Source organism: Salminus brasiliensis, chromosome 2, assembly GCF_030463535.1.
Source record: "Salminus brasiliensis chromosome 2, fSalBra1.hap2, whole genome shotgun sequence".
NCBI classification, from domain to species: domain Eukaryota; kingdom Metazoa; phylum Chordata; class Actinopteri; order Characiformes; family Bryconidae; genus Salminus; species Salminus brasiliensis.
In genome coordinates, this window is record NC_132879.1 from 12042054 (window position 1) to 12114142 (window position 72089).

The window sequence follows — 72089 nt, forward strand, 5'->3', positions numbered from 1 at the left end:
ACATTCTACCACATAACCAAAGACATAGAATGACAACAGAGAGAACAGGAGGTAATTCCAGCATAGCATTTTCCCAATCTACTGTTTCATATGGACTTAAATGAAATTCAGCGTAAATTAAACCAGATTAATGCTTCCTTACCTTATGTTCCACTCTAACTGTTTTTTATTTTGTAAACTGCCGAAGTTGATATGGAGAGGCAGGGCACTAGCAGCTTGTAAAAAGTCTCAGTCCGCAAGAATAAGTGTTGGAACTCGCACTTTGAGCACTGGACTGGAGATCGAATCCCAAAACTGGATATATAGAAGAAGACTAGAAATTAGATTGGCTGTTTTGTATATATATATATATATACACACAATATATATATATTGAATAATTATTTAAGTATGTTTCTAATACACTTAGTATATTGTAGTAATGCAGTTGAATGAATTATTAATGTGTTTAATTTCACTTTGCGTGTACAGTATATAAAATGTAGGTTTAAAGTCTACCTAAGTGTGCTTAAAATAGTTCAATTATAGCACAATTACAGACACTTAACACAATTAAAGTTATTCTTAATTACTTTTTTGTACAATTAACATATAATAGTACAAAAGTACAATTTTTTTTTCCCATTGTAGCTCTAATTTAAATGCATTAATCATTAGTGTGGATACGAGTACCCTTTAGTGCACTGTAGCATAATAAAATAAGTCTACCAGAGTTTAACCAGAAGATGGTTCGGAGAGTTGAGGGCAGCAGGCACCTCTGTAAATAAGCTACCTGCCTAATACCAAGAATGAGTCTAACACTAAAATACACTTCCATCATTACGTATTGAACTACATGTACATTGCACTTCTACTAAGCCTTTTCAGTGTGTCTTTGAGCTCCTTGAACCTGGTCTTCCTTCTGTGGAGACCTTGAAAAAGATGCATATGTTCCTTGAGCGTAATACTGAACCTGGTCTGTTATTCATTAAGACATTCCTCTAGTAGAGCCAATCCCAAGACATGACTGTGGTCTCTCTGGAGGGGTAGATGGTGGATCTCCTCTCATCACTCTTAAGCGATGTTGGCCTGCACAAGCGTCTGTTAGCAGTTGTGATGGAACTGGGGACCAGGCTTTCCACTGAGTGTGTTAGCTGCCCAGCAATGCGGCATCAGCGACAGTTTGAAAAGAGGAGGTGGCTGGCTTTGCATGTATCAGGGACATATGTTTATCCTCCTAGTCCTTACCCACCTAGTGTCGTTAGTGCATTGCTAGTGCTAGAGGGAGCTACGAATCGGTGGGTTAATTGGCAGTACCGAAGTGAAAGAAAAAGGGAAACAATTGCCAAAGCAGCTGCTGCACCTGCAACTGCAGGATGCCCATTAGATGTCCTATTATACTGCAGGTGGAGCACACTGAAATGTTTAGGTTCAGTATAAATGATGCTGACTTTCTGCAGGAGCAACATCCATGCCTGAGAAAGCTCTGTCAGGAAGTGCAGTTCAGGAGCAGTGCGGCAGCATGCCATTAGAACGATAACACGTCTTATGTCTTAATCACATCCTGAAGGCTCTAGTGGTGCAATCTCAGCTTTCCTTTCTTTCACGGATTAGAACTGGGCTACTTGACCCGGTTACCTTGGCAACCTGCCGAAATTTGGTGGCGCTACAGGATCCTGTTGTTATTGGTGACGAGGTGTTAATTGAGATGGAAGATTAGTGGGAAGATGAGAGGGAGGGCTAGGGCTAGATGAGAAGGAGGGCTAGAGGGCTAGTGAGAGAGAATGAAAGATGGTACCAGAGTCATATTTGTGTAAAATGCTGTAATATTACTTCACCACCTCAATCTACATGCTTCTTTCAATTTCCATGACGGTTCTATATGAATACACAAGAAATGTGTGTTCTTAAGTGGTGGCTCAAAGCATGAATTCCACTTCCTGACTGTAGGAAGAGCCCAGGAGACCAGAAAAGACAATAATCACATAATTCTCTTTAAACTGAATTTGTCTTGACTCCAATGGATGTAAAATTTCACAATTCTCAGTGATGGCACTGCTATGGCCAAGCTCGGTTGTTAATTCTGAGATTGTGCGACTCTGCACTGGGAGAATTTGACTCAAATGCAGAGTTTCGTTAAAAAGCAGGAAAATAGATGACAGTATTTTCAGAAATTCCAATCGTGGTCAAAAAACGACATTTTAAAAGCTGCCAAACTCCAGAAGTAAATACCTCAAACTCAAGAAACTCTCAAATGCAATTTAGAGCTAAAAAAAACAAACAAACAAACAAACAAAAAAACAATTGCTGAAATGGAGATTAGGCATGTGAATTTGGGTGGGCTGGTAATAAGAGGGATTTCTGGTGGGAGACATGACAGATTTCCACATGTACAGTATGATTATATGCTTTATGGCATCATATTTCCTGGTTTAAAACCAGTGCCAGTTCAGGCCACATAAGTATTTTGTGCACTGGACAGTGATGAAATTAAATGATCCAGGAAAGAATCTCATGGCAGCCCTGAGAGACAATGGCAATTTGATTTGTATGAAATGTCCCTCTGACTCGCTTGTAATGTTAAATGACCTTTATGCCCATTATGAGGTTGTTGCTTACTGCAAAGAAGCCAAGACCAGTAAAGAAATAACAAAATACGGATTAGATATTTGCTGAGACCTTCAAGGATCAACAGTTGGTTAGAACATTCTACAGTCTGTCTGCACAACATAAGTATGTTTACAATCTGTACAAGATGGCGCTGTGGAAGTCCTGATGAGGTTCAGCCGAGGGCAGGTGCAGCCTTGACACATTTCGCTTAGTGTGGAATTCCATAAACTGGGAAGTTTTCTCAGTTCGCTTTAAAATGTGCTAGAGTGCCTCAAGGCTCACTACTAAGGTATTTGAGGTTGTCTAGTTTATTTCTAAAATATATGAGAGAGAGGGCTTAGAGAGAATGAAAGATGAAAGAGAGACTGGAGGAATATCTGAGAAATACAGAGAGAGAGAGAGAGAGAGAGAGAGAGAGAGAGAGAGAGAGAGATTATGTCCATATGGAGGTTATAGTCCATATGGAAATTTGATAGGGCTCTATTAGCTATATGAACATATAAAGAATTGGGCATATATTTAGAAATATAGGCACATGCTGTATATATTATGTATAGATATGTCTAAGTATAATATTTTGGATCACATGCGTAAAATATGGTGCATACATAAGCAAACCAGGCCCTGTGACTGCAGATGTTCCTGTACCAGTGTTTGCAAAGGGGAGCTCAAACTCCACACAAATTAATAAATTGAAAACAAACAGGGGTCAACCTATGAAAGATTCTGGAGGTAACAGGGGTCTAGAACTGTCCCTGATGTCCATGTCTCTGAAGTGTTCTTGTGTAGTTCACTCAGTATATTTGTTAGTAGTTTCAAGTTTTAGTTAATGCATTAAACAAGTTAGCAATTATGTGGATACATCATTTTCCATTCTTCCATTCTCTCCATGCTCTCAAGGTCAAACGATGGGTTTCCATCTCTTTTCTTCAGTTCTCCCCTCCTACAACATCTATAATAAAGAAAGAAATGAAATGAAAGATAAAGTTGGGCTTCACAGAGGAATCAATAAGAAAAACGGAAGAAGGCTTTTAGAACCCTCTGTAACAGTGTGATAGGTATCCAGCATTAAAAATGGCTTACATCTGAAATAGGTCACCGCTCCTCGAAAATAACACTGTAAAGTGGCTGGCTTGGAGATAATGTGTTTGTTTTCTGCTTTTCAGAGTTTATAGCACATAGATTACATCCTGGCTTTCAAGGTTTGGTTTTATTCTCATTTCTGTTGAGACTGTGTTTGTTTTAAGAAACAAACTGGAGCATTACCAAGCTGAAAATGGCTAATTTTCCTGTTTTTATCAGACAGATATAAAGTATGCTTTCTAATCTATTTCCTCAAAGAGATACAAAATAAAATCAGTGCAGAAAATAGATCACATCATGTAATCGCTTTTGGAAATTGCTGAGAGCTAAACATGCCCTACGGTGTATTTATTTAGTGTGGCTTATGGTGTAGTTATGCAATACGGTGAATAGTAGCCTATGTGTGGTCAAATAAGTGTGTATTTGTGTTTGGTTGGTAAAGTCAAATGCAAAATTTACTTTCGCTAAAGAATAGACTCTGTTCTATACAGTCGTATAGAATTTTATAAAGGTATAGAACATATGCACTTGTGATGAAAAGTAACTGCTGACGTTGCATCTGGAAATGAAGAACTATTACATGTTATAATATAGATTTTTCTTTTATTAGAAATAACACATATTCATCTTGTGCTCTGAAAACTGTACACGTGGAAAAAAATAAAAGTATAATCCAGAAATGTAAAAGGACAGAAAACATCCAGGAAGGGATTTGATCACCTTGTACCGTGTAAGACTGAAACAAGAGGGAAGGTTATTGGCACATAGAGTGACAGACAGAGTTCCAAAACACAGGACAATACAATTCAGTAATCTCAAACAATCAGGGGGCATCGAGTAGAAAACCAAAGGTATTTACCTGAAACTCTATGGTCTAATATTCTTTATATATAATATCTCTATTTTCATCTCCCAGAATTGATATTGGTCACAGGACTCATGTGTCATGTGCTTTCATCCATTACATTTATGGAGAAAGAGTCTTTGATTGCTAATGAGTCCTTATACAGTGTTTTCATAATAAATGTGTCTATATGCTCTATAAACATGGTACAAAATCTCTGAAAATAACAAAAAAGAACCTGCCAAGGGTCTGACATTAGCCTCGCTTGAGCATCAAGCGTCCGTCGTCATATTGCACAGTTATCTTTCACTCTGTCTGCACAACGTGAGAGTCTGTTTGCAGTCTCTACAAGCTGGCACTGTGGAAGTTCTGATGAAGTTCAGGGGAGGGAGGATGAGAATAGCCTCAGTTAATGTGCTGAGGTGCCCCAAGGCCCAGTAATAGGGTCTATGAGGTTTTTTTTAATAATGTATTTTTTTGTCTAGTTCACAAGGCCGTAGAAAGAGCTGAAGTAGCAGAAATGGAGGCAACACAAAAGATGATATAATCCAATCCAGGCCTTCAGTAGAGGACAAACAGTATCCACTGCAACACAGTCACTGGCGCCCAGCCTTTTGGTACCTAGAATGCACCGGGGTTGCTCCAGACGCGGCTGTGGTGTCATGCGAGTGGGGCATGTCTTGGGTTTGAGTCTCTGTGAAGCCACACCTCCACTTCGTCTCCTCTGCACTCTCTTTCATTATGTTCTTCATGACGTTTTTGGGATTTGGTGAGATGTTTCATATTGAACGTAAAACTTCCCAGATGGTAGCAACGAAGACAAAAGTAAATAATTGACATACCATCTTCAAACCAAAGAAAAAAGGAACGAAACCTTAAAATATAAATCATATTCATAACGATTTTCAAATTGATAACAAGAACACATAAAACACCAATGATAACTGTAACAATAAAGGTAACGATCAGCTCTTGTAGTCCTATTCAGGCCTTGAATACAAATCCAGGAAAGCTATGCTGAGAGACTCTGAATAGAGTTCAGTGGAAGAGTCTATAATAAGCTCCATAGAAGCAGCTCTACACAAAGCGATAAAACAACAAACCACAGCGTAAACATTTCGCAACATGCGTCCATCCACCGCAGGGTCGGAAATACCCCAGAGGCTGCTGGGAGGTAACTCAACGCTTGTCTTCCCCCCCAGCAAGTGGAGAGGTGCTGGAAGAGGCCCCCGAAGAGACCGAGCTCGAGCGTCCGAGTGATCGGACGGTACTTCGGCTAGAGGCCCCGCCCCTTTCCATGCTGAAGTCGAAGGAAAAACTGAAAAGGCACAGGCATGAAGACCACACCTCTCCTAGACCAGACGGAAGAGTAATGGGAGAAGCTCTTGGCGGAACAACCTTTGCCAACCTCTTTGTGCCCAGAGGAGAACCAAAGCCAAGCAATCAAATCTCCCTCCTCCACTAACATTACCGTCAAATGCTACTGCCTGACAGCTACTGGTGAAGCCTGAGGGCACATAAATGCATACGCTGTGCGTACACCATTCCTTTCTTTCTTTCTTTCTTTCTCTATGCTTCCCTCTTTAATTCTTTGGATGTCAGGAGATGGTTTTTGGTTCTCTTCTTTCTTCTTCTCTGCTTAATTCCTTCATCCTTCCGCTCTATCCATCTTCTTCCGCTTCCCCAATTCCCTTCAGATTCTGCCATCTTTTCCTTCCTTCCCAAACCAAAAGGAGCCAGGGGTGTACAGGGGTTTTCTTAGCAAGGCCTTCACACCTCCGTCTGCAGGTCAATGATGTCCTGTCCCACCAGAGGGATGGTGGTGCCGGCCTTTTCCCACTCCACGGTGGGCAGCTCAAGAGGGGACGCCGCCAGGGGCTCAAGGTCTTTCCGTACCCATGCAGGGGGCGACGTCTGTGACCGTGGCATGCTTTCCCACGACCGCTCTCCTGGGGCCTGCTGCTTGTCCTAAAGGTGAAAGAAAAAGAGATGGAGAAAGAGTTAGACTAGTAGGTAAGTGTTGCATGCTTTTGTGGTGTTAGTTACTTATGGCCTCATGCCTGACCTCTACTTCATCTACTTTTATTTTAGCTAAGTCTATTCTAAGGTATATTTATAATACTATCACTGTCAGTATATTAGTTTTACAGTATCATGTGTGGATTGATCTGTGTTAGACCCAAGTGCTTGTTGCCGTCTACAAACAGTTAGCCAACCCCATGTTTGAACAGTTGGTTAATAAAATATGAATAGCTGATTTTTTGGTCCCAAGCCACAAAATGAATCATTCTAAACCCATTACTTTGACAAGCAGAGTACACATAGTACTGCTTGTGACAATGCAAAAGAGCCGCTGGTTCTGCTGAGCTGTGCAGAAAGCAGGCAGCATATTGTGGCTGTCTAGACTGAAGAAATAAGGCTAATCTGAAACTTACGCTGTGGCTGGTTTTGTCACTTCCCGCAGAAGACACGCTCCATCTCACAGACTGCGGAGGAGAAAAAAGGAAGACTAAATTAGGAAAATGAGATGAAACTTGCTGCATCATTTTCAGGACTTGGAAGAGTAAAAGGGTGAGCTGAGTTTTCTCTGAACTGCTATTTTCTGCTTCCACTTCTAACCCTTCTATTTATTCTCCTCTCTCAGCAGAAGCAATTTAAGATGGGCCTTGACTGAAGACGATAGTGAAGATAAAGTGAGAGAAATGCTGGACGGCTGAACTAAAGGCTGGTCTGGCTTTGGTCTCAGACAGATTTGGGTCTTTGTGATAAACATAGTTTGTGATGCGAACTGTACTCTGTCGACATCTTGTCATCTAACGGCGTTTGTTACTATTCTAAGTGCTCTTAATTGAATCTCGTCTGCGTTTGTCTGGTTATTTGCGTCTCACCTTGCTGTCGGAAGCAGGTGACTCTCTGTCCTTCTCAGCATGATGTAATTTTCTGTTGAGGTCTTGGAACATGTTCTGATGGCGCTTCCGTGTATGCATGATCTTCTGCAGGAAACAGGATAGAGAAAATGTAGGATTCCATTAGAAATCACTAAAGAACATCTTAGCATCCATCACATCCCAGATTGAGCTACTGCAGAACACATCAAATTGCTTCTCAGTTCTGAATTATTGGTATGACTTAAGAGTGCAATTTGATGTTCTGTTCTAATTAATGCAGAAAAAATGCTGAAATTTAGATTTTTCTTTTTTTTTGTTCACAGATTGAACTAAAACTAAAGTAAGGGACTAATTATGTACTAATGCATCTCTAAACGTTGCTGCTGTGTAGGTGAGTTATGAAAACATAATCACCTCAAAGTCAAGCTCAGCATAACGAGATTTCTGCCTCTGCGATAAGGGAATTGGAGGGAAGGTGGGAGAAGAAAAAGAGAAAAACAAGGAATGGATATTAGACAAGCCGTTTTTTAAGCAAAGTGATACAAATGTGCCTTTCTGGTTTTTATTTATATATGTTTTAATGTTAAACTTCAAACATAAGAGACTACAGAGATATTTCAACCATAAAATCCACTGTTTATAATAAGAAAAGCTAGCGTAGGCAGCAAAAGCTAGCCATCTAAAGCTAGCTAGAACTTCCTTCCTTCATTTTACTTCATAATTACCAAATAAGCAGTTTAGAGGAAGCTGTTCTTTACTGTGACAAATTGGTCAGATTTGTTGGTAATCAGTCTTCAGCTTCTACATTTTTTTGCAACTACTTACCCCCTCGCTAACTTCCAGTGAGCTCATAGACAGCGTGGAGATGGTCTCGCTCTTGGACATCATGGAGTTCATGGAGTCGAAGGTGTCTCCCAGGCTGCTGGTCATGTGGCTCTCGCTGGAGATGTTGTGCAGGTTCTGGACGGGCGAGTCACGCTCTTCAGAGTAGGAAACGCTGAGGCGGTCGGCTGGGAGCGTCCTGCTGGCGTACGCGGCCTGGGGCTCTGCGTAGCCAGCGCTCATGTGCATGAGGCGGGCCTGGGGCAACTGCTCCACGCTGATGTTGTACTTGGTGGTGGAGGACGGCTCCTCTTTGGGCTTGGAGCGCAGGGTGGATGTGGTGTTGGGCATTAGCACGTAGCCACTGGCATCCATGCCGTTACCTTCAGCTTGGCTTCGCGCCAGGTCCACGTCCATCTGCTTGAAGATGTCGCTGTCGCACACGTAGACGGGCTTTCCGCAAGTTGGGTCGACTCCACGGCCCTTCTCCCTCCGCAGGGTCAGCGTGTGGCTGGAGTACTCGGGAACAGCCTGCATATGCGCTTTGGCGCTGGGGTTGGAGGGAAGGGTGTGGAAGTTTGGGCCCATGGGCAGCGGCAGCTGGGGAGGAGGCATCTTCTCCTCTGAAGAGCTCTTCATGCCACCTGATGAGAGGAGCACAGAATGATGCATCTGGTTAGGTGCATGTCTAAATGTTTGAAGGCAGGGGTAACTAACCCAGAACATGGATCTCTACTGTACTGCAGGTTTCACTTTCAACTCTAAATCGTATTTGTCAGCTAAATAAGGACTTGAAGACACCAATTAGGACGAAGTGTGGTTAATGAAGGTTAGAGAGAGATTCTACAGAGTAACCTTTTGTTCTATATTGTACCAATAAGGAACTGATCAGTCAAATCAGTTAAGGAGCCCATTTTGTTCAGAGTGTCTTGATTCAAGACATTTTCCAATGTGGAATAAATAAAGGGTGGCTAAATATTTTGCTTTTGCTAATATGCTAATATTAAATTCTCAAAGTTATAAAAGTAATAGATTTGAATAAGAAGATGGGCTTTATCTAACGCTGTAGCCGCAAGCTAACACACTTCTGGTCACAATATAATGATACACCAGTCTACAACACAATACGCAGCAATTCAGTTTGTTATAACACATTTATGCTAATCTTACCTGTTCTGTTGGAGTCAGCATCCTTTTCGAAGTCACCCTGTGAGAGCGGGAAAAGGGTGGGAGGAGGAAAAACGAGGAAGAAATAATTAAAATCAACAGCTATTTGTGATGGCTGCTGGTCATCATGTAAAATGCATGAGAATGTTAATGTGGCCTAGAGTTTGCATGGAATATGTGTCGTATATGTGTGTGCGAACAGGCTGTGTGGGACTCACCAAGCGCTGTGTGTGGCCGTTCTGCAGTGAGCTCCCAGAATCCCCATTCCCGTCGTCCTTGCGGTCAACTACGCGGCACTTCACAGCTTCCTGAACCTGCAGCACACACGTGCGTAATGTGAATCAGCACACGTTTCCTACCCAGAGCTAATTCTCTATTGTAGGGATCATGAGTTTGCCTGTTTGTCGGCTCACCTCTCTGCGCAGGATGCAGTGAACCATGACGATGATGAAGCCCTCAAGTGAGTCGAAGACGGCAAAGAGGATCTGGAAGAGAGCCGAGCGCCGGTCTGTGATTGCCAGCACTGCTGACATCCATGTGAGGGCCAGCAGAGGAAGAACCACACATGAACTCCAGAGAGACGCCCTGCAGGGCAAACGGAGAACAGCATCCATGTTAGGCAAAGGCAGTGTGGCACTGTGTACTGAATGTAATGTAGTGTTTGGATAAATTGATGATCAGGAGCGTCTGAATGCACCAGTGTCTTCTAGGCTCTTATTTGCCTCACAAATCCATTCCATATTTATCATAAATATCATTTGTGTTTGTGAAGAACCTTTTAATCCATCGAATCCTATGTTTATTATTCAGTTATTAAGCATAATGCAGAAACTACTGTGAACTGTTTGCTTTAGAGTCCCACAGGGTTCTATTTTAGGGCCTACTAAACTGATGTAGATTATGATAATAATGTAGTTTAACACCTGTGGAACTGCTTTGTGGGCTTACATTCAGGGTCTAAATGCCTAATTATGTGGATATGAAGGTACTTTACAAATGTAAATGTTCTTCACACTCACATATCTTTTACAAAAATGGTTCTTCTATAGCATTGCTCAAAGAATCTTTATTGCACATTTATTTTTGAGGGATTTTGCCCTGCTCTTACCCTGCTCTCTCCTTCAGCTTCACATCTGTGATGCCATCCTTGGACACCAGCTTATTAAAGACCAGAATACCAATCACCATGTTCACCTGAAACACACACAAGCATACAGTGAGGCCTACAAAAACACCCAGGCACTTATACTTGTCTGCTTATACTTGTATAATATAAACTGGCACACATAAATATCACCAATGTGAATGTGTGCATTTACCAGGACGACGGCAGCTGCGGGACCAACAAACGAGTAGAGAAGCCCTCCCTCAAGAGACAGCCAGCAGCTATAGAAGAGAGAGGATTCATTGAGTAAAAGAGCCAAAGTTCAGAAAGAGAGAGAGAAAGAGAGAGAGACATAGAGACAAAGACAGAGAGATAGAACGATACTCACTAGTTGACCGTGCCGTATCCCTTGGCCTTAGTGAATCCCACAGAGACGGCCACCACCAGGGCGGGCAGCCCCCAGCCCAGGCACAGGAAGCGCTTGCGGATGATCCGGTTGCGCAGACGACCTGTCACGGCCATGTAGGATTGCCATGCCTCTGTCAGAACCCAGCAGAAGGAGGACAAGAAGAAGAAATGCAGGAAGGCTGCGACCAGCGTGCACATGACCTGCAGAGAGAAAAGGGCACAGGGGAGGGTCGGGGGAGAGGGTTAGTCTGCTAATGGATAGATAAATATATCATAGATCATAACTATGGAACTAATGTATACGTTCTGTAGTGATAAGAGTTGGGAACCTACGTACAGGCCCATAGAGTTGATGTCATACCTTGTTGCGAGCCTGTGTTTGACCAATCAGAATGAGCGCATTGGAGCAGATGATTGACAGGCAGAAATTGATAAGGATGACTGAGCGCTCTGAGCGGATATACCTGAGGACAACAGAAAACAGTCAATTGGTCAATTAGTGGGTATTGGCTATATATTTTTTATGTTAAATATATATGTGTGTGTGTGTGTGGGGGGGGTGTATATGTGTCCTTACTTCCAAACAGAGACGTAGATGATGATGAGCAGCAGCAGGGTGAGTGATGACACCCCACATCCCACGATCATCGTAACCGACGGCAACAGGTTCTTATCCATGTTCTAATCAGGAGACATGAGACGTGCATTTGAGTTATCATTCACACAGACTCGCTTACACACACTCTAAGGCATACACACACACACACACATGAATTCGCTGTTGTCCCTTCAGGCAGCATGAATGGCAGAAGTAGGGCAGTGCAGAGGGAAGGAGAAATGAAGGTGAGAGAATGAGACACAGGGAGAGAGAGAGGGAGAGTGTGTGCATATATGTGTGTGTGTGTGTGTGTGTGTACTCTGCAGGGGCCAGGTGGGCTATTCTCACCTCAGCATTAATCAGTGTTGCTGTGTGGTGGACACTAAATGCCCATTGTGTGCCAGCGGGCACCACACACTGACTGCCCTTTGGTGACTAAATTAAGTCAGACAGAGTGTGTGGACCAGTTGTAGGCCAATAAATGGCCGGTGCAGGCTTTCTGGCATGGCCAATCATTAGAAAGCAATTCAGCTGCTGCATACTGGTGTGTACTGGAGTACACTGGGAATATTACCTTTTGATGGTACTACATTACATGTTTGTAATAGAGATGTGTGTGAAGGATCTAATGGATATAAGTGGATCTAAAGGTTCCATAAAGAAAGGAGTGTGGAGAACCTTTACAATTCTTCACAAACCTACAAATCTTTCCTGGTTCTTCAGACCTTCAAAAGGTTCTTCACACTCTTTTACACATTTTTCTATTACAAACATTCTTCTTTATGGAGCCAAATGTGGTTCTTCTATGGCACCGCCCACAGAACCATGTAAAGCACTTTTATCTTTAAGAGTGTACCAGTTGCACCAGTACGACCAGTGAGAAAGCTCTGCTCGGACAGTATAGGATTTGAACTGAGATGAACTGAAGCTACAGTGGAGGAAAGCACAGTCTGCACTGCTTTTATCTTGCAGAAGAAACAGACAGGGGGAGATGAATCCTAGCTGGTGTGACCCAGATAGACGTCTGACAGGCTTTGCCCTTGAAAGATGGAATATTTGTCTCTCTCTCTCCCCAAAATAAAAAAAACCTCATGGAAAGCAGGACGAGGAGGCCGCAGAGAATACACACACGTTTCTGGACAGAACTGGCTGTACTGCTCCTCTCACAGTAATGGTGTGGACTGGTCGAGGGTATTTATGAGACTAAAGGGAGCCAGAAACGAGGACTGCTTGGGTTTTCTTGAGGAGTTAGAGCTTATCGAGTACGAGCAGTGAGTGCTGCAGTGTTTTTCTCCTTTCTTTCCCTCTCGCGTCTCTCTGGTGATCATACACCTCGCAGGCAACAAGAAGTAGTGAAAATGTCTCCTTTGCAAAAAAAACGGAGGGCGGGGGGGACTTTGCTTCATCTCTGATTGGGTAGCCGCTTGGTATCACTAGCTGTGTGAGGTGAGTTTTAGCTGCAGTCGCCCTGGTGATGGTGTGTACATATGTAAATGTGTGTGAAGAGATAATGTGGAATGGTAGAATGTAGACTATTGAAATAACTAAATCATAAATAATAATATTGTAAATCATAATGATCAAATCAAAATCAAAATAGTCAGGGGGGTGTATCTGTCTGTATGACCAAAAACTGACCATCAACAGGTCCTACAGACATTCACACACACAAAAAGAATATATACATACATATTACATCTATATGATAGTATAGTATCTATATACTTAATCTTTAACATAAACACACTCACACATACATATATACAATTATTAATATATAGACACCTATGAAGCTATGCAGCTGTGTCAGTGTATACATTAGTATGGAAGGGGAGGGGTTGTTTTTCTTTCCCCTCTCTCCATTTTCTATACCACATACACACGCACACACACACACACTCATACAAACACACTCCGCGCTGCGGATGCCGTTGCCAAGGCAACTGGAGAACAAAATGGTAGAGAGGCAGAGAGGTAGAGGCACAGGCTCTAATCACATACAGAGCAGCTAATGTGCACGAGTGGAACGTGCAGGCTGCAGGTGTCTTCTTCAAACCTGGAACAAGGTTCTGGGCAAGGTTCTGCTTTCTTTTTTCCTTTTTGCAATCACATGCAGTGCGATACATCTCTTGGAGACAATGGCACACGATGCAGTTCATGCACTCTGATCCACCATGTAGATTAAAATGAGACATGGCACAGAAATCCATGAATTGAGTTTATGTTCTAGTGAATGCAAGGTCTTTCACATCTGCCCTTATCAGTGATCAGTAATCAATAAACAAATTGATCAACAACCCACAGCTTTGATAGGTTGCAAACATGCAAATCTATGCAATTTTTTAAATACAATAAACACACTGGTTTGACTGTGAAGGCAATTAAAGGTGCAAAAGAAGCCAGACAGCATCCAACACCATTTAATCATTACCCCACAGATCCTCTTTAACATTACCCTGTGCTCATCACTCACCACACACACACACACACACACACACACATATACATGCAGCCAAAACACACGCACCCTCATGCTCATTCACACTGTTTGGACTTACCGAGTCTGGGTTTGGCCGTGCTAAAATGGCGAAGGTGGAAAGCGAGTCACACACACATTTGGTTCTGGAGTCGAGCGCGAGCGCTCTGCAGCCGCGAGCCGACCACGAGCCCAGCAGAGAAGCACTGCACGAGGGGAGAGAGAGGAGGTGGGGGGGGTCGAGACAGAGAGAAAGAAGACAGGGAGAGTGGGAGAGAGAGAGAGAGAGGGGGAGAGAGATGCGCACAGAGTAAGAGAGAGGGAGAGAGAGGGAGGAAAAAAATTCTCAGTGAAAAACAATGAACCTTTCTCCAACCCTTGGGAATTCAGCATTCAGGTTAAGCACAGCTTCTGTCAGTGGCAAAAAGACGAGGAGAAGAGGAGAAAGAGATCAAGAGGCGAGCCTTCGTCTTCAAGGACATCAGTGCTTCTCACTGTACTGGCTGACTGACTGAGTTTTAGTCTTTTTATGGTCTTTTAGTGTGTTTTAATGCTGGTACATTCAGATACTGCAGTCATTAAGCAGCACCGATGTTGCTGCATGGTCCACACTGCTGGAATACACGGGAACAGATCTTTGGAGAAGGTTAGAGACTGGAGCAAGCCTCAAGTCCAGTTAATTGGACTTAGTTGTTGGTCCAAAATCAAAATGGAAGGGGGGGGGGTGTCATCATAATTTGCATATTATTGCTATCATATTAAATTATGTCTTTTTTTCATTCAAGTTCTTTACTATTTAAACACGCTAGCATCCTTTTACATTTTGTCAGTATTTCATCATGAATAGATTATGAATAATAATTAATAAAATCTTTTTACATTGACTTCCATTGAAAGAAAGATTTTTTTCTACTATAAAATTGTTGTTTTGGAGATACTTAGATTGTTTAGTCTGCCGATTCCTGTTTTCCTCCGCTAGGTCACCAAATTAGGGGGTCATCAATTATACTAATTTTCATTCTTTTTACATTTTTATTTCTCTGCATTATTTGAACACATTAGTCACTCTCCACATTCTGAGAACATTGCATGATAAATTGACCAATAGAAATGCTTTAAAATGACTTGGAATAAAATCTTTGTGCATTGACTTTCATTGAGACTGAGACTGTTTTTGTCTCCTACTGTAAAGATACTGTTTTGAAGATACTTGGTTGTGTTTGGAGTGTGACAGTATGCATAGTGCATTTCTATAAGCAGGCCAAATGCTCTCTCTCTCTCTCTCTCTCTCTCTCTCTCTCTCTCTCTCTGTCTCTCTCTCTCTGAGAGATGGTGTAGTTGCCATGGCGCTGTTGGCAGTAGACATGGTTTGTGGCTGAGGGGGTTGGATTTCAGGTCACATGACCTAGGCTAGAAAAAGACAGAACCCACAGAACTGGACAAGGGTCAAATAGGTGGAGGGGGCGGAGAAAAAGAACCTCGGTGACAACCCATCCCTCTAGCTGCACTTAATGACATTTGGCCTTGCCCTTTTCTTCCTGACCTGGCAGCCGCTGACCATGGCTTGTTCTCCTTCACCTGTTTTCTCTTTCAATTTGTGTGTGTGTGTGCGTGTGTGTTCTTCGGGCTAGAGCACGGAAGATGAAAGTGTTTCAGTGTTTATATCAACTTGGAGTTCAAGTGTGTGAATCTATCTAAATGCAAATGGCCCACCTGCGCTTTTGGGGGCATGTGCTCTGTTTTGTGTGTCAGTGTGTGTCTATATGTGTGTGTGTGTTTCTCCTGGTACACTGATGTATGTCTTCAAATCTCCCAGAGGAGACAGTTTAGTTTTCTCCTGCGTTTTCAAATGGAGGACAGGACCAAGTTGTGTGAAGATGACTTGGACGTTGCCGTGGTGACACATGGCATTGGGGGCAGTTGGGTGTCAGTGGCTTTTTCGGCTGTGAAAGTGTCAGGGCCAACTGGCCAGCTAACTTCAGAGAGCGCACACACACTCACTCAGCAACATACACACTTAGAAATCACAAGCTACAGAATTAACACTTACGTTTCGCTCTCGTCCCAGGCAATGCATGTCTCATTGATGGTGCCCTGCAGAGCGAGAGAGAACAACGGTGCATATGTGAGTATCACAGCAGTGAGCATCTCCTTATGGGATCGCTCCAGAACAGTCTGTATCATCCTATCCCATATGGAAAGCTGATATATGGCCATATATAAGCACATAGCAGAAATGATTAGTTATTTATTCTACAAAGGCAAATGTACTGCATATATATATATGTGTGTGTGTGTGTGTGTGTGTGTAAGGATCATGTACATATATTTCTATACATGAATGTAGAAAATATTTGTAAATATAAATATTCTAGACCATATGTATATGAAATATATGTATGCCATAGTTTTGTAAAGGGTTAAGATCTTTTTACTTTCTTATGTGAAATTAACATTTTAGAGATACAAGGTTTTTGTTTGATGACTATTTTCTGTCATATATGGCTCAATATATATGTCACACATATATGTTTGTATATGTTGCTGTATGACGTACAATATTTAAAAATATAATAATCTGATAAAAAGTTGGTATATATGTTTCATATTCTTTAAAATGTGACAGATCTATGTTGTATATAAAGGGATTCCATATATTGTATTATATGTTATATACTTTAAATGTATTACTGCCATTAACATTTAGTTAATGCTGCTGCAGGCAGGTTTCACTCACATTGTGCAGGTGGGGGAACTCAATCTCCACAGGTGCAGTCAGGAACCCAGGGTTGGGCTTCACAGTTACAGTGACAATCTTGGAGTTCAGCAAGGTGCTGTTGCTGGGGGGTTCAATTGCACATGGATTGTGTTAGGTAAGGTTTTTCACTTTCAACACATTTCATAGACAAGTGATGGATTTTACATGGATAGAAGCATACGCCTGCTGTAGTGTATCTAGTATTGCAATAAACATTGGTAACAGTAAAGATAAGCCTTTGAATTCTAGCTAATTTATAACAGCTGAGATGTATTGATATATTTCACAGTAATGCTTTAGTCTGTGTAGGTATGTCTTTTTTTTAGTCCAGCCCTTTTTTTTCAAGGTAGTGCAGAGGACAAGACAGAGACAGTGCGGCGGACTGTGCAAGGACACCATGTGTGCTTGTCTGTAAGAGTGTGTGTGAGCATGTGTACCTCTGTAGAGACAGAATAGGGCCTAGGTTTCTGTACAGAACAATGCCAGTCACAAAGCCTGTGCTGTCTTCGGCACCTGCAAACAGATCCAGCAAGAATGGATGTGAGTACAAATGAGACATATTGGGACATAGGCCCATGGTGTTCCACTGGGCATATAGGTGCATAAGTTCAGACTGTCTGAGTGTACCTGGGACATCCAAACTCAGCGCATTGCGGGACACTACGATCTTCTCTTCAGAGTTGCGCACCCATTCCATCATGCCTCTCCATCCCTTCATTGGAAACGTCACATCAGAAGTCATGGTTTTGGGGCGCTTCTGGATGCTCAGCTCTGATAGGACCACAGAAAGTGGGAGTCAGGTAAGTGAAACCACATGGCTTTGCTGGGGGCTTCAGTTTAGTGGCATCTTTGCAGGCTTTCCTGCAAACTTACCAAGGTTCTCTGTCACTTCATAAATGTCCTGGAAATCTCTCATCTGCTTGCCGATCATGTCAATGAAGTCTTCAATCAGGCTGAAGAAGTCCTTGATGCTGCCTCCCATCTGAGAAAGATGGATAATTCGTGTGAACATAGAGTATACACTCAGTTTGGTTGTATATGGACACTGAACTTCCTTGGTTCCATAAATGGTTTGGTGGCTGATTCACTCGTACGTGTGGAGTGAGTATGTGAGGGATTTCGTACGTCCGTCTGACGCAGACGTGCGTGTGTGTGTAGGCGCGAGGTGCTCGCATTCCCTGCCCTTCACATTTCTCTGCCTATACAGCTCCTGTTCTCTCACGGGCTGCCATGACAACACACAGATTGTCGTGTAGGCGGTGTGAGTCGAACTTGCTTTCTTTTTTCTTAAACTCTTTTTTTGCTTAAACTCATTCACCATGGTAATTCTAGCAAGACTGAACACTGGAGGTCAGACCAAAGCAAGACTGCTCGCGTAATCGGCACCTTCTCAAAACCCCAAACTCTAAGTCAAATGGGTTTGATAGGACTGAGAAAAGGGCCTTTGCCTCTTAACAGTGGCAGACATTTTGGCGGGTGATAGCAGCATCTACCAAGAACCCTTTAACCAGGCATCCTAAGGGTACTTTTAGTTGCCATGGTTGTTTATATCACCAATGCCTTTACTAAAGAAGAACCCTTGAAGAACCCTTTTTATTAAAGTCTTGAAAGACCTGGAGACTTCCATATCTCATTCTCCTGTTCCTTCACTATTACATACACTCAGCAATGGCCATGTTCAATACTAATGAAATCCCTAATAGCATTTGGGATGGGTAGACTGATGCATGCGAGGCTCCTAGTGTTCTAGCACACTACACTGTGTATGAGCAAGACAGTCCATATCAGTAGGAGTATTGGAGCTTTTTTTTTTACTATTATTTTTGGACAGGAACAATCTGAGTGGGCCACGTCAGCTTCATATGGGAGACACGAATGGGAGGATCATGAATCACCCTGTGCTCTTAGGTATAACTCACCCAGAAAGGCATCTTAATGTTGACTAATGGTGCTCAGTGCCAGCTGTGAACTCATGCACTGCACCTTTCCCAGCCCACACTACAGGGCCATTCTGTCTTCCACTCTAATGAGTCAGTTTCTATATTCACTAGCAAGGCATTGGGGAAATGGGCTCTGGAGATAATGAGAATGTCGAAAGTGTTAAGAGAGACACACACACACACACACATACTTACCAGCTGTGTCTCTTCCCATTTGCCATGGTGTTCCTCCTTCAGTAAATTGCTGATTGTCTGAGCATAGTTCTAAGTGGAAAGGGAAACAACAACTTTCAATTGGGTGCCTGAATGGCATCGAATTAGGCACTGCTGCTAGAAGTGCAACACTACATAAGCCACAATAATTGCAAAAAGGTCCTGTCTGTCATGTTTTGCAGGTAAGTGTATTGTATAAATTATCTATTCAGAAGTTTGAAGCTGTAATTACCTCAACGTCAGCATTACTGAGGCTGTAACCAGATCCCCGGAAGATTTCTGTAGTGTTCTTCAGCACTTCCATGACTGCAAGCAGGTCTCCACTGTATTTCGTCCCATCATTCGAGGTCATCCTCAGTCTGGACAGCATCTCAGACACACCGTCAACTAATAAGCCTTTCTGTGACTTAGAGAAGTGCTCACGAGCCTAAGGGCACAATACAGGAAACAGCACGGTTATTACTACTATCTATCGTATGACTAATACTATCGTATAGTCATGGCAACCTTATTGGCAAGACAATGAGTCTTATCCATTAGTATGTGAAGTGTTTATGGGTTTTCTGATCATACCAGTGCCTGGATGTCTTCGTACTCCTTTGAGATGCATTTGATGTAGGTGGGGTTCTCCCAGAAGGCCAAGCCCACGGCATCCAATGTGCAACGACGAATGACCATGCCTGCAGTAAAGCAAATCAGAGGAGATGCATATTCCAGTGAGGACAAAAGAAAGGATAATGTAGGCCAGTGGGAAAGTTTGCAAGTTCCTCTAAAACAGGCTGTCCCTTATTTTGGATCAGCTTGCACTGACCCACAAATAGCATGCACTGGCTGCCTTGGATACGAGATAACACAGTGTATTGAGCATGTGAACATTCCCGCTCAGTCAATGACGGATGCTAATTGTTTGGGAGTTCTGTTCTGTACCTGTGGCATCAGAGGGGCAAGGAACAGCTGCAGTGTCACCAGCTGGTGTCCTCTTCCACACCACACTGCCATAGTTTTCCTCAACACAGATCTCATGGGGTTCTGCAGGGTACAATATTTGGCCCAGTTAAGTTTTGCACAGCTTGAGCAGGGAACAAAAAAGAAAAAACACAGGTGACACAATGACACGAGCATGGATTTGTTGTTTACCTGGGCATCTCTTTTCATTGCAGCGTCTAAGTTCAGCTTTGTCACCAACACAAGGTTCTCCACCGAAGAATGGCCCTTCGCACACTCTCTGCCTCTGCTGGCTGCCTCCTCCACATGTCTTGCTGCAGCTGCCCCAAGAGCTCCAGGAGAGCCATCTCCCGTCCACTAGGGGGCAGCAAGAAACCAGTCAGCACAACTCGCCATATGTTGTTGTTATCCATTTTGATCAGTGGCTGTGATTTTCTACCCTTCTGAACTACAATGTGCATACCTGGGCAGTCTCTGAGGAAGCAGTTGCTAGTCTCGCGCCAGTCTCCTCTGCACTCTGAGCCTCCATATGATGGGCCATTACACTCTCGTGTGCGCTGCATTGTCCCATTGGAGCAAGAAGCAGAGCATGCACTCCAGGCTGACCATTCATTCCAGGAGCCATCAACTGTGAAGCGATGACAAGGGCAATTAGCTTCACAATTGTCACAGTGAGAGGCACAGCGTCCATTCGCTAACTTCACTAATGGCTGTCCAGCAAAAGGCAGATTTGAACAAAAGCAAACAGCACTTTGGTTGCTTTTTGGGCAAGAGGTCTGCGAGGCATTCTCCTTGAAGCTTCCCTGTTAGACTGAAGAGATGTTGCGCTTCACTCCTAATGATGGAAGTCTTAGATGGGGTCAAAATAAGAGTTTATACTAATGAGGGCTCTCAAAGGAGTACTCATGTGTGTGTGTGTGATTTCCCAGTCAGATTAATGGACTGTCACACAGGGCTAATTAGGAGTCTCAGGAGCACATAAATTGCTTCACAAGCACCACTTCTTTAGAAGGATTCCTCCATGCAGAGGTCTGTAAGGAACCTGTATTTTCCCCCCACTGCCTTTAATCTTTAACCTTTTTGGACAATGTAAAGTGGAACACTTCACTTTTAAGGACTCTTCCCTCTGTCTTTTTATGGTGGGAAAAGTAGTGAAAAGCCAAAAATGTTCAGTCATTAGCATATGGCTCTTCTGAAAGCACCTAAACACTGTTGTACTATTGCACTGTTGAATGCACTTTATTAGCATTTATATAAAAATGCAGAAAATGTGCCAGCCGTTCAGTCATGCTCTGCGGTATTACACGGTTCAAGGCATGAGCATACTACGGACTCCAGTGCCATCTGGTGTTCAAACTGGAAATGACACTCCATTATTAAATAAGCCTTTATGCATTACCGTGCAAGCAATACTCACCAGGACACACAGCGATGTTGCAGAACTTGGTCTGTTTGCTGGGGCCTCTGCAGGGTTCTCCTCCATTATTGGGTGGCTTGCAGACGCGGACACGGTCACGGTAGCCACGTCCGCAGGTAGATGAGCACAAACTCCAGGGTGCCCACTCATCCCAGGCTCCATTTACTAGCGAGACAAAGATATGGAGATGTAAATGGTGCTAACGAAGTACAACACTGCTAAACACTGTGTACTGATAGTCGAGTACACAGGTCTTTGTAATTGTGTGTATCTAGGTGTATTTATTTACCTGGGCACACAACAGAGTTGTTGCAGGGTCTGTTCTCTCTCAGGGGGCCGGTGCACAGTGTGGTATGTGCGGATGTCATGCAGTTGCGTGTTCGACTCTGCCAGCCCTCACCACAGCTTACAGAACAGGCACTCCATGAAGACCACTGATCCTGACTTGCATCTACATCAAAGAGGGAGAGAAGTTAAGGATGATTGTCTAGTTTGGTGGCAAACTTGTTGTCTAAAAAAGCTTATTTCTGTGATCAGGTTAGTTGATTAATACATCTTACCTGGTTGAGGAGCCTGCAGAAGGCTGCTTTCCTCTCCATTGTCCCTCCTCTGGCCAATGATGGAGCGCAGAGCCTGGCTACGCTGGCGGACTTTACCTGTTCAAGTGAAGACAGGACTCGTTAGCTTCACTCCACTACCTACCTTTCCATTTCACTCTTATTAAGGCAAATGTGAAGGACAGCCACACTTACCAATGCAGGGTTGGGGGTTGCAGGCCCGTCCTTCTTCAACTACGCCCTCGCAGATGCCATCCTCGGGTTGGCATGCCCTGCTGCGAACCTGGATTCCACCACCGCACTCACTGCTGCACTCAGACCAACGACCCCAACCAGACCAGCCCTCTGCAAGAGAAAAGCAGGATTAGTATTATTATTAATATTCACATCATATGATAAGTTAAGGTTTAATTAAGTTACCCGAGAAGCTGTATAATAAGAGCTCTGATTTCAGTGACTTTGGGCTGCCAATGCTGCCATCTGGTGGAGAGCATTACAAACTGCACCCTGCCTGTTTTTTTTTGTTTGTTTGTTTTTTCATAAAAAGCACTACAGGGGCTTCATCTGTTCCAGGGATTTATGAGGCCTACACCAGACTCATAGGGCATGTGTCTACCAGTGTCTTATCATGAATTTATTTCAGGAGTCAATAAACCTGAAAACACCATCAATACGGCAGGGGAGGTTGAAAACATTTAAGAACGCCAACAAGAAAAAGAAGTGTTCTTTCGGCGTTGGCAGCTTTGAACAGCAAATGCCAGCGCGCTGCATGATAAAACAGCTTGAAAAGAGAATTTCATGCCCGCAGTGCTGGGTATGTTCGGTTTCGGTGCAGACAGACTGGTTACTATGGCAACCACAAGTGTAGAACATCGATTGCTTGCTCTCCCCGGCTGTGGAGGCATTGTTTGACAGTGGAATATTGCCTCCTGCCTCGCTTCGCTAACACCTCAATCTCGCTGAGAACACACACACACATGCTTCTGCTTCACATCTGGGCTAAGTGAGCGGCAACCCTCGCTGCCACTTCAATGGCAGGTTCTTGAAGCCTGGTTGAGACAAAGGGGGGGGGTCTTTATTTCACTGCAGCCGCTAAATCAACTGTTTATGACTCAGTAGCACAGCGGGGCTCTGATTCAACCGGATCTCTGGCTCCTGACATGGCAGGGTGGTTTGCAGAAGCTGTGAACATCAGTGCTCAGACTGAGAGAAAAGTTTCAAAAACATTCATGCAGAAGTTTGACTGAAAAAGTGGTCACCAAACTTTCCTTCCTGCTACGTTTGGCTCAAACCTCAAACTCAGAATTTCACCTCATCCATCTATTAAAGCCTTCTGAACTACTGATTATCATTTGGAGCAAGTGTGGCTTATAACAAATGGAGCTCAACTTTGTATGAAGGTAAATCTCCATCAGGTGGGTTGGCAACCACTTGGCTAAAGCCACTGGGGGACAACTATTCAAGCACTCAAAGACACACTTACTCATGATCTCGGCATCCCTGTAGTTGTCTCTCATGGTTGCTGTGCACTTGTCCATGTAGACTCCACCCCTGTAGCAGCCACCTGGCCTCCTCTTGGGTTGTTCCCAGCACTGGCAAGGGGTTGCCATGATGCCACATGGGTTACCGTGGGTGCTAGTTGCCAGGCAGTCTTCTAGCCACTTGCAGAGCATTTCACAGGCGGGTACACTAGGGTTCCTCTTGCCAACAACCAGGAACTCTGCACTGAACTGGCTGCCTTCATCGTCTGAACCTTCCTCAATCTCCAGAATCTCAGTGCCAATGCGGGGAACCACTTTTCTAACCTGCAGGAACTGCTTGCTGGACTCCAGGTAGGCCACAGAGGATGTAGCATCACACAGCCGCACCACCTCATCAAAGCTCTCCATGCCCAGGTAGGTACGTGAGGTCTCCAAGAAGGAGTCAAACTGGAAGGTCCTAATCTGACGTGGGGTGCAGGTCTCGGTGGGCTTGGTGATCTTCATGTAGACAGTGTAGCGACGGGGATCTGGGTTTTGCAGGGTCCAGGAGCATGGAGCCGAATGCAGGGCCGTTTTGGAGGAGAACAATCCGAAGAAGCGACTCTGTTCTAGGGTGGCGCAGGTGGCAGAGGCAGGTCCGGAGGGCGTAGCATTGGTCAGGCCAAGAAGAGCACACATACACAGGGCCAGGGAGAGGCCGGTCAATGAGAGGGTTCTCCACTCCATCTTCTCACTCTTGGAGGATGGATGGATAGGGCTGATCTGGATCACTTCTGCTCTCTTGGATGCTTGAGGGAAGTTCTTACTTCAAGATTTAAACTTGTAGGTTTTCTTGGTTTGGTTGTTTGTTTTTGTGCACTAAGTTGGCTTGGATGGAGGGTTGAAGACTTCACTAGAATAGTTGGGCCATATCTGTCTGTAGCAGATCTGTACAACAAAACACAGACAACAACAACTGACATTAGACTTACAGAGTGAAGTTACAGGTGAACTCAAGCAACCCAGGTGCAATTTACATTGTTCAGGGCTCATTTAGGACTGGAGATCTGCTGGGATGTGAGACAGGTAGCATGGCACTGACAGCAAATCACACATCTGCCGTTGGCTGTTGTGATCTCAGAGCCTCTGCTGTGATAAAAATCAGATCACCTCCTGATGAGTTGATAAGCCCTTGATTAGCATTAGTATGTGCACGCACGCACCCATTATCAGCATGGCCGCGTTTGAGTGGCCACAGCTAAAACACAGAGCAATTGCACTCAGACTATAATTACAGTGTGCTTCGCACCACATTTTTCCCTCAGTTCCATCGCTTCGCCTTTCTCTCGCTCCTCTGCCCACGCGCTAACACGTGGCCTGGCCGATTGCGTCAAACTGACGTCCGTGAAGATTCCACAAACGCCCACAAGAGGCTGGTGTCGCCTGGAGACTCCAATTTTGGTCCCTGCAGTTTTGAGAAGCCCAGCGGGAACTCTCACTTTCTGTCCCTTTCAAAAAAAGGGACTTGTCAACAAGGCAGACAAACTCATGCTTGCAATTTAATCTGCAGGGGTGGGTGACTGTGGAGCCATAGCAGGACTCCTGCCTGGGGCAGGTCAAGAAAGTTGCACTGAATAAAACTTGCAAATGTTGGTTCTGAATTCCTTCAGAAAGTTCAAAATGTCTTCTGCACTAATCAGAAAGGTGTCTGGAACATTCCTGGTCACACCTTGCAGGTACTGACACGTACTGCTTGATCTGTTGTCACAGAGACTGAAAGACTCAAATAGCAACAAAATAGAACCATGTTGAGCCCAACTTCCTCTAAAGGTCACTTGTCTTCTCACCCTCTTTTTGCATGCCTCCAGAACCATCCCTAACTTCGAAAGAAGGAGGAGCAAAGCGTGAGAATCACAGAGCTTCTCTCAGCAACCGGAAGCTTTCTTGCGCTCTCTGTGTGCCTTGTTGGCACGCTAAGTGGAACAGGGATGAAGGGAGACATTCAGCCACAGCTGAGCATGGAGAGAAGGATGGAGGGACGATTGTGGGGTCGAGAGAGAACGAGGGGATGTGAGAGCAGCTGGGATCACTTCTTCCTGCCGAGGTGTACTTGTGGGTCTAGGAAAGCATTCAGCCTTCTGCAATCAACAGCCTACCCACCAATGATCAGCATTGGTCTTAAAAGAGGTCCGCAGGTTAGCTTCGTCTGCTTTATCATCGTTCCTTTGCATGATGCTGCTGATGCTGCAGACTGTGCACAAACACCCAGTGCTGATATTATCACACTACCCAACTTACTTCCAGGAGATTTGGAGATCGGATGTGAAACTGTGTGAATGCATTATGCTGTGAAAGCTATAAGGTGACTCGCTCTTCTTTTCCGTGTCATCTGAAAGCTCTGCCGCTTCTAATGGGCTTATGTCCCACTTCCCTCCCAGCCCTCGCTCTCTATTGAATCTCACACACCGGAAGCCATTAAAAGCAAAATGAGTGCCCTAAAAGTCTCTCTCTTTCTCTTTCTCGCTCACCCCCTCCCTCCCTTCCTCTCTCTCTCCCTCTCCTCACTCAATCTCTCACTTACTCTCTGTCTCTCTCTCTCTCTGTCACTTTGCCTCTGTCTCTATCTCTCTCTCTCTCTTGCTCTTCTCCTGAAAGGCAGACTGAATTTAGACATTTCATCTGTAGTTATGGAAACAGATGATGGTTTACTTTTTGGGAGGTAGCTGAAGTGGAGAGAGAGGAGGAAGTAGAACGAGGGAGAGTAACGGATAGAAAGAGATGGGAGCCCGGCGGCAGACGCTGGGAGATAATTTATGCAGATTTGCTCCTGTTTTTGAGTGCCACTTGTGCAGCTTGAGTATTTACCTCGGGTGCGTCTGGCCCCTATCGCCAACAGCACCACCTGAACTGCGAACTGCATATCCTTGGTTACCAACATCTTCAAGCATGTCCCTAACACCCTACCATCTCCTGACCTGACATATACCTACTATCTCCCCTAAACTCTTTAACATCTACTTAACATCTTATTACATCTCCTAACATGTACCTAACAACCCCTTAACATCTCCTGACCTGACATCTACCTACTTTCTCCTTGCATCTCCTTCACATCTACCTATAATCTCCAAACATCTACTTAACATCTCATAACATCTCCTAACATGTATCTAACACCCTCTTACCATCTCCTGACCTGACATCTACCTACCTTCTCTCCTTAACTCCTTCACATCTACCTGTCACCTCCTACCATCTACTTAACATCTTATATCATCTCCCAAACGTCTCCTAGCACTTTAGGCAAGCCTTTCATCACCAGCCACGCGGTTTGGGATCCGGCTCGAGTTTGTGAAGCGCTGCAGCTGCAGCATTGTGCTGGGCGTGGGAGACTGCGAAGCCATCAAGTTTCGCCTGACTCATGCGGTGAAGAAGAGAATGCCGTTCCAACGTTACCATGGCAACTATGCCACTCTCTGGTTGCAAGCCCGTGCTACATTTTAATAAGCACTTTTTGAGTCTGAGGGACGGCTTTGAGCACCTGCAACAAGTAAGGGATTCATGACAAATCGCAGTTCATAGTGTTTATGATTATAGGATGAGGTTTTACTGCTTAGAGCACAATCATGCCAGACCTCTTTAATGGCTGTCTTATAATGTGTGAGTCAGACAGAGATCTGTTGTTGATCTGAGGTGCAAAGAAGCAGACCCTACTTTTTTCTGGCTGCTGACCCTTAAAGCAGCTGCATGCTTGACACCATCTGATCAGACACTTTGAGAGAGGCGGGCTTGTGTGTGCCCCTCGCTGCAAGGCAGCAGTGCTGCTGTTCAGCGCTTTTCTACGTTTTGCCTTTCCTTTCTGCTGACGCACTTGACTTAATGTTTCCTTCGGTCTCAGAAAAATAGTGTGCACGCTTTGGCTTTGGACAAGCGTGCCATGTGACTGCCCACACACATGCGCCTGTGTGGGAACAGGCAGTTGCACAGACACAAAAACACAGATACACAAACAAGCATTCAAATAGAGCAGCTTGCTGAATGTTTTGCACATCAATAGGAATCTCAGGTGATTCATCCTGAGATGATCAGTCTGGCACAGGCATGTTGTGTAAGCATGTGTGTGCAAGTGTGTGTGTGCAAGTGTGGAATTAACAGTACCCTAAGTCTAATGAATCCAGATTGTGCACAAACACTTGACTCCAACAGCCAGACACCACTGTGCCTCACAGACAGACAGACATAGATAGACAGACAAGCAGCTCTGGACACTGACAACTCAGCAATGGTTACTGGTTGGATTTTGCTGCATATGACCTTCTAAAAGGTGTTTCAACTAAGTGGAAAAGCTTCAGCATTTGATTGAATCCGGCCACTTTTATTTTTCTATGCATTAGACTGCATTAAATATGCAACATAAAACAAAGTAATAAAGCTTAATAAAGCCATAATTAGCTAAAGAAAAGGACTGACAGAGTGATCTGTCAAACAGGCAGAAAGCCCCACAAACTGCTTTCCTTCCAGAAGCATCTATGAGTTGAGTAGTTCAGATAACACGAGGGAAGCGCAGCTTTGTAGCGCGCAACTAACTCGAGCTGGAGTTTTCCCAATGCTGTGCGCTCCCTGCGTGAGTCTCTTTAAGTTAACTAACCGTTTGAAAGCGCGCACATTAAGGTCTTTGAGGCAAGTGCGCGCCTGCTGTTTGTTAAACAGAGTTAATAAACGTAAGGTGCTGCAAGGTCTAAAAAGTGTAAAGTATGTTTCAGGCTGCACTGCACGCAAGGTAGACGTGAACTGTGTTCTGCTTGTTTGATTCCAATGAAGTGTGCATCACTTTCTGGGAGTTACATTTCATTCCAATTGAATGTGCGTCACTTTTTACTCCCATCAATTGCGCACCAACTTTGTGCGCTGGTCTCTTCAATCCGGATCAATTTGCACTGCCTTTTTGCTGCAATTCCACGTGCAAGACTTTATGAACTTACATCCAATGTGCATCATTTTGTTCCTCCGATCCAGTGTGCACTGTCTCTCACTCTCTGAAAGCATAACCGCTGCAAATGCGCGTAAATCTCCCGTGCGTAAAACCGTGCGTAAAAGCGCAAAATGCTGGGGAACAACTGTCTCAGGCTTGCATACGTGTTAGGATCAAACCACCAAGAAAACTTACACGAGAGACAGTGAGGAGTCTGTCATGTAAGCCCTGCAGAGTGGCTCCAGTGTCATTTAGTTTCAGCACCGCGGACAGCGCAACAGCGCGCACGTGGAAACAGCACGGAACGGAGCGAAGGCGCAGCGCTTGCAAACTTTCTGCGCGCTTTGCTTTCAGTGCAGCCTTGTTATATCACATCTCCACAAGTTAACCTCCTGAAAAGCTGCGGTTGCATCTCAACTCACCTGCTGTAGCAAAACCAAGTAGCTGAGGAGAACGCGCAACAGCAGCCTTTGCAGAAAGAAATGCACGCGAGCATACACATAAGACATAGACATGAAAATATACAAACATGAGAGCCACGAGAGCCACTTTTCGACAGAGTTACCTTTAAAAAGAAGATCTTTCAGAAGATCTCTCCATCCGCGTCGTCGTCTCGTTCTCGCGCTGAAGGAAGGAACTTCTCCTTCACCACCTTCGTTCTCTTGGTCTGTTGGTTTGAAGTTGAAGACCAAGGGCTGTTGCGCGTGTTCGAGACGAGAGACCACCACAAGAGGTGGTTTCTTTGAAGTTCTTCAGACTGAGTGTCCTGGTCTCAGTGCAGTCCGTGTTCCACAAGCAGAGTAAAAAGGCTGTGAAGCGACTCTGACCAAACTCCAGAGAGTTTACTACCAACTTCTCTCGCTGCTAGTCCCTCTAAAGCTGAGGTCGAGCAGCAAGCGACGGAGCTCCAGCAGAAGCAGCAAACAAATGTTCTTTCACGAGCTTTCCTCCTTCTTCTTCAGCTCCTATCAGTGTTGGTACTTTAACTCCCGGCTTCGGAGTCCTCCTGCTTGTGGGTTCTGCACTGCACGCGGGCTGTTTCAGTCTCGCTGTGCCTCGTGGCCTCCCGGTTCGGTTCTTATATGCCACCCCGCCCCCCCTCGAGAGAGCGCGAGAGAATGAGAGAGGGAGGGAGAGAGGGGAGGAGAGAGTGGCTTTGCGTGGAGAGTGAATGAGACAGCACGAGGAGGGAGGGAGGGGAAAGCGCGTGGGGGAACTGTTCTGTGTGTGAGTGTGTGTGAGTGTGTGTGTGTGTGTGTGGAAGGCGATGTAAGCGCTCGACTACGCACAGATGAACGAAGCCCAGGAACCGGAAAGAGGACATAGGAGCGCGCGCTGCTGCAGCAGAAAGGAGAGGGGAGCGCAAGAGGCAGTGTGCGCGCGAGTGTGTGTGTGTGTATGTGTGTGTGTGTGTCTGTGTGTGTGTCTGAGAGACAGAAAGAGAGAGAGAGAAAGAGAGAGAGAGAGAGAGAGAGAGACAGAGAGAGAGAGAGACAGCAACACGCTCGCAATTACATCACCGTGATGGACACGATGGACACGGCGGGGGGTTCGTTTACACGCGTAATGAAAACATGTTTTGACATGAGAGTAATGAGAATACATGCTGGTGTGGGGGGCAGCACATGAGTAATTTACGCACGGGCGCAAGTGCATACGGGGAGATGCTACGAAATGGGGTAAACATACAGATGTGGGGGGTGTGTACGTTTGCACGGAAAGTAGTGCAACTTGGCACATCAGGTCTGTGCGCATACAGATGTGTAACAATACATACAGGTGTATGAAGATACATACAGGTGTGTGACAATACATACAGGTGTGTGAATATACACACAGGTGTGTGAATATACATACAGGTGTGTGACAATACATACAGGTGTGTGAATATACATACAGGTGTGTGACAATACATACAGGTGTATGAATATACATACAGGTGTGTGACAATACATACAGGTGTATGACAATACATACAGGTGTGTGAATATACATACAGGTGTATGAAGATACATACAGGTGTATGAAGATACATACAGGTGTGTGAATATACATACAGGTGTATGAAGATACATACAGGTGTGTGACAATACATACAGGTGTGTGACAATACATACAGGTGTGTAAATATACATACAGGTGTGTGACAATACATACAGGTGTGTGACAATACATACAGGTGTATGAATATACATACAGGTGTGTGACAATACATACAGGTGTGTGAATATACATACAGGTGTGTGACAGTACATACAGGTGTATGAATATACATACAGGTGTGTGACAATACATACAGGTGTATGAATATACATACAGGTGTGTGACAATACATACAGGTGTATGACAATACATACAGGTGTGTGAATATACATACAGGTGTATGAAGATACATACAGGTGTATGAAGATACATACAGGTGTGTGAATATACATACAGGTGTATGAAGATACATACAGGTGTGTGACAATACATACAGGTGTGTGACAATACATACAGGTGTGTAAATATACATACAGGTGTGTGACAATACATACAGGTGTGTGACAATACATACAGGTGTATGAATATACATACAGGTGTGTGACAATACATACAGGTGTATGAATATACATACAGGTGTATGAATATACATACAGGTGTGTGACAATACATACAGGTGTGTGAATATACATACAGGTGTGTGACAATACATACAGGTGTATGAATATACATACAGGTGTGTGACAATACATACAGGTGTATGAATATACATACAGGTGTATGAATATACATACAGGTGTATGAATATACATACAGGTGTGTGACAATACATACAGGTGTGTGAATATACATACAGGTGTGTGACAATACATACAGGTGTGTGACAATACATACAGGTGTATGAATATACATACAGGTGTGTGACAATACATACAGGTGTATTCATATACAAATGTGTGTGACAATACAAACAGGTGTTCCATAATCCCTTCAGGTGTATGAATGTACAGATGTGTGACAAAACAAACAGCTGTCTGACAGTACATACAGGTTTATGGGCATACAGGTGTTTGACAATCCATGAAGATGTCTAACAATACATACTGGTTTGTGAAGATACAGATCACAGTACACGCAGATCTGTATAACACACATGTGAGAATTGACGTATAATGACGAGATTATACCTGTGTGAATATACTAAACTGGTCACGTGCTCGACCGAACACGTGTAATGTGTGTTTAGCAAACTAAAGTCAGCCTTGTAAAAATGTGTGATTCAGCAGTTCAGGTTAACTTTTCGTATGTGTTGGAAGCACGAGCTCAGACAGAGTGGGGGTGAGGGGGAGGACAGGGTCTGGATTCATGCGGGACCCAGAATCCTCTCTCTCGCGCTCCACTACACGCTCCAGTGAAGCACTGGAGGAGGAGGAGGCGCGGGGGTGGCGCGAGGAGGCGGCTGGGGAGAGCCTGAGCTGAGCCGAGTCACATTACATAAAGATCACCTGTTTAACGCTGCCTGCCTGACTGCGCGCGTGGAACACTGTTTACAAACGCCACGCGGGCGCACTCACGAGCCCCCAGCCCCTCCCGCTAAGCCTCGTCATTAGGGGGTAGTACAGGAGGGGTAGTTAGTTTGTAGTTGGTGGGGGGGTTAGCGGGGGGGTCTCCAGCAGATGGAGGTTATGGAAAATTTCCTGTAAGAACATTGTGATTAATCCTGTTAGTCATCAGAGGAGGAAACACTGAGAACCGAGGAGCAGGTAGAGCCTCACTCACTCACACACACTCTTTCTCTATCTCTCTGCCCATCTGTTACTCTCTCTCTCTGTCTCGCTCTCTCTCTCTCAATGTCTCTCTTTTAGCTTTCTTTCTTGCCTCTCTCTCTCTCTCTCTCTCTCTCTCTCTCACTCTGTCTTTTAGCTTTCTTTCTTGCCTCTCTCTCTCTATTTCTCTCTCTCTGTTCCTCGTGTTTCTGTCATCATTATTTCCCTTTTTTCTTTTTAATTTAATTTCTTTCATGTTCTTTTCTTTCTTTCTTTCTTTCTTTCTCTTTCCTTCATTTATTTTCTTTTTTTTCTTTCTCTGCCCTTCATTTATTCTCTTTCTTTCTTTCTTTCTTTCTTTTTTCTTTCTTTTTTTCTTTCTCTTTCTTTCTTTCTTTCTTTCTTTCTTTCTTTCTTTCATTTATTTTCTTTCTTTCTTTCTCTGCCCTTCATTTATTCTCTTTCTTTCTTTCTTTCTTTCTTTTTTCTTTCTTTCTCTGTCTTTCATGTATTTTCTTTCTTTCTTTCTTTCTTTCTTTCTTTCTTTCTTTCTCTGTCCTTCATGTATTTTCTTTCTTTCTTTCTTTCTTTCTTTCTTTCTTTCTTTCTTTCTTTCTCTTTCCTTCATGTATTCTCTTCCTATCTATCTATCTTTCTTTCTTTCTTTCTTTCTCTTTCCTTCATTTATTTATTTTCTTTCTTTCTTTCTTTCTTTCTTTCTCTTTCCTTCATGTATTCTCTTTCTTTCTTTCTTTCTTTCTCTGTCCTTCATTCTTTCTTTTTCTTTCCTTCATTTTCTTTCCTTCATTTTCTTTCTTTCTTTCTTTCTTTCTTTCTTTCTTTCTCTGTCCTTCATGTATTCCCTTTCTTTCTTTCTTTCTTTCTTTCTTTCTTTCTCTGTCCTTCATGTATTTTCTTTCTTTCTTTCTTTCTTTCTTTCTTTCTTTCTTTCTTTCTATCTTTCTTTCTTTCTTTCTTTCTTGCTTTCCTTCATGTATTTTCTTTCTTTCTTTCTTTCTTTCTTTCTTTCTCTTTCCTTCATTTATTTTCTTTCTTTCTTTCTCTGTCCTTCATGTATTTTCTTTCTTTCTTTCTCTGTCCTTCATGTATTTTCTTTCTTTCTCTGTCCTTCATGTATTCTCTTTCTTTCTTCCCTTCCTTCATTTATTTTCTTTCTTTCTTTCTTTCTTTCTTTCTTTCTTTCTTTCTTTCTTTCTTTCTCTGTCCTTCATGTATTCTCTTTCTTTCTTTCTTTCTTTCTCTTTCCTTCATTTATTTATTTTATTTTTTTCTTTCTTTCTCTTTCCTTCATGTATTCTCTTTCTTTCTTTCTTTCTTTCTTTCTTTCTTTCTTTCTTTCTTTCTTTCTTTCTTTCTCTGTCCTTCATGTATTCCCTTTCTTTCTTTCTTTCTTTCTCTTTCTTTCTTTCTTTCTTTCTTTCTTTTTTCTTTCTTTCTCTGTCTTTCATGTATTTTCTTTCTTTCTTTCTTTCTTTCTTTCTTTATTTCTTTCTCTGTCCTTCATGTATTCTCTTTATTTCTTTCTTTCCTTCATTTATTTTCTATCTTTCTTTCTTACTTTCTTTCTTTCTTTCTTTCTTTCTCTTTCTCTTTCCTTCATTTATTTATTTTCTTTCTTTCTTTCTTTCTTTTTCTTTCTCTTTCCTTCATGTATTCCCTTTCTTTCTTTCTTTCTTTCTCTTTCTTTCTTTCTTTCTTTCTTTCTTTTTTCTTTCTTTCTCTGTCTTTCATGTATTTTCTTTCTTTCTTTCTTTCTTTATTTATTTCTTTCTCTGTCCTTCATGTATTCTCTTTATTTCTTTCTTTCCTTCATTTATTTTCTTTCTTTCTTTCTTTCTTTCTTTCTTTCTTTCTTTCTTTCTTTCTCTGTCCTTCATGTATTCTCTTTCTTTCTTTCTTTCTTTCTTTCTGTCTTTCTTTCTCTTTCCTTCATGTATTCTCTTTCTATCTATCTATCTATCTTTCTTTCTTTCTTTCTTTCTTTCTTTCTTTCTCTTTCTCTTTCCTTCATTTATTTATTTTCTTTCTTTCTTTCTTTCTTTCTTTCTTTCTCTTTCCTTCATGTATTCTCTTTCTTTCTTTCTTTCTTTCTTTCTTTCTTTTTTTCTTTCTTTCTTTCTTTCTCTGTCCTTCATTCTTTCTTTTTCTTTCCTTCATTTTCTTTCTTTCTTTCTTTCTCTGTCCTTCATGTATTCCCTTTCTTTCTTTCTTTCTTTCTTTCTTTCTTTCTTTCTTTCTTTCTCTGTCTTTCATGTATTTTCTTTCTTTCTTTCTTTCTTTCTTTCTTTCTATCTTTCTTTCTTTCTTTCTTTTTCCTTCATGTATTCTCTTTCTTTTTTTCTTTTTTCTTTCTTTCTTTTTTTCTTTCTTTCTTTCTTTCTTTCTTTCTTTCTTTCTTTCTTTCCTTTTGTCTTTCTTTTTTCTTTACTTCTTTCTTTCTGTCTGTCTTTCATTCTTTCTCTCCCCTCCTCCTCTCTGTATATCAGGTATGATTCATTAAGTGACAGATTGGAGTAAAGGGGAGGCACCAAATGCCTGCAGTGCTTCATACGTCATTTGTAGCATCAACAGGCAAAAGGACACAATTCAACATTTCCTCCCTCCCTCCCTCCCTCTCTCTCTCTCTCTCTCTCTCTCTCTCTCTCCCTCACCCTCACTGGGGAGATAAGCAGATATATCAATAACAACAAATGATGTCATGGCTTGTTCTCAGCCCACAGAATCCCATCAGAGGGCCAAACCGATCTGAACTAATCTGATGTGGAGATTCGGATGACCTCAGTGCCTCACCTGTTTCTGAACTGCTGGAGTCAGTCTGCGTAATCAGCCTCAGACGCAGCATCATGGGGCAGGCCCGGTGGGGGCTGCTGATAATAGTGCCCTGAGGTCTGCTGAGAAAAGGCCCAGAAAGTGGTGGGAGAGGCCCTGGGAAACCAGATTGAGTTATTAATTAGTGTAATCACAGCATCTGCATCATCACTGAGCTAAATAAAGGCCCTTTTGTTTCTCTTTTTCTCAGTCTCCCACACACACACACACACACACACACACACATACATACACACATGTACAGACATACAAGCACAAAATGCCTGGAGACAGAAGCCTTAAAGGAAAATAGCTAAACTGGGCTGTTTCCATCAGTGTTGGCGTTTGCAAATTAACTTCACTGGTCTCTAAATGTATTTAACAATGTGTTCAATGGTATTGTCACATATACTTGCATATAATTTACACTTTATTCAAATACATATAACTGGCTTCCTTTTTGTGATAAATATTATTATATTGTTTTAAATAAAGCACAATTTTTAATAAGTACACATTTATAAATATATTATACAGTGCTTATACATGTGTTATAACAATCTTATAAAGATAGCATCAACAGACATAGAATTCATGTATCTATTTGTATTAATTTGTACCATGAATATGCACTTCCCTTGTTGTACAGGCAAATATGAATAAATATGTATTAATAATATATGTCTTGCACACACACACACTCACATTTATATGTATTATATATTATTATACATTATATCCCTTAAGAATTCATATCATGTTTGATATATATTAAATACCTAATACATGTACACACACACACACACACACCCACACACACACATGTTTTAGCCTGTTGAAATGCCAGTGATGTATTAACTAAAGAGGCACTACAACAGCTGCTGGCACTTTCTGCTCACTCTCTGTCTCTCTTCCACTCTCTCTGTCCTGCTCATCTCATCCATATATTAACAAACACAGTCGCAAACACAGACACACACACACACACACACACACACACACACACACTCTAGCTGTCCTCAACGTCAGCTTGGTGGATCAGTAGTACACCCACACCACTCCACTGTCTATTCAACACACACACACACACATCACATCATGGACGTAAGCGCATCAACAGCACACAACAATGCACAACAATCACCTCATCAGCATCTCAAAGCCTGGCTAATGTACGCACATCCAACACAAACACACATGCACATGGCCAGCAGCTAGAAGGACAGGCCCACTGGAGTAATAGCAATTCACATTCTGCACATATTTTATACACGTCCTGTTGTTTACTGATTGTTATCTGGACTAGATTCAGTCAATCATGTGGGATACACCATGAATGGACTTTCATTTTGTTTGCTTCAAAAACATAAATGAGCTTAAATATTAACGTAATGTGTATTCTCAGATTCCTGAGAATAGGGTGAACGTATGAGCTCCTGTCTCTTGGCAAGCAGACAGTTAGACAGCTGTGAAGTCATGTACATGTCTTACTCAGAACTGTGTTTTTATGCAGTGCAATTTCACAGCACTGGAGTGGCACAACCGACTGCATGTTCACCAAGTTTGAGGAGATCATAAGTTCAGCTCCAAGCAAGGACTCTATTGTCTCCAAATGCCTTCCAGTCTGATAGGGGGAGTGCTAACCTGCAGATGGTAATATACTGTAAATAAAATAAGGGGGAAGAGCCACAGAGTAAACATCATACACACTTTTTTTTGTTTTATCAGTTTCAGCCGCAGCTCATGTTGAACTGTCTGTTAAACTGAGATGCAGAACTAAAAAACTGTGAGTTGGAAATGATTAAGTAAACTTAACTAAGTTAACCCCCTATATATAAAATTTAGTTTATATATAATTTTTGCACTATATATTTATATACACTAATAGTGAGTAAATAACCCCATTGGTTCATTTCCTTGAGAGTGTGTTCATGGCACAAAAGCACTGGAGTAAAGATCTTCATCATAAAGTCAAAATCTGCTGCAGATTAATACTGTTGATTAATACTGAGTTGTTTTACTTTACCTAAATTTTTTTATATCTGAGGGTCTCTGAGGTGTTCTAGCCATGTCGCAGCAGTGAATCTGAAGTGCTAATGACAACATATGGCCTCTAGAGGGAGCTCTTATTGCCAGACCTCAGGCAGATGGGAATGTTGCATTTTGAAGCTTCCTCAGACTCCTCAAGGCCTGAAAGAGAATTTGGAGGATAAGAAGATTCAGTCAATGTGATTCTTTTCATGTTGAGTATCCTTTAAAAAACTGTAAATGGAAACCCGCTCCAGCATCAAATGAATGACTGTAATGGCAATTGTTTTGAAAATATCAGATCAATATTGCCTTTTTTTCGCCATAGCTGAAGTGTAGCTTTATTCTCTCAGGTACTTGTGCTGGATGCGACCGGGTTTGAAATACAGAGCTTAATAAGATGCCTGCATGCTTAGTAGGCTGCAGTGTATTGTATATTGTTTGTACTTGTTTTTGCTTTCAAACATAGCAATATTTAACTGTAGGGGTGCCCAAATGTTGCAAGTCCATATATATATATATATATATATATATATATATATATAGGAACATGCAAAATGAGGACACCCCTGGCCTGGAATAATTAAGTGAGTAAAGGTGACCTAATTTCCAAAATCATTAAGTTGGCAGATGAAACATGTCTTTATTATTTCCAGCAAGACTTTTACAAATCCAGAATACCAAAAGAAAATTAGGATTTTCACTTTTTCTTCCTTGCAAAAGACTTCCAGTTCTGCAAGACTCTTGGCTTGGGTCATCTGCTCTTTTGTGGTCTATTGATGAGGTGTAGGTCAGAGGACTGTAAGGATCCATTTTATATATTTTTTTAATGTGTGTTTTGGATCATTATTTTGCTGTATCATCATCTTCTCATCTCCAGCCTTTCTCTAGAGATGGTGTGATTTTTGCTGATAATTAACTGAATCCATTCTTCCCTCTACCGGTGAAATGCTCCCTGTGCAACACAAGCCCAAAGCGTGTTTAATCCACCCTCGTGCTTAACAGTTGGAGAGCTGTTCTTTTCATGAAATTCTGCACCTTTTGTTCTCCAAACATACCTTCATCAGTCCACATAATTTGTTTTTCACCTGCATCAGGTTTTGTTTAGATGTGAAAAGGTTTTGGTAAGGAAGCTGGAAACACTTTCTTCTGATAACTCTTCCTTAGAGATTTTGTGCAGGTATCGCTGCACAGTAGAACAGTGCTCCACCACTTCAGAGTCTGCTCATTTTAGTCAACAATTTGTTAATCAACATCATCGTCCCGTCCAAACCCTCTATCTCTACAAATTAACCACTTAACACAGAAATGCTTATTACACACCAAGGTATAGTACTCAGGACTTCTGTACAAACAAGTGGGGCTATTCTTTGGTAATAGAAGTTTGTAATAACACTTTTAGCATGCCGGCAGAACATTGGCAGTTTAAAAAGGATAATGAATGAATACATTTGAATGAATTCAGATAAGAGCAATCAAAAAAGACACAAATTTATACACACCATTCACTTCAACCTTCCCATCACGTCAAGAAAAACTTAATTCTAGCTGTGCACAATTGCAGCATCATTGCTAGAACTGCTTCTGAGAGCCTATTTCGAAAAATGTGTGTGTGTGTGTGTGTGTGTGTGTGTGTGTGTGTGTGTGTGTGTGTGGCAGTTGAATAGATGTATGGACACAGTGCAGCTGCAAATCTGGGGCAGTGTCCAACGCAAAAGCAGGTCAGCCCGCCCGCCCAGTCGGCACACTCCGACAAATTACGCGGCACGAGACACACTGGTGGAAAAAGTGCAGCTATCCTGGGAGGGCAGAAGAAGGGATCACATTCTGAGCAGGACACAAACCATCAAATGTGCTCTCTCGTGTAACACAGAGGGACAAAACCTGTGTCTCAAGGTCAGACTGGGGTCAGCTAAATCTTTGAAGAAGGGGAGGGTTTACTGCAGGCAGTTTAAATGACAAGCTACAACCACTGGTTAAAGAGCTACAGAAGTAGGCCAAGATCTGAAATAAAGACCATGATTGTTAAAAAACAGAAAAAAAATGAAGGGTTATGATTAAGTTATTAAACAAATGACCTATTATTCAAAACTACCCAGTAACTACTATGAAGTATTTAGTATCCACGATCCATGAATTATTCAGTACATACTATGAATTTGTGACTAGGCTCTATGAATTATTTAGTAACTACTATGGATTATTCAGTCACTATCTATGACTTTCAGTATCCACTATGAATTACTCAGGAACTACTATTAACTATTATACATTATTCAGTAAGTACTATGGGTTATTCAGCAACTACTATGAATTATTAAATATCCACTATGAATAATTACTATTATAGTAGATAGTATGTACTATAATAAGTGCCTGTTATGGAGTATTCAGTAACTACTGTGAATTACTCTTACTAACTTTTCCATTGGAGTCAATTTAAGCAACAAGTTAGAGAACTTAGTGAAATAAGAATAATATTTTTTGAGAAGGAGAGGAGCATAAATTTGAAAAGATACACAAGCAGGGAAATGCCAAAAGACAGAGAGATAGAGAGAGAGAGAGAGAGAGAGAGAGAGAGAGAGAGAGAGATGAGGACATGCTTAGCGTGGGATAAGGTCTGATTCTGGTGACTCAGCCAGTTGAGATGTGGAGAGGAGTTTGAAGAGAGGGATAGTGAGAAGGAGGGAGAGAGAGAGAGAGAGAGAGGTAGAGACAGAGAGATTGGTACAGAGAGGAGTACCTACAGAAACTCGTAGAGGACCCACATGGCCCACTCTCTCCAACCTACAAAGAGCTGACAGCTTTGGGAGAGCCCTGTTGCCCTTAAGGCCTCTGACTGGAGGTAGCATAGCGCTAACATGCTAACAAGATGATTATAGCCAGAAACACTGTGATCGTGATCGCTGAAGCCTAGACCAACTATAAATACATCCTCAGCTGAACTGGATGCAGTAGGCAGTCCTGTGTGGGCACGCTCACACTCCACCAGCCCACTACACACAGCATGCCGTTCCCAACAAGACAACAAGTGCAAACTCTGGGCTAGTCGGCTATCCTGGGTGATGGTTATTTAAAGTGTTTTTGAATTTACAGTTACAGATTAAGTCACATACAGAAATGCATTTACATTCATTTACAACAAGAACTTTTAATCAAGTTTAAATGAAATATCTAGTTCTGCCTACAAACACAAATGTAATATGGATTGAAAGCTTAGAATATGCACCTTAAGATAATTTCTTCATTTGTTTTATTGACTTAAAATATTTCAAATCAACAAATCAAGTAAGAAAATAATAATGTTCATAATTAATTTTAATGTTATTAATAATGTTAATAATGAACATAATAATGTTCTCCATGTATGGTTGTCTCATCATGACATTAATATCTTGGCAATATTTGGCTTTTAATTATTTCTTTCTATGACAAAATGAGTTACAATAAACATTGAAAAAACACAATTTTGAGTAGAAAATATACAGACAGGGTCAACAATATACACACAACAACAGTTTTACATTGGCTTCACATATGGATGCCCACCAGGGTCAGTGATGGGACCAGGAGGGGCCCATTTGAGTTGTACACTGAATATGTCTAGATGGGATCCGTGAGAGATTAATGTGAGTTGTAACGATGGGGCCCATTTGGAAAAGCCCAACTGGATACCAGTAAAAACAAATACTCAAACCCACTCAGAGCCCACCTAGCCCACGTTCCACCTATGTGAGCCCCCCTCATGAGCATGAGGGCTGTGAATATTTGGATAAATGTTCCTTGGTCAGTTGCACCTTGACCAGACTTCATAGTAGCCTGCTTTTATCTATTCTATGTGTTTGGAGTCATTGTCCTGTTGGAACACCCAGTTGTGTCCAAAACTGTTTGGTCACAATGACCAGAGGTCTGTTTCAAAGGTGAAACTTGGATTCTCCTGGATTGGATTCTTCTTCTATTGTTAGACACCAAAAAATATATATATAGAACCCCTTTTTGCAGTAAGGTGGGTGGGAGTGCCAGAATGTTCAGAAATGCCCCTTCTCCCAACAAATCAACTAGGGGTTCTTTAGTGAATTCACTGTGTTTAAAATTTTAAATCATATGTGATGCTTTTGCTACAATTCAGAATAGAAATGTATTTTTTTATCCTTAAAATTTGTAAATCTTGCTGAAGAAAGTTTTAATAAAGTTATGGAATATAGACAATAAAAAAACAAATTATGGAGCTATTTTTTTATTTTGCTGTTTGAAAATAATAAAATAATAATATAATATGTTTCCCAGGTGTCATTTCCGTTATTTCTTTGGACCAGAACTGCATATTTATGGTCTGAACACTAGCTCTAACATTGGCAAGGTTTTAACTTCAGTCATGAAATGTTTTACAGTGCATGTGATTTTCTTGCTCTATGTTAGAGTATGGAAACACACCAGAAGAATGTTCATCTGAACCCCTGAATAGAGTCTAACCTTAATCCCACCTCACTCTAAAGAAAGCATGGCCTGACGCACAGGGCTGGCGTAGGAGAAGCTGGCATAAACAAGGTGCTCTTGATTGCAATTATTGTGCTTAAAGCTCATCTGCACATTACCGAGACCCAGTGGCTAAAGAGAAAACGGATGCGCCGGAAATAAAAACACAGACATAAACAGCGTTTACACGACACGGCCTATTCCTGCTGAGCTGTTTAATCAGTAATGTGGATTCTGTTTTGTGTTTTTTTTTTTATCTTGTGCCTTAAAAACCAGAAAAAAACAACATCCCTCGTGTGCTATTAATACACAGACACCCGCAAAAGAAGTGCAGCGTCAGCTAACCGTATGCCGAAGACAAAAGGGGAGAAAGAAAAGAGAAACGAGGAAAAGGAGGAGAGTGCTCTTTTTCCACCACTGCTCCCTCCTTCACAATCAAACGCACTGTAATAGCTCCTCAGACCCTCTTCAGAACGTCTCACACATCACAGACCTTTCCGGTAAATAACCCTTCTCTCCCTTTGCCTCTCCCTCTGCCTGTCTCTCTCAAGAATCCTAGAGGATCTGCATCGAAGAAAGATTCGCCATCATACATGTTCACAAAGGCATTAGGAAATGCTCTGTTCCAATAACACAGAATAATTATGAGTTGAACTTGTTAGTTTACAGTGTACAGTCATCTTAAAACATAAGGACAACATTAAAATCATGCCTCCTTTCCAAAAGAAACAACTTCAGCAGAAGGACAAAAACCCTACTAGAGTCTACTATAGGGAGCTGTGAGTAGACTGCTGGAGCTGATGTGGGGCTCACATAGATAGAACGGGTTCCAGGCAAGCATTGGCTCTGAGTGGATTTGTAGCAAGTGGGATCACCATGGCAAGATCCAAAGAGCTCTCTGAGGCCTTTAGAAAGAAGGTTGTAGATGCAGATGAGTCTGTGGAGGGAATCATTAGAAAATTCAATATCAGTGCTCCAGTGTCCGTAAAATAATTTACAAGTGAAGAATGTTTAAAACACCTCACAACAAGATCAGCCTGAGAGCAGCACCAGCAAGATGCACCGGCAAGGTACACCACCAATGTTTCTACTAAAATAATGGTATGACCAACAATTCTCAAATATTGTTATAAGATCTCCACAGTGTCCACAAAAGAAGTGAATTTACTCCAAGAAGCAGTCTTGGTGGTGGAGGATCACTGAAAGAGAGTGAAAGAGAGAAAGAAAGAGAGAGAGAGAGAGAGAGAGAGAGAGAGAGGGAGAGAGAGAGAGAGAGAGAGAGAAAGAGAGCTAGAGGCTTTAGTTTAGAAATGTCTGCCAATGATCAAACCCATGAGAATCTCCCAGAATCCTCTCCAACTGTCCAACCCAAACAAGCGGGACGTGTCTTACATAACCATCTCTGATCCCTCACCTGTCGTCTGAACAGCACCCCCAACCTTCATTAAAAACAACACCAGCTTCAGATCAGCTTCATGAGCTTTATAAACTACAGCTTTCACACACTTTAGTGTAACAGTCCAGACACACACACTCTCTCTCTCTGTCTCTCTCTCACACACACACACACTGCACACTCTTAAAAATAAAGGTGCTGCTAAGGGTCTTTTGCGGGATGCCATAGAAGAACCATGTTCGGTTAATAAGGGACCATGTTTGGAACAGAAGTGTGTGCATGTGAAGAATCTGTTGAAGATCTGAAGAAAAAAGTTCTTTACCTACTCCTCACTCCTCCTCACCTACTCCTCACCTTTTGAAGAACCTTTATATTACCTTATAAGGAGTGTGGATCGAGTGTGGTAAGGTGTGGATCTGCTTTAAAAGTAAGACAGCAGAGAGTTTTCAGACCTGTTCTTACCTCTATCCCACACACACACACACACACACATGGTTGCACGCTCTCTGCCATTGTGCATGTTTCCGGTGTGTGTAGCACTCGCCGTGTGTGTGTGTGTGTGAGTGTGTTATTGTGTGTTTGGCACAGGGCATGATGATAATGCGATTTATAATTGAACAGCTTGCTCATCTGATCTTAATTAACTCATCTATTATCAGCCTGGAACATTAGATGGAAAAGGAAAAAAAAATGTCAGGTTTCCAAAACCTCTCAGTTTGGACCTATAGTGAAAGGTGAAACACACACACATACACACACACACACACACACACAATCAATGACGTATAGTGACAGGAACAGTTCTTTGGATAAACATAGATGTGCATAGGAGCATTCTGACTCTACATGATGTCATTGTGTGATGTCGCCTGCGTTATTTTTTACAGCTCTATAAAAATCCAGTTTCTCACATGTTTCTCACATCACTGAAGCGTATAAACACACTAAAACGTTTTGGTCCCACAGTAACAATCCATGTAATAACAATGTAACTACTGATCATGCATTCACTGTTACAGATTGTGTAATAACACATGTGTATTAACCTCAGTTTTGATGTAATAACACAAGCATATCTCAGTAGATGTTAAAAGAAAAGCAGCAGTTTATATACATAACTGGGCAGTGGTGGCTCAGTGGTCAGAGCACCGGGCTATCGATAACAGGGTTGTGGGTTCGATACCCGGGCTCGGCAAGCTGCCACTGTTGGGCCCTTGAGCAAGGCCCTTTACCCTCTCTGCTCCCAGAGCGTTGGAGTTGGCTGCCTACCACTCTGGGTGTGTGTGTGTATACTCACTGCCCCTAGTTCACTAGTGTGTGTGTGTGTGTGTGTGTGTGTTCACTACCACAGATGGTGTAAATGCAGAGGACACATTTGTGACCAATACGTGCACCTTTACGTTTACCTTTTACCTTTAATTACTCTCACCTTATTACACATGTATAACCATATATAAGAGAATGCTGTTACAGCTATTGGTGTGTATTTCCACAAGACTGTAATCCCAGTAATCACCAGTAGTGATGCTGTTACTGCAAGGATTGTTAATGTGTAATTACACAGTTATAACAGACAGTAATACAAAGTGGGACCAAACAGGCCTTTGTCCCAAATATTAATAAGAATAGTGCACGTGGGTGTCCAAGTAATGCAATGTCCACTATATGTCCAAATGTTTGTGGATACCCCCTTCTAATGAATGCATTCAGTTACTTTCAGTTGTACCAATTGCTGACACAGATTTGCAAGTGCACACACACAGCTTGTCTAGTCCCTGTAGAGAAGTACTGCAAATAAAATAGGACTGTCTGAAACAGGTCAACATGAACCTATTGGCACCATGCTTATATAATTCTCCATCAAATTCTTTTGGGATGAGTTGGGGATGAGGTGGGTGTAGTGATGATCCAACATCCTGATCTCACTAACGCTCTTGTTGCTGAATGCAGTCAAATCCTCACAGCAATGCTCTACAGGTCTAGTAAAAAGCCTTCCATAGACAGTAGAGACAGTTATTCCATTAAAGGCAGGATTTCAGATTTCAGAAGAAACAATGAATGAACAGATGTCCCAAGACTTTTGCCCATATAATGTGGCATCTTCTGCAAAAAGCAAAAAAAATAAATGTCACTGAGGACAAAGTGATCATGTAGATGCACTGTGTGTGTGTGTGTGTGTGTGTGTGTGTGTGTGAGTGCGTGCGTGTCAACGCAGAGATGATTCAGATGATTCAGAACAGATTCATCCCTCTGCAGTCCAATCCCCTGCTCCAAAAACAGCCCCAGGAGGAAAATAGAGGGAAGTGAGTGTGTGTGTGTGTGTGTGTGTGTGTGTGTGTGTGTGTGTGTGAGAGAGAGAGAGAGAGAGAGAGAGAGAGAGAGAGAGAGAGAAAGAGAGAGAGAGTACCAGAAGAGAGTGAAATTAGAGCCTTTCTTTATCTTTATCAGTTCCGTTGCTCAGCCTGCGTCTGAAAGGCTGCAGCACTTTTTCAGTGTGTTATAACCATGACACACACTCACACACATAGAAACATGCACATACACACAGCCTTATGTAGAAACACACATATGCACACACACACACTCACACACACACACACAAGCAGAGGAAGAGAAGAAGAGAGCAAAGAGGGAGAGAGGAAGACAGTGGACTGGGAAACAGGAGAGAGAGACATTGAGAGAGAGAGAGAGAGAGAGAGAGAGAGAGAGAGAGAGAGAGAGACAGAGAGAGAGAGAGAGAGAGAGAGAGACAGAGAGAGAGAGAGAGAGAGAGAGAGAGAGAGAGAGAAAGAGAGAGAGAGAGAAAGAGAGAGCAAGAGAGAGAGATAGATAAAGGAGAGAGAGCAAGAGTAAGTGAGACAGAGAAAGAGAGAGAGAGATTGTAGACAAAGAGATGACAATAGAGAGAGAGACAAAGAGTAGAGAAAGAAAGAGAGAGAGAGAGCAATTGGAGAGAGGAAGAAAGGAGAGACAGAGTAAGAGTAGAGAAAGGAAGAGAAAGCAATGGGAGAGGGAGAAAAGAGAGAGCGAACAAGAGAGTGAGAGAAGAGAGATAGAGGAGGAAAGGAGAAAGACAGAGTAAAACAAGGAAGACAGAGAGAAAGCGTAGAGAGAGCGAGAGACAGAGAGAGCGAGAGACAGAGAGAGAGAGAGTAAGATGAGAGAAAGAGAGAGAGGTTGTGTATAGTGCTTCTTTACTTCTTGTTGCCGCGGCGCTGGAGAAAGAGGGACTTCCTGACAGTCCAAATATGGTCAAGCAGCAATGAGGTGTGCAAGGATGAGTCAGCGCAGCGCTCTCCCCCACACACACTCACCTTACAGCTGTCTTAATATGTGTGCGTGTGTGTGTGCAGCAGCCTTGGAGAGAGAGAGAGAGAGAGAGAGAGGTAGGCAGAGATGAATAGAGATGAACAGTGAGTGTTAAACGGTCAGGCACTGCTGTCTGAGCTGCTAAAGCAATAGGTGGGGACGCGGTCAATGTCAATGTGCAGGTCACACATACACACATTATGCACATTATGCACACACACACACACATATGCAGACAGACACACATGCATTATGCACATTACGCACACACACACAGCTTGTATTGTAGCACACAGTGAGTATCATTAGTGCAGACCAGGGCTGCACAGCATATCGCCAGTTAACTATTATCAACACATCAGTCACTGCAGCAATGTCATCATAGAGAGTTGCAGTGTGCAGACCAATCACAATGCACGGTGAGCATTCTGACCAATCACAGGTCCAGGTGGTTGTTCCTGTGGGCTTTTTAATGAACCCATATGGGAGAGTGAGGCACAAACTAACAGGGGTAAAATGGAACACTGATATTTTATGTAATTAAACAGATATGAGTAGAAGGGTGTGTTTTAACTTGTAGTTCGGTCCCTCTGGTCCGGACTAGGCAAGAAAATGATATTGTGTTACGTTTTATTTCTGCTTTGCTTTGTGTTCATACTGTCGTATTTGCAATCAAACCAAAATTAAGGGAAAGAAGGGGAGCTATGTTATCGTATTACAGAAGGCTGCAAGTAGAGGTCTGCACAAGGCGCGTATCTCTGCGGGTCTTGAGTGATCCATGCAATATCTAGTGGAAAACAACAACAAAAAAATGTAAAGCACTGGACGCTTAAACCTGTCTTATTAAATCACGCTGTCTTGATATCGGTATTCAACCATGGAATGATGTACATTAAAGCTGTGCAATTTGACATTACTGTGGCTGCTTTACTAAGGCAACTTCAGCATGGAATGCAATTCTAATGGTGGCTAGTTTTGTGGCAGTGGCAGTTTGTGGCAGTCTGTGTGGTAGTGTGGTAGTGTGTGGTTTGGGACACAGCCCAGCTAAACTAAAGCATCAGACAGAAAAAGTTAAAGCCCAGAAATGTGGGCCGTTCTGCACCGAGACTCACCCGTGATGAAGCGGGCAGATGTGGATGGCATGACGTTGGCGAAGCGAGTGGGCAGGGTTGCTACTAGATTCTGTGGGCAGGAGTGACCCTGTGCTCGTACACAATTCTGCCTTTGGTTGGTATTGTGTTCATATGCACAAACATTACACAGATTAAAAATGTCTGCTCAGATCAATGTCTTGATCTGCTCTGGTCTATCTGAGCTGCTTTCCACACATTCTTCACTGCTGTCCACACACCTCCTGTAGTGGCTGGATGTTTTTTTTCCAAATATTTTCCAACACAGTCCCACAACAAGCTGTCAATGAGGTTTAAACCCATTTATTGTGTTGTTCACGACATTACCTGAACTTCATGACATTACCTCATTCCAGAAACCAACCCCATCACTCTATGAGCACTGTGGTGTTTTGTATCGTCTTGTTGCCAAATCAAGTCATTGTAAGGTGTATTGCAATACAATCACAATACAGTGTCAATGCAATCCCAATGCAATTGCAATACAATCACAATATCATCACAATACAATCACAAAGCAATCGCAATGCAATCACAATACAATCACAATACATTCACAATGCAATCACAATGCAATCACAATACAATCACAATACATTCACAATGCAGTCGCAATGCAATCGCAATGCAATCACAATACAATCACAATGCATTCACAATGCAATCACAATGCAATCACAATACAATCACAATACATTCACAGTACAATCACAATGCAATCACAATACAACCAGAGTACAATCACAATGCAATTGCAATGCAATCACAATACAACCAGAGTACAATCACAATGCAATCACAATACAATCACAATACACTCTCAATACTGGTATTCTGTCTATATCATGCAGCCATAAGGAATAAAGCCATGTTGATCCCAGTTAGGCATTATGAATGCAGAACATGCAGCAGTTAGAGTGCAGATGTCTGGTCAGAGTTAATGGGCTGTGTGTGTGTGTATGTGTGTGTATTTTCTGAAAGCAAATACAACGAAAGACATTCTGTGTGTGTGTGTGTGTGTGTGTGTGTGTGTCACATCAGCACTGATGCTTTTATCTGTTAAAGACACAGTCTAGACATTCTCCAATTACTGTGTGTGACAGACAGAGAGCCATACATTTCAGTCAGTAATTTATCAGCCATTATTTATATATTATTAAATATATTTAATATATTATACTAACTAGAAGATGGCCAACTAGACTCAGAGAAAAATGCAGACAGGTTTAGATTTTGCAGGGAAGCTAGGTTGCTAGAAGCATGAGTAATGAGAGCATGTCCCACCAATTACAATTAAACATATCTAAATAATTACACACAATCTAACTTAGTCATATCTATTAGAACTCTTTAATAGAGAGACTTATGTGATTCCTGACACTGTATGACACACTGTTATCTGTAAACATGGTGCATGACATAGTTATGGATGGCACATACTTCAGTAAGGCTTCAAGAGGACAACTACTACTAGTTTAAAGGAGCAGGAGCAGTGGTAAAAGAAGTACACCACATGTCCAAATGTTTGTGGACACCCCTTCTAAGGAATGTATTTATTAAATTTAAACTGCATTTATTGTACAAATGCACAAACAGCTTGTCAGTACCTGTAAAAAAGTATTACCAATAAGATGGTGCTCCATCCACTGCTTCTGGGATGAGTTGGGAAGTTGGTAATGAGGAGGTGGTGGTGTTGGTAATTAGGAGGGGTGGTGGAAACCCAACATCCTGACCTCATTGAACTCTATTGCCACAGAATACAACCAAATCTTCACAGCAATGCTCGGAAATATAGTAGAAAGCAGGTGTCCAAATACGTTTGTCCATATAGCATACAACGTATGATTACTGTCCATGTTTATACATAACAGTGTTCCATACAGTGTTGGAACCACATAGCTCATTTAAGATCTACACAACATGTAATGATTCAAGCAGAGCAAATGGTTGGCTATAAGTAAAGGCACCAAATTCAGGTCCTGGCTGGACAGCTCTGCTACTGGTCTGATGTAACTTGAGCTGTCCAGACTGTTGGAACAATGTCCTGGGAGGATACTGACTTTATGACTCCAAACATGTCCTGGCTTTTTGGCTTTTTGACGTTTAATTAATAAAGTCCTGAAATGTCTTCATTAGCTTCTACAGTATCTTTTCATGAGCTTCTCAGTTACACCATATTCTTGTATGAAGTGGGGAAATTAAGGTACTGCCAGAGTTTTTCTGTGTATTTGGAGAATCAAAATCAATGCATGGGTGCGAATATGAAGAGATACAAATGCATAACAGATTTAAAAACATGAGTGTTGTCATTATGAGGTACAATCATTTGCTGTGGATCAAAAGCTGAAGCTTTGTGAATGAATGAATGAAAGAAAATGAAATGTGCCCCCAGTTCCACTACTATTTCTTAAACATTTTCACCAGTTAACAAAAGGAACACTCTTTTATAGTACAGGAATGTTCACAGTAATGGAGGTTTAAGAGTAAATTTGTGTTTTAAGATTTTGTCAAGACAAACCATGATCAAAATCATGCATGTTTTGTCCAGTTAGCGTAGGAAGATTCCTATACAACACACCAAATAGTATTTTAAAGTGTTTTATTTATTATTTCCTTATATATGGGAAGAAAACTTATTCATAAATGAATAATTCATATTCTGTACTTGTGTTTACAGTGTTCTGCTTGGACATTTCTACTTTTGAAACTTTTTCGGTATATTAATTTTATTATTCATTATATTATTTATGTTGTTTAACTGCTCTGTGTGCTACATTAGTGTGCTAATTAAATGATTAATTATCTAAAATAATCTAGCATACATCTAATAAATAATACAGAATTACATGAATAAGAAAATAAAATCAGATACAGGCTTTCTTTCCCATGGGGGATAATCCGTGTACTGCATGCCCCAGAAAAATACATACAGATTTCTAAGTTTGAATCTAAGTTACTCTGAGTACAATTTTAAATGCAAATAAGGGGTTAGAGAATTTTGTGTTCTACATGTTTTAATTAATACAGAATGAATATATGCAAATTGTTATTTATTTATTTGATTGACCAGAAGGTCTCAAATGATGTGATGTTTCAGTGTTTGAAGGGTTAAAACAGGCTTTCTATAAATGACCAGAAACCTGTGAAGGTGCACAAAACTAAATATATTGTTATTTAATTAATTTATCTGAAACCTCCATTTGATTAAAGACAGTGATTCTAATTTTAAACCACGGATTGATGGAATTTTAATAGAGTGATAAATACAGTAAAACATTAGTATAAATTAATGTGGGCATTTCAAATAATGGAATAAAGAAGAGATGTGAGTGATCTATCATTTAAAAAAAATACAAGCTGTACTCTCTTCAGCTCACATGGAAAGGTTTGGTGGCTGTAGCTTAAAAATGAACGAACAGAAGTGTTTCAAAATGAGCAAAGATAATTAATGGTTAGAAAAAGAAGAAGAAATAATGATAAAACAGCACAATACAGCGAGTTTGACTTTGGTAAGCCAGCTTAATTACAGAAATCAGCGGGCACTGCAGCTGCGCTCAGAATTACACTCAGGAGAACTGAGTGCAATTTAACCAAATTCTCTTCAATTGAATGGTGCATTAAAAGTAAACGCTTTCTTACTAAATCCAATCGATGTACGAGACGCGAGTGAAATTACATGTATTTTTAAAAGTCAAGAGATCTGTAATGTAGTGCGGCCATTTCTGCAAAGAGGCCTTGCAGGTGAAAAGCAAGAAATGATGCAAGAGGTGGTCAGCTTTAACACTACTCTCAGCAGTGTGTGAGATAAAGGTCTGTGCTAATGAAGGGTTTGGTAAGGGTTTTCAAGTGCTTTCAGGAGGGGGGCTGCAACAATAATTTTTTTCAGTGGTAGACAAAATGATTTCTTTTACTGTGTTAGATATACACTAAACATATGGTCATTATCACTATGCTCCACTGCCGGTTCAGTGCCAGTGCTGCACTCCAGACGACTCCATCAGTTCTGGACTTCAGCTTGGGCAAGTTTGCACTGGGAGACGTATGCTGTCTGAAGGTCCAACGCTGCTGAATACAACATGACAAATGTATCTAGCTCACTTGTCACACATAGCCACTACCAAGGGAGTTAAATAAGATATCTGCATTAATGCATTGACAATAATATAGTTAAGATTGCAGGTTTAGCTGACAGCTTACGTGTTATACTACATTCATGACGACTTATAGGCAGGGGAAACTTAAGGATTTTCCAGTTTGGGACTGCCTAGCTTTACTGTTTGAGGTTGGACAAAAATGCACATTCACAGTATGGCTGATTTAGCTGCTGTGTAGCAGATAAACATGAGTCTATTGGCACCATGTCTACATACAATACAAAATACTGCAGAAAGGAGCCCAACCACGTCACAATCAATAAGCCCTGCTTGCTGCTTTTCATGAACAATTTCTTAAACAATCATGAACAAAATCTCAATAACAGCAACTTTATAAATACCCTTCTTAAAGCGTGAAGTGCTCCTAACAGGATATTAATATTTTTTTTGAACATATCAATCAGAGATTGAATAATATTTGAAACCAGGTGTTGATGCATCATCTTCAGAATTTGGTTCAAGGTAGCAGTTGTGGCCTTGTTTCATGTGAGGCCACACAATAACACAGAAATATATCATTGATCATTTGCGGATAGATGAACGCGAGATAGAGAGTGACACTCAGAAAGAAATGGAAATGAAAGAGGAGAAAACCGAGCAGAAAGAGTAGAGACTAGTAGAGAGCACTTCATCCACTCAGGAGAAGAACCTGTTCTGTTCTTTCTTCTCTATCTGTCCTAATAAGCCTTTTAAAATCCAGTCAGATTTAGCTGGAGCTACACAAGGTGATGTATTGTATTGGTATTTCATAAGAATAACAGAACAGGGAACTGACTCAAGGCTAGAGAAGTTGCACAAGTGACAACCCTATAAGAAATAAATAAATAAAATTAAACTACCTCACCCAATTATGTGTCAGCCTTATTAGTAACTGGGAGTTAAGTGGTGCATTACGTGCTGCTGTTCCAACAGTGCCACAGGAAAGGCCTATTTTTTAGCTCATTTATAGGTGGTGGGCCATGCAGGTCCCAGTTGATGTAACTGTTTTCTCTATCCTGTTCTTAAAGTCTGGTGGGTATGGTGCACCATATCACTGGGAAAAAAGTGGGACGCAAGTTGTCCTCAATTCAATTAGAAAATTCATGTTTTACCTTTTATATTGGCAAGAACTGAACTGACTTTCCATTGGTTTCCAACTTTTTCATAATTTCTACAAAACTAAGCCCGTCATTGATTTGTTGACTGGTTTGTTTAGAAATGTTCAGTACAGTACTGGTGATATCACAAAAAGTTATTCCATGGTGTGTTTATGAATATGCTGCTTGATAGCTAAGGCATGTTTCTGATTGTTTGGAGAAATTATAAAATGCAATGCAATGTGGTACAGGCAATGTGTTGCAAGGCAAAATAGCCATTAAGACCCCAGTTTACTTACTATTTTACTATAACTAACATTACATATAAAAGTCACAGGTAGGTTTACTGGTGGTTTTGGATGTTAAACAGAATGGCTGTATTTGTGTTGGAGACATGGCAACCCTTGTTTCCTATCACCACAAGTATAGCATTTACCAGACTCTTATCCAGAGCAACTTAGCAAAAAAAATGCTATGTGCTAAAAAGGCTAGATTCCAAAATAGCTCCCATTTCTGACACAGGTGTGCAAATGCACACACACTTTTGGCCACAAGAGGAATCCAGAACCTATGAGAACCCTGCTGGTATACTGTATGTCTGCACAGGGTGCAGTTGGATGTTTAAATGATAGGCTGATTAAGTTGGAGAGGTTGCATTGATTAGTTGATTAAAATGGACAAACAGTGATTGGTTGTTTACAAGCTTGGTTGGTAGTAATTATTAGTAATTATCTGTGAAAGGCTGCAGTTTAGATTTCAATAGTCATTTGCTTCACAATGGTATCAATTTGGTAAGCAACTTTGAAAAGCCTCTAGAAAAACTTCAGTATGTCTCTGGATAAGGAGGTTTGCTAAATGTCATAAATGAAAATGTTAATCTTGCAATGCCTGAAAAAAAAACAACAACAGGTGGTAGGGCTACTAAATGGTATTCCATGCAACTGACTACTAATTTCCTACATTAATGATTATCCACTGTACATAAACATTTTCTATTCCTGTTAGCTATGCCTGAATTGCAGGCATAACTAAACTTAACCAATTAAACTGAAGAAATGTCTCTAAAAATCATTTGCAAAATATAATTAAAAGAAAGTTTCTTAAGGTGAAAACCCTATGCCCTAATAGCTGGCATCTCCCCTTGGCTGAAATAACAGTTAGACATTTCCTAAAATGATCTACCAGTCTCTGACATCAACTGGGAACATTTCCCCACTCCTCCATGCAGAATTCTTTCAGCTGTGTAATGTTTCAGCTTTAGTTGTTAAACAGATGCTCTCACATTTTCCTCAGGCGCCCTCGCGTTCAATAAACAGTTCCTAGTAGGTTTTTATGCAAGAAAATGTTAGAAGACCCCCACAAATATTAGTACCAAAAATTCAGAAAAAAAATTCAGGTGCAGCACATCATCTGCAGATGATTGGAACATGGTTAGAGAGGATTTTGAAGGAGCCTGTCTGATTTAAACCTCAGACATTTATTTGGGCTTGCTCTTGATTGTTGAATTTAGTGGGATCACCATGGTGAGATCCAAAGAGCTTCCTGAGGCCTTCAGAAAGACAGTTCAGAGATTTCAAAACCATTACAAATCATTTCATGGAGGACAACTGACAACTGGAGTCTGTTCTTGGGCTGAACCTGCTAGGACAGCCTGTCCTGGCCAAGATGGTAATTGCTTTAAATGTTTTCTTTTTTAGAAATTATTTTTGCGGACAGTGGAGCACTGACTTATAATTGTTGCTAATTGATCTTTTTAAATCCCTTTCTTTTGAAGGAGGACACAACTACAAATGAATGGTATGTCACTGCCATGTACTAAAAATACAGAAAGGGGTTAAACACAGAAATAGTGAGATACAATCACTCAATATGTCCCTGGATAACAGTTGCAATGCTTTACAAAGAAGTAAACAGGATATATAGGACATGGTAAATCAGGCACAGGTGACAATAGTTTTCAGGTCGAGCGTCCGATGGAACGGTGATTGGTTGCTTCAGGAGTCCCAGGTTCCTTTTCCCTAAAACATGCTGGGGATAGGAGTTCGTATAACTAGTCTGTTCACTAGAGGAACCGTCTTGAGAAGGTCCCAGACTCACACCTGTCAACACTGGGATTTGACAATGAGGGAAATTTCCTGACACCCCTCCCCAGCTGCTCCACCACCTCCTTCTTTCATCCTTGAATCCTCTCACTGGTCTTCTTCTCCCTCTGTTGGTTGATAGTGTTTGAGTGAGTGAGTTTAATGTATCAGCTGATATTCTAGCTACTGCCACCTTCTTCAAATCTCACCAAAGATGGTGTTCAAGTCACAGATACCTGTGATCACTCCAGAGTCTTCCAGGACTTCTTCTGAAACCAAGCCTTGGTGGACTTTGAGGTATGCTTGGGACAATTGTCCTGTTGAAAGGTCCAATGATGCCCACGCTTTAGGTTCCTCACAGAGGCATGAAGATTTCTGTATATTTGAATCCATTGAATCCACCTTACCCTTCACACGCTGCAGGTTCCAGAGCATCACAGAGACCTTGCCATGCTTCACTGTAAGCAGGGTGTTCTTTCCAGCAAATGCTTCACTGTACCCCCTCCAATTATACTGCTGTGTGCAGATAAACCACCGTTATTTGTAGAAAATGTGTATCTGATTTCCTTTTTATTATTTATGTAATTAATTAGTATGTATTTTATTTAATTTAATATACATTATTGATTAGTTCTGCACTTCAGCCTATCTCAAAGGAATAGGATGGAGCTCCCTCACTCTAGAGAATGTAGTTTCACTGCTCCACAGCCCAATGTTGGGGGTTTTATACCTTATTAATTGCCATTTATTTCATTTAATTTAATATTCATTATTGTTATTATTTATATACTATGTAAGATAATTGATTATTTAATGATCACTGATTTGCAGAGGTCTTAAAAACTCAAATATGCATCAAACCTAATACGCTAAGTTTTAGGGTTAACACAAAGAGGTGAAAAGGATAAGTTTAAGGTTTTTTTTACCATTTCTGAAAACTGCTTGACACATTTGGATTGACACTCTAAGAGTTGTTTAAATTAACCGCTGTAGTGTGTGCTGATATTTAACCACTAGAATGGATCCAACACCCACTCCAGTGCTTTATTACTTCCCCCAACAATCCAAACACAAACACATATAAGAAATCATCTCGTTTGCTGCTGCTCAGCACCATTCTATTAGGATGACAGTAACTGCTGTCAGTCAGAGCACTAATAGCTAAGGGAAGCACTCCGAGCCTGTGTGCTTTTTCAGGCAATTATCCCACAGCCCACTCCAGACAACGCAGTGATTAGCAGACTAGCAGGAGTATCAAGTGAAGCCACGTGTGGTGTGATAATATCAAATCTAGCTGTGTCCCAGAGGCACAGTACTCCAGCAAGGTCAGTGTGTGGAAAAATCTTTCAGGGCAGGTGAAGATTACAGAAGTGGTCAGTCAAAAAGCGGCTTATTCCATGCCTACCATAAGTACTGAATGCTGATTGGCTGAGCCACGTATCACATATTAACAGCGCTCTGCTTTTATTTACCATTAATTTACCATAGAATCTTAGTATACACACCAGTGTTGGAGTAACCATTGATGTTAGTGTTGTGTGGTAACCTTTGCCTACTGTTAACGAATCACATTGCTTGGCAATAGAACCGCACATTTTGTTGTGTTCTACTTTGTCATATTTTTCAAGCCAGAGGCAGATTAAAGTCATATTTTATATATACTATATAGCCAAAAGTTTGTGGACACCTGTTCATCCAATGTTTCCTTGACAATCCAGGGAATTAAAAAAGGGTGTCTCTTTTTTACTGCAGTAACTGACTCAACACTTTTTTTTTCAAAGCTTTTAACTAGATTTTAAAACATTATTGTGCGAATTTTATTGTATATAGCCACAAGACAGTATTAGTGAACATCATGTTCTGATGTTGGATGATTCTGCACTCTACAGCTCATTCCAAAGAAATAAGATGGATCTCAATCACTCCCAAGAATGTAGTTCCACTGCTCTATAGCCTAATGCTTTGGGGCTTTAAAAGTCTGTAGCTGATTATTATCATTTGAGCATGGTGAACTTAGGCTCATGTGTGCCTACTCCAAACTGTCCTATTCTATTGGCAGTTCTTTTGTATAGAAATATAGAGACAGTACAACCATTGTGTGTGTATGTTCAGAAGCACCATAAAGCAGATGAATTCACTCATTAGAATGGGTGTCCATAAATATTTGGACATATAGTGTACTAGGTTCATAAAGTGACCATAAAACATGACCTCGAATGACTTCATTTTATAGCAAATCTCAGTGCCAGATTCAGAGCTGTTTTGGTCCATCTCTTGAGAAGACCTTCTTCCCATGCCCTGTTACAACATCAGTGTTATGACTGGATCATTAATTTGCTGTTGCTCCAACACCCCGTTCCCAAATGACAGTATAATCTCTTATTGATTTTCCATCCACAAAGCCCTACCCACAACATAAACAATGTATCAAAAGAGACAGTGCCTGTACATTTAGTCATCTTTATTTCCACCATGTCCTCAATCACCTTCAAAACAAACCACCAAAACAGGAAACAAAACAGTATGTCACTTTTAATGGCCCAAAAAAGCAGCGGTCTTAACATAAAGTGATGTACAATAGGAAGTGTGTCTATGTGTGGAAGTGTGATTAGAGTAATAGGTTGCAGGGAGCAGATTAAAGGTGATGCCGTTGTATAGAGTGAACAGATACAGAAAGGAGGGACACACACTCAAGGGGCAGACAGTGTGTAAACAATACTACTGCACCATCAGTGGCACTAAACTGTTGAAAATAGTAACAAAAAGGGTTCATTGGAGCGGTCATAGAGACACCACATTTGCAGCTCTACAGGACCTTTCAATGGATTTCAGTTTTTGTAAATAAAATGTGTGAATGTGGACAATCTTCTACAATTACCCATCTCTTGCATTTTTAGTATAGTTTCATTCATATTTACATGATCCAGTGACTGGGAACATCACTGAAAAACACTGAACTCATTCAAATAGGCTGTGGCATTCAAGTGATGATTGGTGTTGGTGTTAACAGGCCCAAAGTTTGCCCAAACATTTCCTACACCATTACACCACCACTGCCAGCCTGGGCTGTTGGCACAAGGTATCTGTGTGCCTGAGCAGGGATTCAGACTCCTTAAACCAGGCTATGTTTCTCCAGTCTTTAATTGTCCAGTCTTGGTGAGCCTGTGTCCACTACATCCTCAGCTTTCTATTCTTGACAGATAGTAGTGGAGTCTGATCTGGTCTTCTGCTGCTTCTGCTACAAAGTTAAGTATACTGTGTATTCTGAGATGCTTTCCTGTTACTGTAGTTTTTCTGTTAGCTTCAACCAATCTTGTCATTCCCTGTTGACCACTCTAATCAACAAGATGTTTCCATCTTCAGAATGACTGCTCACTGGATGTGTTTTCTTCATTACACCATTCTAAATTAACTCTACAGACTGTTGTGCAGAAAATCTCAGAAGTCTAGAAATCCTCAAACCAGCCCATATGGCTCCTGCAATAATGCCATGTTCAAAAAGGGAGAATTTCCTCCATTCTGGTTTTTGATGTGCACATTAACTGAAGATGCTGGCCCGTATTTGCGGGTGGTAGTGGTTTTACTAGGTACAGGGCTTACAAATAAAGTGCTTGTTGTGTGTGCTTGCTGTGTGGTCACGTCACTTTTAGGTCTTTTATGCAAACTAAGGCACCCAGCAGGTGAGCAGCAGTAATAGCCCAAGAGGCAAAATAAACAGATGCAATTTCGTGCCAAGCTTGCATGTGATCCTGGGTAAAATGTAGCTTTGAGTGCATGTCTATGTATGTGAATACATTCTGACATGACCACAGTAAAGACACAGGGGCATGTTTTTTTTTTTTGTTGTTTTTTTTTTTTTTTTATTCAAGTAGAGCCAAGAACAAAGCGAGAAATGTGAGAACATATTGAGCTGCATGTAATGTTTTACTTGTCACTGCTGTATAAACTGTAGTTTCATACTTTGGGCTACATTTTTTACATTTATAAAGTTATATGGTTGGTGCGGCGGTACAGATGACACCACTACCTGCCAGTGAGCTATTACACCATATGGGAGACCGCGATTCCTAGTTTGGGTAATTGTGCTGCGCTACACCAATAAGAGTCCTTGGGCAAGACTCCTAACACTGCATTGGCCTACCTTTGTAATACGAGTAACCTTTCAAGTCGGTCTGGATAAGCTAAATGCCATAAATGTAAACATAAATATAAAGTTATTACTGAAGTAAAACCATTTCCTGGGGTGGATCAACCAGTTATATTCTAGTAATAACATTGGTGGTAACCATCAGATGATCAGATGAAACCTTTATTCTTTACATGACATTTATGAACCCTGTATTATGGTGCCGTCTATTGGAAAAAATGCATCTCCAAAATGGTAACTTTACAGGAGAAGCTAAAACTGTTTTTAAATTTAAATGGAAGTTAATGTAAAAAAAAATATTTATATTGGTCTATTCATCTAGAATTATTATAATAATACACAGTGCACAGGCCAGCTAAAGCATTCAGCATACAGTCAAATCTCTTTTTCAGCATCAATTTCTCTTAGGAGATCTTTAAAATATTCCAATATTCCCTGCCTTAACCCGCACTAAATTAACACTGTATCCACAGAAAAAAAAAACCTCAGTCAGACCACCTTAACATGAGTTAGCTTTTGAGTTAACTCAACTGCTAGTCCTCCTAACTCACATTTTTACTTCTGCATCTTTAGTTTGGTACAATACATATTGAGTTGACCCTCAAAGGCTTCCTATTCTGACTTTAGAGGGCTGTGGTGTTGATGGGGTTTAAATTATGACCTCCTGCCTTGTCAAACAGGCAGTTAGACAGTTGTGCCACTCTGGAGCAGTAAAACTATCTACCTTTCAGTGTCTAAGAATGAACAGAAAGGTAGATGTACTCATAATTGTGTTTTACATAGTATCAGTTCACAGCTCTGGAGTGGAACATCTATCCAACTGCCTGCTTATTAAGTGTGAGGAGATCATGAGTTCTTATTCCAGAAAGGGTTCTATGCTCAGGTAATGGGGTGGGGTATTATCCTGGGGAAGGGAATAAACAATTTTTTTGGGGGGGAGGGGCATTGATTAACCTCACTTACTAATGCTTCCTATGTAACTCAGTATTGACCAAACTGTAATGCAGAAGTAAATAAATGTTTCTGCAATTCTCTGCATTTAAAGTTGGCCTGAATATGTTTTTTTCTAAATGAACTTTGAAGGTTCCTCCAGGAAATGTATGCTCAAAGCCAATAATTATATGGAGACCTTCATTTTATGAGTGTCCGGATGTAACCCTACTTTCTGACCTTTAAGAAGTAGTGTTACATATCTGGTTCCAGTAACACACAGTTTCTGGGAACGCAATGAGGAAACATCATGGAGATATGGTCTATTAATACAGATTAATTTCTGAGAAAATAACTGCAGTCCTATTTCCTCTGTGGACATGCAGTCAATCTAAATATGCACACAAACCCCCCCCCCCCCCCACACACACACACGGTACCAGGCCACTTGAGTTTCTGTGGGATTGGGTCCCCTTGTACAGACAGACAGGAAATCAGACAGCCATCAAAGGATAGCTTTAGAACTGGAGATAACGCACTGGCTCCATTCGCTCTCCATCCATCCTCAAAGACACGGACGAGTGCTCCTCTGAATGGGCTCTTGCTGTGGCCGCTCTCTTGGTGATATTGACTCGTCACATCCTGAACGGAACAAAATGACTTCTCGCCGCCACCACCTCGGTTTCCGCTCTGACATTAAGACCTGTAACTAACATACAAAGTTAAGAGAAAGAGAATCCACAGGTTACAAATACAATGTATTGACCAAACAGTGTGTGCAAGTAACAGACAGAAGAAAGGGCTTTCACTTGTATCTTCCTTAAAAACGTTCTTACATTTATTCTTGAAAAAAGTCTTAAGTTAAAAGTTGACAATGTGTTTTTAGACCACCGAATTGTTCAGAGTTGTTGAACTCCAGAGTTCAGATGGATCTGAAGTGAACTGACGTTTCTAGTGAACAAAAATCATTCTTTTCTGCTTACAGTCCTGTGTATTTTGGGGAGAGATTCAAGTGTCTTTATCATCATTACAATAAATACATTCAAAAAAGATCATATTGTTTTTATTGTGTGAATATGTTAGCTTGAGCAGTTCCAGTGCTCTCATTCAAAGAGGCCAGTACTTCCAGGTTCCATCCATTTTTAACTAATCAGTCCTTCATCAGGTGAATCAAGCAAGTCAGATGATGGAACTGCTGATGGAACTGAACAAATCCATGCAGTGTATTTCTGTCCAGTGTATTCTAACTGTATTCTTTAAAACAACATATAAATAATTTTATTGACCAACAGCACATTCTGCTCACTGACTTTTTATGTGCATTTGTATTTTTTCTGAGACAGAAACAGTTTTACTGCTGAGGTAAACCATTGTTTTGGCTGCTTAGGACTTTTGCACAGCACTTTACATACAATTAACATAAGTGAATGGAGTCTATTATGACTGTTTATCCTCTAATGTGTTTTCATTACTATAATAAAGCCAAAGATTAGCTCAGAAATGTTGAGTACTTTGTTATTAAGTGTCACAGTAGCCTTTTCAGTGTTTCAGCTTTATGTGTCAGAATAGCAAAGAGTTCCAGTTGAATTCTACTTAAAATAAAGGCGGTGCATATGATTCTTTGAGCGATGTTATAGAAGAACCACCTTTGGTGTGTAGAGGAAATCTGTGAATGTGACGAACACTTGTGTCAGTCTAATAAATCATTTCTGGCGTCAAAATGGTTCTTTTATGGAATTGCTTAAATAACTCGTTGTAGCACCTTTATTTTTTACAAAAAAAGAACAAAAATTTAGTTTGTTCTTGTTGGAAAATCCTCAACCAGGGCAGCAGATGATAACAACGAGAATGCAAGAACACACAGGAAGGCATGGTGAGGAACATCTAAACACCTTTTTAACTATTTTTTGTCATTTATATATCCACTACTCACTTTAAAAAATAGTGCTTCAAATGTTTTTTGGTTCTATTGTTTCACGAAAGAACCATATGTGATGCCACAAGATGGCATGGTGAGGAACACCCTATATTTTTTTTTTGTTTAACTATTTTGTGTCACTAATCACTGCACTCAACCATTTTTGTTAAAGAAAACCATGAATGAAAAGAAACTTGATGTAAAGCTTCTTTAAATGTAATTGACAATCACACACCTTTGGTGTGGGAGTCTAATAGTTATTTTTGGAACCATTTAAAGAACCATTTGTAGCACTTTCTAAGCATTGGAAACACTGTGTTTTGTTCTTGTTGGAAAATCCTTAACCAGGGCAGCAGATGATAACAACGAGAATGCAAGAACACACCGGAAAGCATGGCAGGGAACATCTAAACAACTTTTAACTATTTTTTTTTTCATTTATGCATCCACTATTCACTTTAAAAAATTGTGCTTTAAATGTTTTTTTGGTTCTATTGTTTCCCGAAAGAACCATATTTGATGTAAAGCCTCTTTACCTATGTAAAGGTTCTTCAAGTTTAAATTTCTACATGGATCTTCAGGAAACATTACTCATGAAGCACATTTTTTAGGAGTCTTGGTGTGTAAAAGGCTTTCTACAGCAGAGACAATAAAATACAAAACCTTAACCTAAAGTGCATCAGTGCTTGTTCTTACATCCATGGCAGATTATTTTGGAGGGAAGAAAAAGCTACAGCCCAGTGAAGCTGGAGAGGACAGCAGGTGGTGACTGAAAACATCCTCACATTAAACATTAATTTAATACAAATTAAATAATAAAAAAACAGAACATCCAAACACCGCCCCCCACCACCACGGCCCAGATAAATAAAGCCTGCATAGCTCGCTCTGTCCTGAATCCACTGAAAAACAAACCCTGCAAACATAACATTTCACACTTCAGTGGAATCCTAAATCATGTGGTGAAAGAAAGCACCATATTTGTATATGCACTGCTAGCTGACATGCGTCATTCGCAGTCTAGCGTGCTGGACACTGCCAGCTATTCAGAATGCTGCAGTCGTGAGTGCCTGCGTTTGTCACATAAAGAAGCTAAACTGGTCAATGGGAAAGTGCTAGATTTCCTCTGCAGTTTTGCAGACACCTCTTGTTTTCACGCCTCATTCACAAAGTCCTGTATTTATAGTGTAGAAGTGATAAAGACAAATACAGATTTCTATCTTTTCTTAGAAATAGGAAGCATCACCCCTGAGGTGCAGTTCACACATTTGGAATCGGTGTAGGCCGCCCAGCATGGGACTACCACAAATATACACACACACACAGCCATTTTATACATGTCAGTATCTATCTATCTATCTATCTATCTATCTATCTATCTATCTATGCATTCATCATAAATGGGTGTGTGTGGGGGGGGGTGTATATGTGGGTCTGCGCACACAGGGACTGGCACCGTGTAATAACTCTTACACCTTCAGACAGAGCCCTCACTCACTGCTAAAGATAAAGGTGTTGTATTGTGTTCTGCAGGAGTTAAACCTGGATGTGTGAATGGATCTTCATGTGAATCACAGGTAATCTCCATTCATTTCATAATCATGCACACAGTCACAGTGCATTAGTGAGGCGTTTTGGGCTTGGTTGGAGTGGGGGTAAAAACTTGAGCAGCTGCTGCTTCATCACTGCTGCTGAGAAAAGAATGAAAAAAGGGAGCAGATAGAAAGTTTTTTTTTTATAAAAATGATAACCAATATATGTTTAGGCACCCCTGATAAAAATATGTGTTCGTATGAATAGCTAAAACAGTATGAGGTAAACCTGTTCATTAAATTTATAAAGTTGATGATTAAACATTTTTTTAAATATTTTAAGCTGATTGACTGCATTATCAACTAATCCTTTAAAAATTCTTTAAATTGAAAAGAATAATAAAGTTCTCAGTTTGGATAAATGAGGCTCTATCATGACCATGTGCAATAATATGATATTGTTAATGTTCTTGTTGTATTGTGTGTAAAGTCTCCAGTAAAATTAAGCATGTATGAAAAGCAAATATCCTCTCGCAGTCAAAATTCGCAGTAGCAAAATGAGCTTAGGTCAGACTGGGAGAGATTTTATTAAGATATTGCAGGAATTCCTTTCTCCAGTAACATTTAACAAATTGCTATATATCCACACTGTAGTTATTCATAATACAATTATCTTTTGATTATTGTAACTTTATCATATGACAAAAAAATATTGTTGGAGTAAATTTGGATTCATTGCCTTGATTTCTCAATATCTCTATATTAAAAAAAACACACATGTTGCAAGGCTGTGCCCCAGTTGGGTACTACACACAAATATATATGATATATACTATACTGTAATTTTAATAGTATTGGTTTGGCATGTTAGAATACCAAATGTTAACTTTTGTACTAAAAGGAAGTGATGGAGTGTTTCACATAAGCCACTGCAAGCCACAGTACATATCTTGAAAATTTGAGTATACTCAACTTTTGACACTGTATCCTATTCTACACATTCACTTTACGACGCCAACAATGTGCAAACCCTTCCTTAGGTTATACAACAACCCGAAGAAATCCAATGTCCACCATGTTTATTGTTTGTGATTGTGTTGTGTAAAATCCCTGTGATAAATTCAACCATGTGTGAGAGAACGGCCCGCTCTGGAGTCCAGACGGTGTGTGAGAGAGTCCAGCCGCTGATGTATATGATGATTCCACGACAGTGTGACGAAGCTGAGATTGAATTAGCACCCTGCCAACGCAAAGATACCACCTCACTTCACTGCTCATCACGGCATCCCACACATACACACACACAAACACATTGCTGACGCATCGCGACAGTCACTCCCTGGGCGGCCGACTGGACCAGGCCACCCTGCCAATCTCCCACGTTCTCCTTTCAGAGAAACAAGGCATTCTGGGAGCTTGGCACTAGCATACTGGTGCCAGTTCAGCAGTCTCGCAATGTCTCTCTATTTTTCTCTCTCGCTATCTCTCTCCCTCTGTTTCTTTCTCTCATCCCTTTCTCTGACCAGAGCCAGCATGGGGGAGAATGACACATGGTCACGGGCGAGTAGAGGAAGTGGAGCAGACTGGAATGGTCACTGGGGAGCATAGGGCAATGACAGAAGGATGGGCAGGACAAGAGTGTCATACTGAGCCTATTCAAACCCACACAAAGATAGCTCATTGTGCTGTGGTATTGCACTGGGAATCGATGGTACTTTTAATTAAAGCTGAACAAAAAAGTCACAATGATCTGTGCTTTCTGAAGGTGTAAGGCAAGAAGATTTGGTGTAATAAGGCCAAACTGTACCTGAACCATGCAGAGACAATCCCAACTAAAATAAAAATCAACATCTTGTACTATGAAGTTTATTATAATGAGTAAAATGAAGAAGCGGGAGGAACTGACAGGAACTTAAAGGAGAAAGGAGAAATTTCCTTAGATCATGAGGACAAAAACACTGCAAGAAACCAGGAACACAAGAAAACAAGAAACTCTCTGAAGGCAAGAACCCCTGAGGAACCGAAACTCAAAAGGAGAAACTTCTTAAGAACATGAGGAAGAACCACTGAGAGGAAGTACGCTGTTTTTAAAAAAAGAACAGTCCTAGGAGTATCAGGTCAAACTACTAAGATGAACCCAGATTAAAGAAAGTCCCAAACAACATAATGAACATCGTATATGATGTTGTATGAATGTTATTGAAATATTGAAAAGTCTGAAGAGCATGAAGAAGAACCACTGCAATGAGCTAAAACAGAGAATGAGAATTTCACTAAGAACCAAGACTCAGAAGGAGAAACTATCCAAAAGAATGAGGAAAAACTACAAAGAGGAACCACAACTCAAAAGGAGAAACTGCCCAAGAACATGTGGACGACCACTGAGAGGAACCAAGACTTAACATGAGAAACTCCTTAAGAGCATGAGGACAAATTGCTGATGGGAACTAATGCTCAAAAGGAGAAACTCCCTAAGTGTATGGGGAAGAACCACTGAGGGGAACCACGACTCAGAAGGAGAACCTACCCAAGAACATGTGGACGCACCACTGAGAGGAACCAAGACCTAAAAAGAGAAACTCTTTCAGAGCATGAGGTCAGATTGCTGATAGGAACCAATGTTGAAGAGGGGTAATCTCTAAGAGCCTGAGGAAGAACCACTGAGAGGAAGCACAGAAGGAGAAACTCCATGAGAGCACAAAGAACCACTGAGAGGAACCATGACTTTCAAAACTCCAAAATTTCTGTCAGGGCAAAATTGAGAAGCTAAGAGTTTTCCTTTATCCTGAAAATGTATTCACTGGCAAGACAAGGTGGACGTGCTTGTGGTATAATCGAAATACCTTTTGCAACGCATGTGAGGACTGATGAAACCCTGGCACTGATAAAACCCTGGCATACACAGCAGTTGCAGCTGCGTTTCAGTAAATCCTTCAGATCTTCTCAGCTGTTTGCAAATGACTGCTCTCATTAAACCTTCTTCTCTCAGGCACAAAATCATTATCTGTGTACCTCTGTGCTTCAAATATCAACTCTACTCAACCTGAACCATTTTCTTTACCTTTTTTGTAAGAGTTCATGTTTCTTTCATGACTGTAGGAGAATTATAACACCTACAGTTCGGAGATCACGATCTTGCCGGTAATTACCTCTAAATGAACCCCATCAAATTACCTTCAACATGCACCACAAAATGATCCCCCAACATGAAAGTCGCAGAACAGAGAAATGGCTCGAAGGCCAGCTATTCATAATACCACAGTAACACTGCCTTTGTGTCAGAGAGGACAGACAGACACAGAGAGAGAGAGAGAGAGAGAGAGAGAGAGAGATTATTACCTGCCTTTGTATCTGGGTATCAGAGGTCGTGGTGTTTTTTATTAAAGGAGTTAATGATATCACGCCTGGAGTGTCATCTCTCTCTCTCTCTCTCTCTCTCTCTCTCTCTCTCTCTCTTTCTCTCTCTGTCTCTCTTCAGCGTGACTTGTCTTGTTTGTCAAGATGCCCACATGGTCATTACTAATGTATATTACCAGTGTGGGTGATTCATTTACTCATGGTGAGGGGACGGTGAGGAGGAGCATGCTGAATGCTGGACCTGGAGGAAAAGTGAGAAGCTTATTATTTATTAATTCTAGAAGAAATTGCAGGGTCACTGCTGTAACAAAAAAGGATAATGCAAAAATGTACATATTGTCACTGTCATGCAAAATGTATCACTTTTTAAATATAATTTTTACTTTTGGACATAAGGTGAATCTGGCAGTTGTTCTTTATTTTAATTCAATTTCACAATTTAAAAAGGAATGTACCAATAGAAATGCTCCAAAACTTCCACTGAAAGTTAAGAAAAATTAGGAAAACTATTAAAATATAGGAATAGAATATACAAAAATTAAACATTCTTATTATTATTTTTATTTATAATAAGTATTTGCCATTGTTCTCTACAACCTACAGTAGGTAGAGGTTCTCCTATTCCAGAAGGCCCTAGATTACTGAAGGCCATCGAGAATATGCTGAACAGATCAAGAACACTATCCAAGACTGCTAGTCACACCTCCTTGCCCTTCTATAAGCACCTTCACTGTCAGCCTATAGATCACCCCCACATCCCATGTCTCTTGCACATAATCTTGCTGCTCTGTTGAAAACTCTCACTCTTCAGTTCAGGCTTTGTAAAGTCTCATGTTCACAACCTAAATTCTGAGCCATATGATTAGTTCTGTTTAGCCTGTCCTTAGTGTTTTGGCCTAAGAGTTGGACTGAAAAGTAATGTTCTATAAGGGGCTTGAGGGCCAGGAGGAGTTCAGGCTGTGGTTCTTCTCCTAAAACACCCCAAAATGTCACGGACCAGGCTCTATATTTTTGGCTTGGAGTCTGAGTTGGCTTTCCGGTGGTCTGCATGTGAAGCTGGACCCCAAAAAGGTAGTAATGCCAGTAATTCGTAGGCTGAGTGGAGGTCACGGGATGTATATGGGTATAGGAATGATAGGCTTGAGAGGACTAGAGGCTGAAGAGCTGGATTGTGTGGTTAAAGGCCTTGCTGAGAAGCTAGAGGCTGCGCCAATTCTGAACGAGTGGGCAGAAGAAACACGCTGGTTTGAAATCGCTGTGTGAGAGGACATGCAAAGGTGGAAATTAAACCAGTAACAAGGGATAATGGATCCTGATTCGGTGATGATTAGTGGATCGTGTTGGGAACCACAAAAAAACACACTCGGGAGGAACCAAGACTCACAATTGTCCTCTGGTCAAAACTACTTCTAAATTATTGCTAAAATTGACGTGCCACCACAAAATCTGATGTTATGCTCAGGTGTACAGATAGACATGAAAGTAATTAAGATGGTGAATGGTAAGGATACCAGCCAGAGGAGCCATGAAACAGAAGTAGAAATGGCAAATGGATGGCAAGCCACTGCTGGCGGGCAGGCCACTGTATGATGCGCGAGGCATGCTGAGGCATGCACAGAAATAGTCAAAGGGTGGAAGAAGCCTGAAATGGTGCAGGGACGGTGAGGTCAAGGGCTGTAGAGGAGCAGCCATCCAACTTCTGGCGGTGAGCAGGGCATTGTACGGGGTGGGAGGCGTGGAAATGGGATGGGATTAGGAGGAAGGGAGTTAGGATGAGGTTGAGAAGGAAGTTAGCAGTGCAGGAAACCTGCACGGAGGAGAGGCAGAGTTAGGCAGCATGAAAAAAGGCGCTCAACAGGTATCCCATGCTGTTTCACAAACTTGTCATTAAAGTTTGGTTGATGCAACATTTACTCGACATGGAGTTGGACTGAGAAGCAGGTTTATATTAGAGGTTTAAAGGCCAGGGCATTGCCATTCTCCCAAAAATGTCATAACTCTACTAAATTTAAACCCATACAAATTCCATCCCACTTTCCCAGTGACAGTGCAATGGCTATACATGTGAGGTCCATTGCCCGAAGTATGCCTAATGAACTTTCATTCTCTATGTTTTAATCTTTCTCAAGGACCTGCTCAGAATATTTGTGTTAGCTCACATAGACAACATCCTTCTATCCATCTAATACAAAGGAACATCCCCAGTTTTCCCACGTTCGCAGTGTTCCATCGATAATTGGAATATCAGTTATACATCAAATTTATACAGCAATTTCACCAAACTACTGTCACCTCTGTGGTTTACGTGATCAATCCAGAAGGTGACATGAACACAGCTAAAACATCAAAGCACCAAAGACTTGCAAATGCTTCTAGGTCTTGCAATCTTTTACCAGCCATTGTTACATATCTCATATCTCTGCACTCCTCACCTCCATCATCAGAGACCAACCCAGGATACCTCAGTGGAATGACTGTGCATAAACGCCTGAAATGCATTGGTGGAAGGAGCAGGTGCATCCTCTTTCAGAGGAAACGGCGATTCACCTCAATTCCATCCTTTTTGTCCAAGAAACTCACTCTTGCTGAGCCTAATTGGTTACATTGGTTACCACAAAACTAGATAGCAAGCAGAGATGACTACATCCACAGAACCAATGCATCTAGCTCAACCAAAAATGGCTTACTACAAGCTGGAGGAGTGGAGGCATTGGCCAGAGGGGTCACCCAGTTTATATCCTAGGTGTGAGTTTGCACAGAATTCAATCTGCCACTTCTCCACAGGTATGACCCCTTTCCAGTCTATACTTGGTCATGAACCTCCATTATACCCCTGGAATGTAGGTCAAGTAGAGTTATCTATGGTGGGAAAGTAGTTCTCTAAGGCCAAACGAGTTCAGGAGAATACTTATGCATTCAGGAGTGTTAATAGTACTGTGACATATTATCCCACTCCATTAGTGTCTGCAACTGCCATCCAACTTTTTTTTCTCATCCACATTCAGTGTTTCTCTCTGCAGGCTGATTGGACAGAGAGGATCAATTAGCGAATGGGAGAGAGATAGGGAACATATCCAGATAAGCAGAAAAATGAGCACTAGAGAGGGAAGACAGAGTCTAAACAATCTATGACCTCTAGCCCACACCTGACATTAGACATGGTGCCAATATCTTTATGTTTACCTGCTCCAGTTCCAAGTTCTATTTTATTGCCAATACTTTTCTATAGGGACTAGACTAGAAGCTGTGTGTGTGCATTTGCACATCTCTGTCAGCAGTGGCTGCAAAGTAAAGTAGCTGAATGCATTCAAAAGAAGGGGTGTACTTTGGGTATACAGATAAAGATAGAAGCAAATGGATATACAGAGACAAACTAGATTTTTCTGTACAATATATGCTGTTGGGATTTTACCATTGCATGAATTTCTATGGGAGGTGGGGGTAGTTTATTTGTTAGAGCAAATTAATTAAGCATTTGGCATCAAACCTGTCTGAGGTGACAAGAAATGAACTAACAAATAGGACAGATGTTTAGAAGTGTACAAGTTTTAAATATAATAAACTTCTCTTTTATCTTTTAAAACATATAAGTGTAATTCTGCCAGAAGGGTCCTGAGATTGCTAGAGATTTAAAAAGCATAATAACCCCTTGCCCTCTGTTATATGTATGCACAACACTACTAATTTTGCATCGCATAGGTCATTGCACAGTACTGCCACTTTTGCACAGTCTGTTACTGCACTATACTGCCACTTTTGCACAGTCCGTTACTGCACAATACTGCCACTTCTGCACAGTCCGTTACTGCACAATACTGCCACTTTTGCACAGTCCGTTACTGCACAATACTGCCACTTCTGCACAGTCCGTTACTGCACAATACTGCCACTTCTGCACAGTCCGTTACTGCACAATACTGCCACTTCTGCACAGTCCGTTACTGCACAATACTGCCACTTCTGCACAGTCCGTTACTGCACAATACTGCCACTTCTGCACAGTCTGTTACTGCACTATTCTGCCTCTTTTGCACAGTCCGTTACTGCACAATACTGCCACTTTTGCACAGTCCGTTACTGCACAATATTGCCACTTCTGCACAGTCTGTTACTGCACTATACTGCCACTTTTGTACAGTCTGTTACTGCACAATACTGCCACTTCTGCACAGTCTGTTACTGCACAATACTGCCACTTTTGTACAGTCTGTTACTGCACAATACTGCCACTTCTGCACAGTCTGTTACTGCACAATACTGCCACTTTTCCATTTGTTATATTTGCACAATAATACTATTTGCACTTCGGGTAGATGCTAACTGCATTTAATTGTCTAGTAAGTTGAAACTATCTATCTATGTAATCTATCTAACGCAGAAAGGCTTATTACACACAAAGGTTTATTACTCAGTAACTACAGGGAATCCTGTACAAACTGGTGGTGCTATTCTGTAGTAATAGAAGTTTGTAATAACACTTCTGGCCCGCCCGTGGGCCATAGGCTGTGTTTAAGGAGTGAAACAGTGTTTAGTGTGTTACAGCCTTGTTTGTTTGTTTGCACAGTTTGTTTGTGTTGCACAAAACACGTTTCCTATTTTGGCTAAAAATGTCAAGTTAAAAATTATATCTATAATAGAGATCTACTGTTTATTAATGTAATCTGTCTGCCTTTTCTATTAATACAAGGTATTTAAAGTTAAAAGGAGGAAGTCTGTGCTCATAGAACGTTATGTTTTGATGCATTAACAAAAGGAAATGAAAACAACAAGCCAGAGCACCTTGTTTCCATCCTGCTTATCCTTTTCATCTCGATTAATTTGGCCCAAGGCTCTGTGATAAACACAGAAATAAAACGGACACATCTGCACCTCCAGCTGAGTTTCCGCTGTGCCCATACGCTCCGCAAATTAAGCGCTTCAGACCCGGAGCCACTAAACCCCAATTACGCATTTACACAGAGCTGCTATCTGTTATTTGCAGCGTCAGCAGATGAGGAAGGTTCTAGAAATATGATTACAAATATAGATAGTCAAAGCACGGCCCTAAATCGAGCTTGAGTGACGTAAAAGTGGGGGACTTGTCCCAAGCCCAACCCAGACACTGAGCTGGGAAGTGTGAGTGGTTAATAGGCACTAATGATGAAAGACGATGCTGAGGCCTGAAGGGAGCTTTCAAAAGAGGGCCGCTGACTCAGACGGAGCTAACTGCAGCGCACTGACAATCAGGCGCTAACTGTCAACAACACCCATGTTGACCACAAAGCACCGTCAGAACTGCTGTCATTCAGTAGCAGGGATGTGCTGACTCATGGCCACTACGGTGGCCCCGCACGAATCAGGCAAGGGTATCTTACTGACAGGCCAGCAGTAATTGCGAAGATGTCATATGGTCCTGCTTTGACATCACTGCCAAGTGCCTGGACAATTGGGCATGTAAGTGCTTGAGATAAGCTCCCTTAGAAAGCCCCAGATAACATCTGCCTCTATCTTACAAATAAAGGTCCTTAAAAATAGGCCTCAGGTTCAACCTGTGCTAGTAAAGCTTTTTTTTTGGTGATACCATAGAATTACCATTTGCGGTTCCAAAAAGAGCCATTTTTGTAAAAGAGCTTTGCAGATGAAGAACCTTTATATTGGTGAGGAACCTTTATATCAACGGCCCTAAATCTACTCTATGGCATCACCAAAGGACCCTTTGTAGCACCATTTTTAACAGTGTACTACATTATTTAGAG

The 72089-nt window shown here is 41.4% G+C and overlaps 1 protein-coding gene across 1 annotated transcript; it reads right to left on the reverse strand.

Moving 5' to 3' along the window:
* Positions 1-4255: 4255 nt before the first annotated feature.
* On the reverse strand, positions 4256-29279 carry LOC140544262 (adhesion G protein-coupled receptor B1-like). The gene is made up of 31 exons (XM_072667712.1): positions 28808-29279; positions 23294-24218; positions 22006-22155; positions 21814-21909; positions 21543-21704; positions 21254-21418; positions 20300-20464; positions 20029-20193; positions 19819-19920; positions 19465-19571; positions 19124-19318; positions 18874-18942; positions 17612-17720; positions 17366-17509; positions 17176-17251; positions 16718-16820; positions 16031-16074; positions 14063-14186; positions 11484-11587; positions 11268-11370; positions 10887-11107; positions 10713-10779; positions 10502-10587; positions 9807-9978; positions 9612-9707; positions 9397-9433; positions 8230-8870; positions 7819-7854; positions 7405-7509; positions 6952-7002; positions 4256-6484 (listed from the first exon to the last, which is right to left on the reverse strand). The coding sequence occupies exons 2-31, from the start codon at positions 24015-24017 to the stop codon at positions 6287-6289; spliced, it is 4617 nt and encodes a 1538-aa protein (XP_072523813.1). The 5' UTR covers positions 24018-24218; positions 28808-29279; the 3' UTR covers positions 4256-6286.
* Between the last annotated feature and the right edge of the window lie 42810 nt (positions 29280-72089).

What these genes read in the sequence shown, in the direction of transcription:
- LOC140544262 (XM_072667712.1), bottom strand. Translation starts at nt 24,017, where the DNA reads ATGGAGTGGAGAACCCTCTCATTGACCGGCCTCTCCCTGGCCCTGTGT. An exon ending in CAACATCGCTGTGTGTCCTG is followed by an intron (nt 20,465 to 21,253) that starts GTGAGTATTGCT and finishes ATCGCTTCACAG; the next exon opens with TTGATGGCTCCTGGAATGAA. An exon ending in ACGAAGACATCCAGGCACTG is followed by an intron (nt 19,319 to 19,464) that starts GTATGATCAGAA and finishes TTGTGCCCTTAG; the next exon opens with GCTCGTGAGCACTTCTCTAA.